This window comes from Daphnia pulicaria, chromosome 1 (genome assembly GCF_021234035.1).
Source record: "Daphnia pulicaria isolate SC F1-1A chromosome 1, SC_F0-13Bv2, whole genome shotgun sequence".
Classification (NCBI taxonomy): Eukaryota; Metazoa; Arthropoda; class Branchiopoda; order Diplostraca; family Daphniidae; genus Daphnia; species Daphnia pulicaria.
This window is the reverse complement of record NC_060913.1, coordinates 37711700-37781427: the sequence shown is the minus strand read 5'-3', so window position 1 is coordinate 37781427 and position 69728 is coordinate 37711700. Positions and strand designations below refer to the sequence as shown.

At 41.4% G+C, this 69728-nt stretch overlaps 4 protein-coding genes and 2 long non-coding RNA genes across 8 annotated transcripts in view; 3 read left to right on the top strand and 3 right to left on the bottom strand.

The window, feature by feature from the left end:
• Nucleotides 1–4424, bottom strand: part of LOC124321114 — an 18208-nt gene extending 13784 nt beyond the window's left edge. Inside the window, exons 1-2 of one of the 2 annotated variants that reach the window (XR_006914146.1) lie at nt 4279–4424; nt 4029–4199 (exon numbers count right to left, since the gene is read on the bottom strand). This is a non-coding gene — a long non-coding RNA (uncharacterized LOC124321114). The remainder of the gene's footprint in view (nt 1–4028; nt 4200–4278) is intronic. The other variant, XR_006914147.1, reaches the window with a different exon arrangement.
• Nucleotides 4425–11967: 7543 nt separating this feature from the next.
• Nucleotides 11968–32159, top strand: LOC124339195 (E3 ubiquitin-protein ligase HERC2-like). Of its 2 annotated transcripts, none has more exons than XM_046792865.1 (66): nt 11968–12152; nt 12234–12666; nt 12730–12961; nt 13029–13177; nt 13244–13415; nt 13486–13633; nt 13702–13980; nt 14047–14229; nt 14350–14549; nt 14636–15060; nt 15133–15356; nt 15421–15624; nt 15700–15949; nt 16018–16104; nt 16170–16676; nt 16743–16922; nt 17000–17180; nt 17239–17451; nt 17519–17657; nt 17729–18231; nt 18295–18580; nt 18647–19252; nt 19316–19556; nt 19632–19887; nt 19962–20236; nt 20302–20541; nt 20609–21015; nt 21083–21357; nt 21429–21519; nt 21587–21722; nt 21793–21906; nt 21978–22183; nt 22250–22451; nt 22518–22688; nt 22765–22947; nt 23017–23109; nt 23170–23291; nt 23355–23516; nt 23577–23783; nt 23859–24086; nt 24169–25186; nt 25263–25670; nt 25740–25931; nt 26002–26169; nt 26250–26336; nt 26421–26606; nt 26724–26879; nt 26963–27125; nt 27197–27317; nt 27383–27498; nt 27566–27783; nt 27846–28047; nt 28121–28314; nt 28409–28528; nt 29020–29067; nt 29162–29344; nt 29416–29453; nt 29556–29645; nt 29765–29928; nt 30003–30189; nt 30307–30514; nt 30594–30627; nt 30713–30950; nt 31023–31525; nt 31595–31646; nt 31773–32159. In XM_046792865.1, the coding sequence occupies exons 2-66, from the start codon at nt 12267–12269 to the stop codon at nt 32004–32006; spliced, it is 14505 nt and encodes a 4834-aa protein (XP_046648821.1). In that variant the 5' UTR covers nt 11968–12152; nt 12234–12266; the 3' UTR covers nt 32007–32159. The 2 variants fall into 2 exon arrangements, with proteins under 2 accessions (XP_046648821.1, XP_046648820.1); XM_046792864.1 differs by having other exon boundaries at nt 23841–24086.
• Nucleotides 32160–32324: 165 nt separating this feature from the next.
• LOC124339221 lies at nt 32325–34141 on the bottom strand. Its single transcript, XM_046792866.1, has 4 exons — nt 33702–34141; nt 33448–33647; nt 32755–32912; nt 32325–32645 (listed from the first exon to the last, which is right to left on the bottom strand). Exons 1-4 carry the CDS (start codon nt 34055–34057, stop codon nt 32343–32345), a joined length of 1017 nt encoding a protein of 338 aa, XP_046648822.1. The 5' UTR covers nt 34058–34141; the 3' UTR covers nt 32325–32342.
• Nucleotides 34142–34690: 549 nt separating this feature from the next.
• On the top strand, nt 34691–36002 carry LOC124320895. The gene is made up of 3 exons (XR_006914071.1): nt 34691–34789; nt 34846–35003; nt 35742–36002. It is a non-coding gene; the product is annotated as an uncharacterized LOC124320895 (long non-coding RNA).
• Nucleotides 36003–36459: 457 nt separating this feature from the next.
• On the bottom strand, nt 36460–40903 carry LOC124320893 (protein HBS1-like). The gene is made up of 14 exons (XM_046783799.1): nt 40706–40903; nt 40571–40639; nt 40404–40495; nt 40076–40343; nt 38753–38896; nt 38554–38674; nt 38225–38473; nt 37911–38140; nt 37816–37835; nt 37528–37738; nt 37275–37454; nt 36999–37198; nt 36656–36932; nt 36460–36573 (listed from the first exon to the last, which is right to left on the bottom strand). Exons 1-13 carry the CDS (start codon nt 40746–40748, stop codon nt 36678–36680), a joined length of 2082 nt encoding a protein of 693 aa, XP_046639755.1. The 5' UTR covers nt 40749–40903; the 3' UTR covers nt 36460–36573; nt 36656–36677.
• A 26-nt stretch (nt 40904–40929) lies between these two features.
• Nucleotides 40930–43001, top strand: LOC124320894 (cytosolic Fe-S cluster assembly factor narfl-like). The gene is made up of 7 exons (XM_046783800.1): nt 40930–41081; nt 41146–41250; nt 41350–41411; nt 41471–41670; nt 41731–41883; nt 41949–42563; nt 42621–43001. Exons 1-7 carry the CDS (start codon nt 40974–40976, stop codon nt 42854–42856), a joined length of 1479 nt encoding a protein of 492 aa, XP_046639756.1. The 5' UTR covers nt 40930–40973; the 3' UTR covers nt 42857–43001.
• The last annotated feature ends 26727 nt before the right edge of the window (nt 43002–69728 follow it).

Genomic DNA, 69728 nt, shown 5'->3' with positions numbered 1-69728 from the left:
ATCTTTACTGGTACATGAAAAAGTTTATATTGCGTTTTTACATTATTTGATTTTTGCGTGGTATTTACTGTCTCTGTACGTTCGGTGGCGCATTGCGATAATCTTGGCTGTAACGATTGTTGTTCTGCCCCCTTTCTTGATTGAAAGGTCTGCCATACGTACTGTTGTTGCGATCGTATCTTTCGTTGCTGCGAGCTCGATAATTGTTTTGTGGACCTCCATTCGGCCTCCAATTTTGTCCCGATCGCTCTGAATTTTGTCGTACGTCTCGCGGGAATCTTTGATCGTCGCGATGACGGCCTAGCTGTTGTTGTTGTTGTCCTCGTCCGGACCAACATTCTCTACTAATATGCCCTTTCTTTCCGCAGTTATAACAAGTTATACGAGTATCCTGACTGCTATTATTATTTCTAATTGGCGTTTGAGCTCTTGCTCCTTCTTCTGGCCTATTGGGTCTGTTATACGTGAATGGACTTACGCTGCGGCTTCTGTTATTTTCCGGAAAACGAACTGTTTTCGGGTAATTTGTTTGCGCGTTGTTGTATGTGTTGAAGGCTGCGATTACTGCTGGGTCTCCCAAATCGACTGGTGTTGATGCCGTCGGGGGTGAGACCGGTTTCGTCGACAGTTTGTGAATCAGACCTTCCAATTCTTTTATTTTTGCTGCGTTTTTCTCGTTTTCTTGGGAAATGACTGAAACTACAGAAGTTATATCTTTACTCTGTGCTATCTTTTTGACTTCGGTTACTTTTTCGCATTCTATCGCTGTATCTACTGTATTAGCGTACGTCGCATCGGCTTGTACTCTATTCCAAACTAGTGTGGCAATTTCTTTGCGTAGGCCTGCCAACAGAATTTCTTTCTTCATGTCGTCTCGGACTAATACTACGTTAGCGTCGTTGCTATTTGCTGGCCCTGCACCATAAGCTATTCGATACATGTCGTCTATACGTGTTTGAAAATCCCTGACTCTTTCGCCTGGTTCCTGTTTTAAATCTTTTAATTCTCCCTTTTTAATAGCTTTTGTCGTATTATCATGTAACCCTGCGATAAGTAACGCTTTCCAGTCTGCCTACACGTCTCTTTGTTGCGCTGTCAAAGAGTCATTAAAATTGGCTGCTGACTTACTTAATTTTTCTTGGAAAAATGCTATCTTTTGTTCGTCGTTCCATCCTGCTAACCGGGCTGTTCTTTCTGCTATTTTAAACCATTCTTCTATGACTAACGGACAATTACTTTCGCCTGAAAAAATTGGAATATTTTCCAGCTTTCTCTGTGCTGCTAACGTACGCATGACTGTTACTAATGCTGCCGCATTATTTTGTCCTGCTGTCTGCAGCGTGTCGATTGCTGCCTGGGTTAAAGCCATATCTTCGTCTGGGTATATTAAATCGAGATCAAAAGTACTAAGGGTATCGTCGTCACTATCCCACCCTCTAAAGCCTGTTGCTTCGTTTAATTCCCCGGAATAAGTGTTCCAATCAAACTCTGGTGATAAATCTTCTCTCCACAATTGGTCTAGTAATTTAGCTCTATTTCTTAAGTCCGGTGAGCCGGTTATCCGTTCTTCTTGCAAACGTTTAATTATATCATCTACCGGTAGTCGAATAAATTCGTCGACGTTATCAAAGATGCTAGTATCTGTTTCTGTCTCTACCGTTGGCCTCCACTTAATTTCCTCAGTAACTCTCGGGATCGGTGGTATCCCACCTGTTGCCTTTGCAAGTAAATCAGGCTCTACTGGTGTATGAGGGGCTGACTTTGTCTTCTGAAGTTTTGTTAAATAGACTGTAACCCCTGCTGGTAAGGTAACTCGGCCAATTCGAACCTTACGAGATAATCTACAGATAGGAAAATTTGGGGTCGAAAGTTCGTCGAATTTAGTTTCTAATATTCTTATTTCCCTAGTTAATTTATCTCCTTTCGTTTGCAAGCACCGTCTTGCGTGACCTGTTGTTGCCCTAGCGTCTTGTATTGATGTAATTATCTTATTTCTTGCAAAATTTAACTGTAATAATTTTACTGCGAATACAGTACGATTCGGCCAGAAAATATTTGGCCGAATGCAACAAAAATTATTTGTATGATTCGGCCGCTGTCCGAATGTTACACAAAAATTTGTATGTTTCGGCCAGTGGCCAAATTACACATAAAAATTTATATGATTCGGCCATCCTTTTTTTTTCGGCCAGCACAAGTTTTTCGGCCGAAAAAAATAATTTCGGGGACGTTGAAAAAATGCAACTGGCCGAATCGTATATTAAAATTTGTATGATTCGGCCGGATTCGGCTTGTGGCTGGGATCCGCGCCACTCGCGGATGGTGTTGGAACCAGAGGTATATGGGAGGTATTAGAGGCCAGGATAAGGGCAAATAACAGGGAACATTGTACACGAATAGGACAACACGAATAAGTTGAAAGTGAAAAAGTTAGCCATTAAGTGATTTTATTTTTTACACATATTTTTACATTGGATTAGTTTATCCTTCAACCACGACAATTTTTTTGGTGTAAAGAACAGCTACTTATTTCAGCAACTTGTAGCTCCCATTCTTTTCTCTACTTTCATCGTAATTTTCCAACAAACGAAAAAGTTTGGCTTGCATCAATTTCTGATCAAGTCTTGTGTGGCGAGTGGTCTGATTTTGCTTTAAATAAGCTTCCTCTACCTCAACGAACTCGGATTCCAAAAAGAACATTTGCACAAGTTTATAGAAATGCAGCCCTGCGCCTTTTCCCCTCTTGTTTAGTTTATTGTGCCAGCCTTCAGCATCATTATTGGTCCGAATTATTTGAAAGAATACGGACCATGCTTCTGGTGACCAAATACCTGGCTGCATCCAGTTATTGTCTATGTAGTTAAAGAATTTGTCCAGCAAACCAATTTTGAGGTTTGCGGCCTTTTTCTTCAACTTTAAGAATACTTTCTTAGAATACTACTTCTTATTTTGGTTGATGGAAGAAGGTGAAGGGACATGGCACGTTTGCACAAAACTTTAACTCTGGAATTGGAGTGATAATGAGGAACCAAACCAATTTTTTTTCAAGTTCCGGAAAAGAGATTGATTCCAATGGAAGGCACAGCCTAACAGCTTTACGTCCGGAAAAAAATTTCTCCGGAAATTGTTTTTGGCCGAATTGCATATTTTTTTGTTTTGGCCGAATTACATAATTTTGTTTTGGCCGAATCATACAAAAAAAATACCGTGGCCGAATAAATAAAATACAAAAGTTTTTAGCCGACTGCAATTTTATTTCATTGTTTGATTCGGATTCGGCCTTTGGCCGAATACAACATAAAAAAATGCAGAATTCGGCCAACGGCCGAATCATATAAAAATAATTACATGATTCGGCTAAAATTATTGGCCGAATCGTACGGATACCTCACCGTTGTCGTCTAGTGTACTAACATAATACTTGGAGTGGTCTAAATTCGGATTCATCCGATCTTACCTTGTTGAGATTCCAGGTGCCGAAAAAGGCAAGGTCGCCATTTGTAACGCCCGGTTGGCAGTTACAGAGAATAAATGTAGACAAGCGCGAAGATGAAGAGCCGATGTATTACAGGTCTGGTCGATCGGGCGGGAGTACAGAGAGAGAGAGTTGCGAAAGGGGATACAGCATATATAGTGGGGCTAATGAGGGTAAGAGTGATTCCGATGGGTCGTGTTCCTGGTGGAGCTGGACCGGCGGGCTGGTGGAGCTGGACCAGTGAGCTGGTGTGGCTGGACCAGCGAGCTGGTGTAGCTGGACCAGCTAGCCGGTGGAGCTGGGCCGGGATTTCGCTGGGTCAGCGTGGAGCGTGGACGTCACGGGGTGTGACGTGCTGTCGGTGGTGACGTCACGGCTGTGACGTGGACGGTGGGTGATGGTCATCGCTGAAAGGGCGGGGCCAATAGGCTCCGTGGGGCAAGCCGGCACTGCAGGGTGTGTTGCCTTTGAGGGGCAAATTGGCTCGCGGGGCTAGTTGGCTCCGAGGGGCATTACATGTCATCAATCATGGGAGCATGTTTTGTTTTTTTACCACCTTGACGTTGAGATTGAGTTCACTCATATCCTTCTTGATGCGCAACTGCTTCTCAAAATCATTTTTCTGTTGCGATGAGGCCTTATTCTGTAAGTGAGTCAAAATTAACCTGTAGATTTGACGATGAGGAATTTTTTTGCGATTTCGGTTCTGGTTAGCCCATGCACTCTGAAGAGGGAAAGAAATAAAAGATGTTTTTAAAAAATTATTTTTGATGTAAGAAAATAAATACAAATTTAAAACGAACCACGAAAATGGGAGGGTCGCTTATTTTGGATTTAAAAGGTTTTGACGAGGTGCTGATGAGACTTTTCCCAATTTTTGAGCAGTATTATTGCCTATTCTTTGAAGAACAGGGCGCACAGGTGGAATCTACTGATTGAAAGCATTCTGGCAGTTTGTTAAAGGTTGTAATGGGGTTATAATGGGTTAAGGGTTGTAATTTGTTGAGCTGATGGTTGCACCTTTTGCAACATTTGGACAGCATTACTTTGAAGTAAATTCATTGTTTTGTTAATCACAATTGGTCTGATGAGTGATGACAGCATCCTTGGAATTTAAGACCTTTTCTCTTGGAACTGGTCTGAGAATTAAAGTCTGGGGAAGCTCACGCTGAACACCTTTTTGAACTACTTGAGGAATGGTAACTGTTGGTGGTAAACTTGCCAAAACCGTGTTTGAGCGATATACTCTTGTTGAATTGCAATAAATATGTATCTCAATTATCTCAATTAGAAAAGTAAGATTAAATTACACTGTATCTGAGAGGGCCAGAATTGGCGGGGGGAGAGCCCTCTCCTCTCTGAGAGGGCCAGAATTGGCTAACAGAATCATGGCTACCGTACAGACTACCATGCAACCAATCAGAGAGGAGGAGCTTCCCTAACCCCAGTGTAATAGAACGGCGTGTGCGTCATTTGGCCTACGGCTATGATGACGCATCACACCTGTACAGCTTCCGGTGCAACCCCTTTTCCCTTGCTGTCGACGCCGCGGTTCTTTACCCTTCTTAGATTGCATCTCCATGCATAAATTATGCGTCCTCCACTCATATTTCAAGCCCCTTTTACCCCATTCAAATACTCTTTAAACCTCAATTAAGTGAGTTGACAGAACTGTCAACTCACTCGGGGGTGGGTTTTCTATGGGATACCTTTTGCTATCGTTTTCCTTATACTATGTCGCAACCCCACTCTTCTCATATAAAAGAGTGCGATACTCTTCTCTCCACGGGGCAGATCCTTTTCGTAGTTTGACCGACCGGGTGTTTCCGATCATCGGTCCAGTTGTTCTCTCTTTTAACAAGTGTTGTGTTGTGTGACTTATTCAACTACATCCGAGTAAAAAGTACTGTCGCCTCTTTCATTATTCTTCCTCTTCATTAGTTATCTTTCCTATCAATTGTATTTTCAGACTAAACTAATAAACATTTACATTGTTGAGTCACGCCTCATATTTTATACATTCGTTCCCGTAGGAGACAAGATGCACGCGCCGTGTAGTCTCTTACATCTGGTGGCAGCGGCGTACGAATAGACTCACAATGTTTATGAATAAGAGTATCAGTCTGAAAACAGTTGATTTATTTGCGCCTTTGCATGTGCAACGAAATTCGGAATCAAGCATTGAGACAGAGAGCTTGGTCCCCCCAGTTAAAAAACCAAAGTTACCTGTTTTACGAAAAATTTGAATCCCCAATCCGCCAGCGACATTGAAAAAGCCTTCTAGATGGGCACACGCAAAGGCCGCTATTCATAATAGCCCCTCTCTTCTTGCAAAGACTCTTAGTCTTTTCCAACGCACTCCTTCATCATCTGCATTTTCCGAGGAAGAATCTTACAGCGCATTAATCAACAATCCTTCATCTCCGCTTCCTACCAGTCTCGAGCCATTACTACCATCTGATTTTACTGAACCACCGAACACTTCTCAGCTTTGCGCTCGAGCTGAAAATTTTTTTACAGGCGTTAATTCCGAATCAGATACCGAATACGTCGATTGCGATTTTGAAAACAAGGTTGATGAATCACTGAAGAAGATCGTCGAGTAAAAATTACCTACTGAGCCACTCCAAGGAAGAAGCATCATACGGGCGAAAACATCTTCACGAATTCAAAATATCTCTGACAGCAACGTTCCAGAAGAATTTATGGAAGTTAAGAATCAGGATATCATTTTGCCAACTTACGGAACAGGAAACACAGCGTCCAGATTGCAAAACTTTGGAAACGAAGACGAAGCTTATGCTTGCATATCTTTTTCTCCAACACCAGTCGTTCGCTATTATGCCTCGTCACGTTCGGCAGGAAACGGGGGCATTAGTGGCCATTACAACATGTCAGGACTACGCCAAAACGTCACCAACGCTACACGACTTGTACAACAATGCTCCCCAGTCGCCTTTGCTATCCCCGATAGAAGTTCCACGCCAATAGCTCCAGTCGCAAGTTCAGTTCGTTTTTCCACCCCCACTTCTTCACCGCACACCGCAACTCATCTTTCCAGTAGCGTTCTTATACACCCTAACGTCGCTACTGCCGCAGACCACCTTTACGGCGAATCCGAAGTCCTCGTCATCAAACAACCGCGTTCTTCAGTAGTAAATAAACCAGTAGGCCTACGAAAAGAAAAAGAGTTAGAAGCAATATCTGAACCTTTTAAACAGCCAGTAGCGCCCTCAAATGACGTAAGAAGAGCTGGCTCAAACCCAAACTCGAAATCGCAGCCAGTAAACATAGATTCCCCAATCACATTGTCTAGCATTGCTAACGTAATGGTCCTTGGTGATTTGCACGATCTTCAAAAGGGGAATCGTGCTCTCACCATGCTGATACAATTACCTAGCTTTGGTAGTAGTCCTTGGACTATGCGATTTGATAGGTGGATTAAATTATTTGATAATATTGTTGCCATGTCTGATTGGACAAGTGATGAAACCGTTAACATGTTAGTTACTAAATTGACAGGGGAGGCTCACGAACTGCTGCAGAATATTTTGGAGGCGGTCACGAAAGACTATCAGAAAATAAAAAAGCTTTTACACGAACGGTTTCATGGCAACGAAAATCAAGATTTTTTTCAAGCGCAATTGGAAGAAATTAAGCGTCATCCCGGAGAAAATATTATCACTTATGGGTTTCGATTGAAAAATATTTTTGAACGTGGCTATCCCAAGAACGCCCAAAATACAAAGGAAGAAGAAACCACGCGTTATCTGATATTAAGACAAAAATTTCTTGCTGGACTTGACCTTCAGACGAAGTATAAAGTTCGTTATAAACACTTTAAATTCTACGAAGAACTCGTGCGAGAAACTGTCAAATATGATCGACGGCTAGAAGCAGAAAAAGAAGAAATCAGAAAAAGGAAATTTTTAAACGATGTGATGACATCTCCCTTATCACAGTCTGACTCCCATCTTTTCTGGAAGGCCATAGAGACACAAAATGAAAAAATCAACGCCATCACGTCGATGTCACGCTTCAACACAGACTCTCCAGATAAAGCCATCGAACTGATTCCAAACGAAGACTTGACCAATCGTATTATGGAAATGCTGCATCATCTGATTGCATACCAACAACTGCCTTTCAGTGCTCATCAACATCTCCATCCGTTCAACTCTAAAACTTTAAATGTCCAAACGAACGAAGCCAATCATTTTAGTTTTCCATATACCGATCCTTTGATTCAGCATCAATTTATTCATCAACAAACTCAGCCGCTCTCTACACCACCAGTAAAGTGTTATTTTTGCGGTAATGCGGGACATCGCCAGAGAGAGTGTCGGGAACAAGCCAGAGTTGCAAGGAAAATGTTCAACGCAAACGGAGAAAGAGGAAGACTACTGTCATATTATACCTAAGGAGCTCTCGGCCATCAACCATCAAGCTGTTCCAACAAAGAGCCCATTACATGCGGCGTGGCGGAAGGATACATGGAAATAACAGTGTAGACACCAACAGGAGACATGGGTCAGTTAATAAGAAATCCTTGGGTATCGTGAGGTCAGAGTAGATACATTAAAACTGAACAACAACAAAAGTAACGTATTATTTAACAAGTAGTTTTTTTTAAATTTAATATCTAGAAACAGGGAATTGGGAATCCCTCATTACGACATGATTAACAAAAGATCTCCAAAAAAAAAAAAAAATGAATAGGGAAGCCTGCAATGAACGTTTTCGGATAGATTTTTTTTAACGGTTATCCTGACATGAGGAAAGTGTCAGATGGATTTACGGTTATAGTTTAGAGGTAAGATCAAAACGGACGTTGCGGATGAATTTTTATTATGTTAGCCTGGAACAAGAGATGTTGCCAGATGAAATCGATAAAAAAAAAATATGGAGATTAATAGGATTTGGTCATGTGCATGGGAGGAATACTAATAAAAGATTAGTAACATTGAAACGGCGTTATATTAGGAAAAGTTGTTTTGAGTCGTCAATTATAGAATTGTTCAAATTCGGGAGCGACAGTTTTCTAGTGTTCAACGTTGTATAAGTAACAAATTTAAGTTTTTTTTATGATTATTACATTATTCTCAGGGAATAACTTTCAAAAATAGTATCAAAAGAAAATGTATCAGTCGAACCTAAGACGAGGCCTTATCAGCTAACGACCCATCGACCTGCTAGGCAATGCAAGGAACTTGACGAGAGAGCAACAACGAAACGTATGGTAAAATTGAAAAAAAAATGGTTAGTTCATCAACCATCGGACATCAGACCGAAGCAAAAAAAATAGCAAGTTCTTGTGCATCAGCTGTCTCATCACCAGTTCAATATTGTTTTCGCCTTTCTCATCGCCTTCCTGCGTGATTTCTTGATTTTCGGGCTCCTTTTCGACATTTTCTGCAAGCTTCACGGCGCGTCAATTCGTCCCGTGTTCCAGTTCATCGTCGACGCCGTGAAAAAAAATTTGGATTCTTCATCAGCGGCGACACTTCAAGATCTTCTACCATCAATCAACCAATTTAGTAGATTACGGGACGTAATCAAAGGGGCCCCGGAGCCATGTAATAGAACGGCGTGTGCGTCATTTGGCCTACGGCTATGATGACGCATCACACCTGTACAGCTTCCGGTGCAACCCCTTTTCCCTTGCTGTCGACGCCGCGGTTCTTTACCCTTCTTAGATTGCATCTCCATGCATAAATTACGCGTCCTCCACGCATATTTCAAGCCCCTTTTACCCCATTCAAATACTCTTTAAACCTCAATTAAGTGAGTTGACAGAACTGTCAACATCGAACCGTCACCATAGTAATACGCCAGAGGCAGAGTGTAGTTACTCACGGTTGAGTTGCAGGAGGCAGTTTGATAATTGGGCTACTGAATTGAATCTATAGATGCAAATTCCAAGTTGTCACAATTGAACCTGAACTTTTTACCTACTCGGTGGAGACGTTCGCTTAGTTACAAATTGAAATGAAGAAGAGGTCAAGAAAATTAGATTTTGAAACCTTTTCGTTCTAATGGCAGATTGATCGGCCCTTTTCTGTGCGCGACCGCTCAAAACTTTGATCCCCATGACGGCTGAACAAAACCTGCTTTAATACTTGACTTGTTTTGGTACGAAAAGAACTTTCACCCGTTTTCACCGTCGAAAAAATGTCTCAATCAATCAATTGGTGGCCGATTGTTGCGGACCAGATGCGCGTCCGCAAGTATTCATTTGGCAACCCAGACCCCAACAAAGGAGAAAGAAGAAAAGGTGGAGAAAGGCGCAAGATCCCGAGGTGGGCGGAAAAATAATGATTCGAGTTTGACGCGGACGGCGAGCTCAGTCTAGCTTTGTATGTTGTACTAACCGTTTCGCCCGAAAAATAAACTGTGTTTAGCCCGCTCTCGAGTTTCGATTATATGCAAGCAGTTCGTGACACCGATTCTGTTGGAAGGAATATTTAAGGAGCTGAGAACGAACTTGCAGAGTCGTAAATCTTGGCATTGAAACAACATATTAATTGAATATTGACATCTTTGACTGCAAGAATATGGAAACCAGTTTTGAATAGCCTTTTTTTTTAAATTTGAAACTTAGGAAGAATTGCATAGCGACTATAGCTATAGGCCTACTGATGAAAGGTAGCTCAGCCAAAACTCACGCCACTAACATAATTAAGGACAGTGGGAGAATTAATGATACTAATGCGTTGGGCAATCTCGTCGCCAATCGAATAATATTTTGTGGCGTGTGATGGACGTTTCACGCCATAGACGAATTTGCTGGCGTCTCTAATGCGCCGGGTTTCCTTATTTGAATTTAGAACAAATTGAAATTTTGGGGAAAATGTGTTGTTACATCGAATTCCCGTCTTCCTTTTAATTTAACAAATTGAAAATTTCAGGTCAACGACAAAACGTGTGGATATTGGGTTACACACGCCATATATGTTCAAGCATACTGATTTCCAATCTGTTTTGATAAGCATATCGATTAAAAAGCTCACAATTGAGACAACACAGTCCGATATGGTCTGTCCGTTCACCCGTAAAAATCAGTTCTATATAAAGTTACTTTATACATGTGTCGAAGCTGTTGGGGGCTGATGGCAACTAGCCAGTATATTAAACAAGGAGCTATTGTCGACGGCGTCCGCGGTATTAAGTCACCGCGGTAGTTCCAACACTGGCCGACGCATCGAATCAAACTAGGTATGTGATGTGCTGCTGCTGTTATTTCCAATTTGGTCCTTTGCGTGCTCATGTGTTTATAGTTTCGGTTACAGGATTCGTATATACCCGACACGGAGCTGCAATGCATGCGTGACAGCAGACAGGTTTTATTTATATATTATATGTCGTAGTTGCAGTAGCCTGTGTTTTTTTTCGCCAGAGTGCTGCTGCAACGACCTTGCTATATCCGAGTCTGTGTGTGCATACACTCTCGCCCTCCCAGTATGCCAAATTGATCAAAATCCGCTTTTGGGCATTTGTATTATTATTCACTTTTGATTATTGGAAAATCAGCAACTTTCGATGAATCCTATCTATGTGCATGACCATAAAAGCAATGATGGAAATTCGAATGCTAATTTCATCAGTTTTCAAGTGAGTTTTCGTGAAATGCAAACCAGCTTGACAATTTTTTTACTGTAAGAATAATGTGCTGTGGGCGTCAACTTGAGCGCGGTTAGCGTTGGCAAACGAGAAGCAAAGTCGAATCAGGCAGAAATGAAATCCTCACTAATAATTCCGAAGTAATATTCGATTCCTTATTTTCCTTATTTTATCGTGCCATGTAGCTGCTAGCAGGTTACTCCTTTGCGCCGCTGCAATCGCCCCGTACGTGAGTACCTGATTGATTTATTATATAATTTATATTCCATCCCGGTGCTGAAATGGGAAATGCGTTCAACTTTTCGATCTTCAAACTAGACGGTAACCGGTCACTGGCGAGCAGCACGGCAATTGTGGGAGGGTAGCTGCTGTGTCTGTGTGTAGTCAAGATCGAGAGACGGAAGGGCTGATGGCCATCTCAGTGGGTTATATGCAATATTTTTGAAAAACACTTCTAACAAAAAGTAATCAGAATTAAATTTCCGATTTTTTTGTGTAAAAAAAAAAATACACAAAAAAAATCGGAAATTTAATTTTAAAAAAAAATTACACAAAAAAATCGGAAATTTAATTCTGATTACTTTTTGTTAGAAGTGTTTTTCAAAAATATTGCATATAACCCCTGCTATTTAACAAAATCATCGGCGGGTAATCAGCTGTTCCACACAAGCTTATGGGGAAACCGCTGAAAACTGCCATCTCTATCTCTACCTCATTGTGCTGCCAACTGGTGGGTGGCTTCCAGTCCCCGGACTCCTATCCCTTACAGTCCTTACAGCGCGGGATAGGACTGCTTTCTCTATACTCCTCCCTGGTCTATGCTCTATGGTCCAACCTCCAACGCGATACCAGCGCCACCGCGCAACGTCGTCTGCTGAAATTAAAAAATATGTCAGGCCGTCACCGTCAGAGACTCAGTGGTGGACTCAGGGTACATGGAATAAAACAATTGCAGCTTTTCAACAAAAGTTTTATTCTTTTCTTAGTGGCATAATATTGCAAATTGCGAATTTCGTTTTTCAGTTTCAGCTTTTACTTCATCCACATAATAAATACAGTAATTTAATTCATCTATAAAACAGTTATTTCCACCTTATGATTAAATGTTGATGTTGTTTATATTTGTTAAACCATTCAGGTTTAATGGAAGATTGAATTTGCTTATTCCAACATGCCAGCGCCAACTTCTGCTATTCTTCCCCAACCAAATGCTTCTTCTAAGACAATTTTTGTCAACCATATGAGCACAAAAAAGCAAATGAATAACACACTGCAAAATAGTCACGATTTTGGAATGATGAAGTTTGATCTTCAGTTACTTCTTGAAAGGCAATCTCTAAATGAAACCTGGAACAAATTAGTGAAAAATGGGTTGCTAACATCAGATCAGATAAACCTGAATGTTGATGGAATTAACAATAAAACTATTGGTTCCCCAAGTGGGAATTTCCCTTGTGCTTGCTGTGATGGTGAGTGTGATTTAAAATGTCAAACTCTCTCTCAAAACTCTACCAGTTCGGAAAAACCAGTAGTCAAATTTCTCAATTCCTGGGCATGGAACAAGGATGTTGGTAAGTTTCATTTTATTATGAATAAAGCTAATAATAAAAATAACATTTTATTTTTCACAAAAGGTTTAGACAGCATGTTTGAATTTAGGAAGAATTTGGAGTTGCAATTAGAAGATCTGTGCACAAAATCTGCTCAGAGCACCTTGTGTCTTCAGAATTTACTGAAACAACTAACACTTTTCCGTCGGCACATTGAAGAAATAGGGAAAGTTCGCCATGTCGAAGATTCGAGAGCCAGGATTATTGGGGGTTTGAACAAAGATGAATTGGATAAATCCAATGTCCAAAGAAAATGGTAGTACCAAAATATATTTGAATAACAAAATCTTGAACTGTGGTAATACAAAGACTTCACATACTAGGGTGTATGAAGAGATAGATAGTACTTCAACAGAGAAGAACAAAAATGTCTCGTCGTCACCTCGAACCATAATGACTACCTTAACTGAAGTAGGATCTAATGCTGCTCTCAATTTTCTCTTTGCATTTTTTCGTCGGGCTTGGCAATCAGGTTAGTATCTCAGCAGGTGTTATCTATAACTAAAACATTTGTCATCCCATTATTTGTTTTGAATAGGTGAAGACGGAGATGCTTGTTTTGAGTTGCTGGTTCATGCGCTTGAATCACTTCGCAGTTTACCTCCTACCTCAATTTTTCACCTACTACATCAGAGGGATAATAACACGTTTGGATTGTGGTTTAGACTGCTCGACAAGTCCACCTCTTTTCTGCGTTCCATTGTTTTCGAGTACGCTTGATAAGATTATGAGATTTTATTACGTCAAAATGTTAATAATTTTTTAAAATGATTTCTTCAGGGAAAATTCTTGCTCTATTCCTCTTCGAGATAGGCAAGTGGCACTGCAGCTTTTGTTAGAAGTCAGCATTCAACGTGGTAGCCTTCTCTGCGTTTTACAAACTGTTCACCTTTTACTCGAGTTGTGGGACGTTGAAGAGAGTGGACAAGTAATTCTTAAATCATCATTTTTAAAATTATTTCTTCATCTATTGGATTTTTTATTTTTTTTTATTAGGACAATCGTTCTAATAATCGAGGACTCACGGTTGCTCCTTTGATACTAACTCTCCGACGATGGAGTGCCGTCCAGCAAGCACAAACTGGTTCATCCAAAGAGTACATCGACGAAATGTATGCTACTAGTCCATCGGCTTGTCTCTTGAGGCAGGCTAGCTTATCGCCCGAACCAGAAGATGGTGACAAAGATGTCGATGTTGATCTCTATCAAGCCGCTGTTCTGATTTTGGCTCATTTGGATCGATTAGCATCTCCATTTATTCAAACATTTAAATCGGTACTTCATTTCAATTTCGCTAATTCTTTGCAGACTTGTGATTTGTTTTACATTGCCATTTTTTAGGATCGCGTAGTTATGGAAAATACTTTAATTCGATTGGATTTGAGCGCCGCTACGGTGGATCGGTTCACAGTAGTCCAGAAACTTCCAATAACGATAGATCAAGTTGTCTGCACAGCCCTTGGTCTCCTGATTCTTTCCGGCGATGGCAAAGTGTACACAATCAGCTACAACGATCAAGAACCGGTCAGTTTAGTCTTGCTCAGGTTGTTAATATTTAGAGACATGTTCAATCAAATTATTTTCCGTTTGTTCACTAAGCAATAAACAAAGACATGCTGATCCATTTATTTGTTTATTTCTTAGACGCTTAGAAACCTCAACTGTTTTTCAGCCTTTCCTGTTGCTGAAATTGGATTTATGGCAGGCAACTGTGTGTGTGCCGTTCTTACTCATTCGGGACAAGTTTACTTGTGGCCTTGGATGGAAGATAGCGACGACAATCCAACAATGGTCATCATTTCTGATCAAGATATTGTTCGAATTAGTTGTGGAGATGAATATGGGTAAAAATTTCCGTTTTCTTTCTCTTCTTCCTCTCGAAAAGTTGTACATAATTTGTTAATTATGTGGTTGTTTATTCCCCATTCAGGGTTGCGTTGTCCAAGAACGGAGAAATTTACATTTGGGGTGTTCAATCGAGTGGTTCGCAGCAAGCTGTGTTGTTTTCCCATTTCTGTTCTCAGAGAATAGTAGATGTTCATTGCTGCTTTGATCATGCTGCTGTCGTCACCGAGGCTGGGAGTGTCCACTGCTTTCTTCTAAGCGAAGCGTTTGGCAGTCAAAACAGTCACATCAGTCGTGCCGCTGCAGCTCACAATAGCCCCGTGGAATCTTTGTTACCGTATAACATTCAGAGGGTCTGGCTGCTCCCCGTAGACCAGTGCAACCCATACAGCTGCAACTGTTGCATCGTAGGACTAACAGACAAAGGTTCCCTGTACGTCAGTCCAGCTCCGTCGAATCAGCAACGATGGATGCATCACGTAGGGGCCATTTTGATCAAAGGCCTAGATGGTTGGAATGAATAATTAATTTTTCATCGTGTCATCCAAGATTGATTTTTTACACATTTATACTCATTCATAGGGCGAAGAATTGCACAAGTTGAAGCCGCTCACAAATTTCTACTCGTCCGAACGGATAACGGACAGGTGTTTGGGTGGTTTCCTTCTGAAAAATTTCCGAGTTCACAGACTTCACATAATGGCCAGTCGTGGAATTCCGCCTTCCAGAATCGCTGGCCAATTCACGTCACGCCAATAGCGGAACTGAATTCTTCCTTTCAAGGAATTGCAACGGATGGAAGCCAGGTGAATTCGTTTAGAAAATAATTGTTACTTTCGTAGATAAATGCAATTCATTTTTCGTCGACAGATCTTTGCTTGGGGTAACTCGAGTCTGAAACCAGTGTCGGCAGAATACCTGCCCTACATTTTGGAACCAGTTAGCGAGACCCTTGAAATGTTGGAACAATTATTGGAACGCGTCTGCGTTCATTTGGATCCTCTATCTGATTGGCCGCCTCCACAGGACGTTGAGTGCATAGCTGTTGCCTCATTGAATTTACTCAGGCTTCAGGTATGAACACTTATTGTTAAGTGATGATCCTATTTTTCTTTTTCAAACGATGAATTTTGCTTTTTCATTCGTTAGTTTCAATGGATTTTGAGTCACGGAGATCAAGCAGGCATTGAAGTTGGACATCACGGCTGCTCCTTGCCTGTGTTGCAGCGTTTGAAGAACCACGTTATTGCTCTTGCAGGTGGAAATCCAAATCTGGGTGCTGTACAAGTTACAGCTCAAGCTGTTCTCCAATTGGCTTGGAGTCTTCTTTTGCCTACTGCTTCAGAAAGAGCTTCGGCGTTGGCGACACTTTTGCAAAGAGACGACGAATATGATAGTTGTATGTCCACAGAGAGATGCATTTTATTGGCTTGCCATCATGTAAGATAATTTCAATTTGTCTTTAAGGTGGTGGACGTTTCATGGCTGATTTATTGGTGACTTCCATGATGGCGGATGGAGGCTTAGAAGCAGCTTTCGAAGCTTCATTGTTAGGTAAACCAGATAAAACCAATTTAATTCGAGTAATTTTTATTGTATGTTTCTATCAAATTTTTCAGCTGAAGCAAATGATCTTGAGATCAACGGACGATGCAATAACGACGCGGTATTGAGAATTCAGACTCAGGTCGTGAACAACCCATTAACTCAACGAGCAATGGACGATGCTGCCAACAAGGCCAAACTCCGCACACCTGAAGCTGTGTCTAATCAGTTCACATCTTCCAGCGTTCCTTTGCCGCAACTCGTCCACCAGTTGCTAAGGAATTTCAGTCAGCAATCTTTAAGCGCATTGCGCAACATTGGGTGTTGTGATGAGACGGAGGAGACGCCGCCTGTTGCCAGCGATCCCGGACTTCAATTGCTGCTGCAGTTCCAGCGGTTGCTACTTATTCGGTTATACTCTGAGGATTCTTTCAACGTGGCTGCCAGCGGTTTACTATTCAAGTACGTGTCTTGGCTGTGCGATCACACCAAGGAAAACCTTGAAGCTTGCTCTGTTTTGCTGGGGCAACAGCCTAGCGCCGTCAGCGGCATAATGACTGCAATTCGCAATAGCGTTGTTGGTATGCTAATAGAAAATCAACTGATTTGTTTTCATGATTGTTGTTCTAAAGACTTGTATCTTTTAGGTATCCTCTTGGCTGAATTCGTCATCGGACTCATTCTTTTAGAGCAACAGCGTCCGGAGCATCATCTAAATTTGCCTCTGGATCAGCTGAGTTCTATACTTGCCCTCCTAAACAAAGTGGCCGGGCAATTGCCCATGCAGTTTATGGAGAGAGAGATTGTATCGTGGCCGGGCGTCTTTGGTAAGCGTGTTCATCATCACTTGATTATTTTACGGATGGCCAGGATTTAGTGGGCTACAATGTTTCTCGTCACACAGCTTGGCCTACATCCGTCAATGAATCTTCTCAGCTGAATGGCACACCGCAACATCGACCGTCGGTTCCGAAACAACTTCAAACATTGCCGCTGATTCGCCGGGCGGAATTCGAGAACCATAACAAAGATGGAGGACTGTGGTTGATCATCAGTGGCAAAATCTACGACATTCAAGATTTCAAGTATGACATTTCAATACTAAATGCAAAACTCCAGAAAATGTAAATGATTTGAATGTAGAACGATAGCCCCTTGTGGTGGGGAACTCCTTGTCCGATGGGCTGGATGTGATGCGACCGATGCTTTTATGGGGGCTTGTCACTCCGCTTCGGCTCAGGCCTTACTACAAACCTTTTGCGTGGGAACGCTAGAGCAAGAAGAATTGGATGAAGATAAACAGAAAGAAACTTGTAATGTTTCCGTCCCATTATCTAGTGCCGCCGCGATTGAAAGGTACTTTTTCAAATTTCATTCTTTTTGCTATAGTTCTACTTTATTTAAAAAAAAAATGATTTTTTAGTTTCAGAGATTTGGCCTTCCATTTGAGTATCTTGATCGGGGCAAATTCCCGAAAATTAATCCGCTCACTTCATTTGCAACCTTTGAAAGACAACTCTTCTTCGTGGTTAAACGCAACTTTCTTTAAAGGCGGCTTACAGGTAAACTTATATTTTACTATATAACATCTACAGCCAGAAAAAAGGAATTGTTTGTAATAATTTCAACTTAGGACCAATTACCCCTTGATCCGTTCAATGAGGAAAAAGGTGACGTGCGGACATGTGGCAGCAGTTGCCCTCCTTCCGTGGCTTCAACTCCTTGCGACGTTCCTGCAATTCCGGAAGAGCCTCTGGAAACTCCCGTTTCAGAATTTGAACGTCTGCAATTCTGGTTGTACCAGTTGGCAGAGAAAACCTCCGAGATGGAAGAACTTCCGTTGCGATCATTTCGCTCAATGGTGATTCACAATCAACTACTGTCTGGACCACCCAACTTGGACCAAGATCATCCATTGGAGGAAGTTGGTTGGCTCTTGCTTGCAGTCTTGCTTTACCATCACGGTGCTGCCGGTTTGGTGTTTAACAAAACGCAAATAGAAGCAAAAGCGCTACCAGCCGAAATCCTGGTGCTTTTTAAGACCGTCCAGCGATGCAAGTGGCAACTTTTTCAACAGCGCCAAAAAATAGACCAGTCGCACAAGGAAGTTTGTAGTCCCGTAATGGATAAGTGCAGGTATAACCATTTAACCTATCTGCGTAATATGCCTGTTGTCATTTTGCTTGAATTATTTTATAGGTTTCTACTCTATGAAGTTAAACCAGCTGTGAAACTCCAGCAGTCACGTAGCCCGACTGAAAATTCGTCTAGATTCCGGCAGTTAGTCAAGTCTTATTGGCACTCGGTTGTCGTATCAGATGCTTCCGCCGCTTCGTCCGATATTAGCCGTGAGACGTCTGTAGCAGAATCGAAAATTGGGGAAGATTATAAATTAGACCCTTTACTGACAAACGACATCGTGAATTTCGTTTGCAACAGCGAATTAACTGATGTCGAGTCCCTACGCCGAGCAATTAATTGTCAGGTAATTTTAGAATTTTGTTTGTAATGTTTTTCGCTGCCCAAGCCGACTAAACTTATGTATTTACAGGTTACACGGGCGAATCTTCGGTTGAACGGTTACCGAACCCTTTTGAGACTGTTGTATGCTACCAAGCTCAACGACAGCAGCATGGTTGGCATTTTCATAGGTTTTCTGGGCTGTAACGTAGTCGGAGTTCAGCCAATATCCTCGGTGGAACCGACCCGTTTCGTTTCCGTTCAAGATCGCGCATCTTTGTCTCTGCTCCGTAAGATGCTTCTCCGCTTTTGCGCCAAACAGCTTCAGGCCATCGTGTGGGAGTGCAGGAACCAAAGCACGGACGTCGAGTATCATCCGAAAAGTAGGATCGTTACCTTCCTGCTCTCAATCGTCAGCTCGGCAGCTTTGTCTGGCGAAGAAACCGATACGCTTGTTACTCTTGGAATACCGGCGATTGTGTTGGCGCTAAGGAAACAGCTGGCCTTTCAGTCACAGACACCGCCCATTTCCAAGGTCCAAGTGATTTTGGATGAAGGAGTGAGTCGTAGGAAAGGAGCCATTTCAACCGGCAACGATTCATTGGCGACGCTTGCCCTAAGCGGCCAAGAAGCTGCTGCTGCCATGAAACTTGGCGTCCGTGTCGTAAGAGGACCTGACTGGAAATGGGGCGATCAAGTATAACAATTTTAAATAAATTCAGTGGTAAAATTTATTGACGTTTGTTTAATTCCACGTTAGGATGGAATTCCACCTGGAGAAGGTCGTGTCGTTGGGGATCTGGGCGAAGACGGATGGGTTCGAGTTCAGTGGTATAATGGAGCCACCAATTCCTATCGGATGGGTAGAGAAGACAAGTATGATCTGCGATTGGCTTATCCGACGACTCCGTCTTGCACGGTGACCAAAACCTCGGATTCCGTGACGCCTCAACATGAAACTATCAATGAACAACTTCATCAGTGCTTTCCGCAAATCACTTGTGAGTTCTTTTTACTCCCCCCAAATAATGGTCTATATGTGGCCATTAATGAGCGTATTTGTTTTTGGTTCAAAGGTCCTTTCGATTCCAAAGGCCCGAAGCACACCTTACTTGCACTTTGCGACACTTTCTTGCTGTCCCATTTCCTTCAAATTGCCACTCGCCCATCTTCAAATGATTCGTCGTTGGCATTGACCGTGCGGACGTGGCGAGCGAATGTTGAGAGCCGCTACATCGACAACCAGTTGCAAGATACGCAGTGGACGGATCTCCCTTTCATTCGTACAATTGCGGCCGTTTCACTCAACAGCCCATGCTCCGCCGTACACAAGTTCGTATAGAAATTGTGTTTTCAATTATCTTTGTTTCATCATAATTCATTGAGATTTTGTGTGAATTCGATAGAGAATTTTGTTCACCCCTGTGGCTGCAACTGCTAGTGAAACTCATTAAAGCTGGCGGTGATCCAGTGTGCGAAGAAACTTCATTTTCACTGACCGCTCAACTTCAAGCCATCGACTTGCTGCGAGTCTTACTGCCAGAGTGGACCGGCACTGTTGACCAACAGAAAGAATTTCTGATCCAGCTGGTGGACCTTTTAGCTGAGCATGTTTTGCTGACTAAACCAGACGTCGTTCTCGAAATGGCACATTCTGAAAATCGCCCGTCACAGAGTGATGGTACACAACTTTTGCGAAACTTTTCTTCTTTTGATGTGTCATTATTTAATTGAATCTTCACTTAGACTCGGACGTGGCTGTTCCCAAGGTCCCCTTGACGAGCTGCTACAACGCAACGATAGCCGATGCTCTGGTTGGCCTACTGCGTCACTTGTACACGTTCCCCAAGTGGACCCCGCTGATCACTCACCTGTTGCTACGTTCCAGCACAGGCAACCACTACGCGGCGTCTTTAGCATTTATTGGTGGTGTCACAAATAAACCAAGGATCGGAGGCGACATCGTCACTTTGGATGGCCGCTACGGTAAATTTTGGCTATTTTTCATTTGGTTCATTACAAATGGTTTTTAATTTAATGTTGTTGAACGTAGGCGCTGTTATATGTATTCGTCCCAGTGGACAACTTCATGTGCAACTGCGAACTTCAGGAGAAGTGGTTTTTGTTCCATTGACGTCAGTCCGGGCTACTCACAGTCTGATGGAGACGCGCCACATGCCTCTGACACACGAAATAGTCGCTTTCTTCATCCAGCTCTTAACCGCGGCCACCGAGGAAATGGAAAAAGTCGAGGGATTCGATGAAGATCTGTTACGGGAGCAGCTCATCAAGGCTCTGCAACTGAAAGCCTCTCGAGCTATTTTGTTGCATCCGGAATGCTTGCAGTTGGCTTTGATGAGCCCCGTTTCTGATGAACCATCCGAGGCGGCTGCTTTACAGAGTTCATCGCCATTCCAGACTCCAACACTCGTTACAGTGCGCACTGCATCCGCCAGTTTGGTAAAATTCATCTTTCATTTTAAATTGATCTCTTACGCAATATTTATCTTTTTGTGTTTGTTTTCAGTCGGGCCCTTATTCTCTGGCGTCTTCTTTGCCGGCCGTGACAAGTCTGTCTAATTTGGAATCACCTGGACTGCAAAAGTCCCACTCCCTTCCGGAGTTAGACCAACAACCGCGTTCTTCTAACGGAGGTCAATCATCGACGGATCGGTTGCTCCTTCACCATTTACTACAAAAGGCGCGACTATCCTGCCCAGTCAAAGCTACATTAACCAGGGAGGAGCTTGAAACGGCGACAGAGGATTTATTGCAACATTTGACCTACCTTGCTCAGACTGGGTAAGTAACTTTTCATTGAATGGCTGTTTATGTATTGAATTTCAACCGTTTGGTTTCTTTGTTGGGTGTAGCCAAATTCCGCCAGACGCCAAAACCACCCAGCCCACAGAAGAGTCTTCTACGTTTGTAACTGACGGAGGTCGAGGATCCACTCCAGTGCGGGTAAGTGACGTCCATCCGTAATGAATAGGTTAGTCTTGATTGTTTTCCATCTTATTGTGTATTACAGGATCCACCTTCTGAAGATCAAGAATTAGCTGAAGAGGAAAAACCAAATAACGGAGGGCCTCCATCTCCTCTCATGTTGCAATTGATGGAAATTGGATTCTCGAGAACTTCAGTCGAAATGGCTTTTAAAACATTGGGTACATCCAACAGCCTTTTTTTATTTAAGATTTAAGATTTGTTTCACTGTTCTTTTTGTTTTCAATTTAGGGAGTGAAAGTGTGTCAAGTATTGAAGATGTTATCAACTGGTTATTGGAAAATCCGGATATGTCAGGCTCAGAGATGATGGAATCGGACGGAAGGGAGGCCGCTGCCGTTGAGGGTATTGCAAATTGTTTGTCTTTTTAAAAAAACTATCATTTTCACTGTTGAGTTTTGTTGTTATGAAATCAGGATCAGAGGCAGTTCTACAGCCGATATCTTCATACTTGCGTCAATCAGACTTTGCCAGCAGCGACGATTACGCGGCCTACATTCGCGATCATATTGCCATTGGAATGCACGTCCGTTGTTGTCGCAGCTACGACGATCTTGGTGAAGGCGATGTCGGGCACGTGGTTCAGCTTGATCGTGATGGACTTCACGATTTGAATCTCCAAGTAATTCTTATTCTTTTTTTAATGTTAAAAAGATGAAGATAATTAATGTCAAATTTCTCTCATCAGGTTGAATGGCAGCAAAAAGGAGGCACTTATTGGGTCAGATACGTTCACGTTGAAATAATTGGATTTGTAAATCCTGGCACAGCTAAGAACTCTAAGTCGGCAAACATTGGCGTCGGCGATCGGGTTCGCGTCAAAGCACAAATAGCTACACCAAAGTATAAGTGGGGATCTGTCACTCATCGCAGTGTTGGTGTTGTGATTGGTAGGCGTTTCGAAATTGATTTTCTTCTCGCTAAGTTGACAGTAATTGATTGAATTTGTTTTCTAGGAATTGAAAGCAATGGCGACATTACAGTCAATTTCCCTGAGCAAAACCGTTGGACCGGATTATTGGCCGAAATGGAGCGCGTCGAACCATCGGAATCGAACGTGACCGCCAACCCTCCGTCCCCCCAGTTGGGATCTTTCGATAGCGCCACCGTAGCTGCTACGTTGCAAGGTAGACTGTCGCTCTTTAAATCAGATTTTCGATTCATTTTTGTGCTGAATTAAATCAAAAATTCTTGATCAATTAGATCTTGGAGAAACTTCACTGGCGGTGGCTCATCCACTTGTCCTGTGCGACGGCTTTGACTTGATGCCCATTCGAGGGCCACGGTTCACCTGCCGAGTGTGCGAGGAGTTCAACCTTTGCCAGCAGTGTTTCAATTCGACTAGCATCGGACATCGCCATCCATTCAACAGAATTGGGCATCCAGGTAGTAGTGTTGATACCATCACACTTTCAAATCGATTATTTATTGATTGCCGAACTTTTTAATTCCTAGGTGGAGCTTCGGTTTACGCCGGTCGTCCTGGACGGAAAGTCCAACCCGCGCCAACAGTCAAAGATTTCGTGTGCAACACTCGAACGAACGCAGGTAACCGCAAAATTCATCACAGAAAATGTTGATTTAGTTAATTCAATTGATGTTGTTAAGGACTCATTACTGACTGGGAGTGCTGTGTCAAATCTCTGTGGGTCTCCTCGCGTGAAAACTGGGCCCACAGACTACTGGATCGCACGTCTAGCTTTTGGCAGAGCTGTGGAATGCAGGGCAAGGTAATGTAAAAGATGTCAAAGATCAAGAGGAGCGTTGGTCTCAAAATAATCTCATTTATGCAGCATTGGATTCGGATGGAGTTGCATCCGGATGTCGTCGTCCATTCATTGAAAGTGCTGGTTGATCCAGCCGACGGAAGTTACACTCCATCTCTCTTAATAATATCAGCAGCGGATTCTCTGAGTGGGATGAAAGAGGTGGCCGCTGTATCGGTTGGATTGCAGGTAAAACAACCAACGACGGATGAATCTAATTCCGGATAAATTTATTTTGTTGAACTACAGGATACGTGGGTGAGTCTCGTGTCACCGCAGCAAATGCAGCAACCGTATCGGTTCATCGAAGTGGCCATCAAGCAATGCCGCAACGGAGGGATCGATTGCAAGGTTCACGGCATTCAATTGGTGGGGAGAAACGTCGGCAATTCCTTGCCGCTGGACGACAGTGCGGCATTGGCTCGACTGCTTCCCCCAGACTTCGAATTCGAACAGGTAAAATTTACATCTCAGCTTTTTTGGACTTGATTTGACTAATAATAATCTGATCAGTGCATTAAATTAACGCAGGGAGATTCTGCGTTCAACAAGAGCCAGCAATCAGTCATTCAACCCATCAGCTCCGTTAGCGGCGCCAAACGAGTCTACGTGTGGGGTCTAAACGACAAAGAGCAACTCGGCGGCCCTAAAGGTTCCAAAATCAAAGTCCCTCAAGCCGTCGACTGGACGGTTTCACTTCAACCAATCAGTGTGGCCGGAGGATCGAAATCGCTTTTCCTCGTCACACAGAGTGGCAAGGTATTAGAAGCATGAAGACCCAGTTGTTTCTTTCTAGTTATTTACACTCGATTTTTTTTTATTAAAAATGATTTCAATATAGGCCTATGCTTGCGGAGAAGGTAGCAACGGACGACTGGGATTGGGTCATTCGAGAAACGTCAACTCGCCACATCAAATCACCGCTCTGTCGCAGCACGTCGTACGGAAAGTAGCCGTGCATTCCGGCGGACGCCACGCCTTGGCTCTGACCGCCGATGGCCGAGTATTCTCCTGGGGTGAAGGGGACGATGGCAAACTCGGCCACGGAGATGTCACTTCCCTGGACACGCCCCGTTGCATCGAAGCTCTCAATGGATTTCGCGTACGAGACGTGGCTGCCGGAAGTAACCACAGTGCAGCAGTCACATCATCCGGTGAATTGTACACGTGGGGTCTCGGAGAGTACGGCCGTCTGGGACATGGAGATAACCTCACACAGCTGACACCCAAACGCGTCGAGTCCCTGGTCGGCCAGCGTGTTGTTCAGGTGTCGTGCGGGAGCAGAGATGCCCAAACTCTGGCACTGGTCGAAGGAGGACTCGTTTATTCCTGGGGAGACGGCGATTTTGGCAAGTTGGGACGCGGTGGATCTGAGGGTTGCTCATCCCCTTGTCTGGTGGACAAACTCTCTGGACTGGGAGTCTGTCACGTGGAGTGCGGTGCCCAATTCTCAGTTGCATTGACCTGCAACGGACACGTCTACACCTGGGGCAAAGGGGACTATTTCCGTCTAGGCCACGGATCGGATCAACACGTCCGTTGGCCGACTTTAGTGGAGGGGCTCAGAGGCAAAAAAGTGATTGGAGTGTCGGTTGGAGCTCTGCATTGCTTGGCAGTCACCGATGCTGGACAAGTCTTTGCCTGGGGAGATAATGACCATGGCCAGCAAGGCAACGGGAGCATCACAGTCAATCGACGTCCAACTCTAGTTCAAGGCATAGATGGAATCAAGATCACGCGTGTGGCTTGCGGATCGTCGCACAGCGTCGCCTGGACGGCACCCGAACCACCAAGTGTCGCTCCGCCCGAACCCGTTCCGTTTCCCACCATCAAAGATCCTTTAGGCTCTACTGCAGCTGGTAAATTTAAACTAAAAATTAATTTGAATCGATTTCACACTAATTGTTGTTACATTTATGGTCTTATTATCTGCAGGATTGACTGAAAGTTCGGCTGAAATGGGACGCAACTCTACGCAGCCGACTAAAGAAAACAATGCGTCGCTAAGCCGGGCATTGCTGTCGCTGAGCAGTCTGGAAGCTCAACAGCGCGCCCTCCATTGCGTTTTGTATTCGATGCAAATCCAGTTGTGCCGCGATGCCGTCGTCGGCATATTCAGCCAACGGGCCGTGGTGAATGGCGATTCGCCATCTCAGACGGGACAGGCCCAGCTCTCGCCAACCGACAGCATCAACGGAGAAGCTCCCGTCGAACAGTTTGACTGGACTAAATTGATCAAACACAAGGAAACGGCGGCGTTGTGGGAGCTCCTCAAATTGTCCAGCTCGTCCTGCAAGCCGACGTCTTCCGAGGCCCGTACAACTTTGTCCAACGCTCTTCTCGGTTAGTAGTCGATTATCAGGATTTTTAAAAATTTTAATGCTCATATTTCTCATTGATGATTTGGTTTAGCTGCCGCGGCGGAAGAATCGTCGGTTCGCGATTTATTGACGGAATTCTGCGTTGCCGAATTGGAGGAGGTGAGCGGTGAAGGCACCAGCATTCATCATTTCAATGCCGCTGGATTCGGCGTTGGCCTGGGTTTCCCTCAACCAATTGTCCAGGAATCATCGCACCCCTACACCGACGATGTGACGCTGACTGGTAACTAATAACATCACTTGATCGAATTTAATCCCAGGCCGTGTGTATTAAAACGGAAAACCTTTTGTAGGACATGTCGTGTTGCCTGGTGCGGAATCACTGCGGGTCGAGTTTGATCGTCAATGTTCGACAGAAAAGCGACACGATCCGCTGACCCTCTCTGACGGAGTGGGACGTATACTGGCCATTCGGTCAGGAAGGGACTGGGCTGATTGGTCACAAGAAGTTCGCGTTCAAGGTTTTAAATTTAAATTTCATAAGAGATTTGCACCTAGTGTATAAGGATTTAACCGCCAATTACTTGGATTTTAAATGCAGGTAATGAATTGCGTTGGCGATTTACTAGTGACGGGTCTGTAAATGGCTGGGGCTGGAGATTTATCGTTTACCCAGTTATTTCACCAGGTAATTTGTCTATTACCGTTTGTTTTTTATTTGTTTTTTTCTCCTGTGGTTTAAAAATTGCATTTCATTAAAAATATCAAACAGGGGCCACAGCCAGTGGAGAAGTCCAAAGTGAACGTCTGTTACTAGCGCGACCTTCCGTCTCGGTGGTTGCCTGTCTGCTGGATCCTCTGATTAAATATCTAATAAGCTCTCAGTCCCGAAAAGGCCGTTTACCAACCAGACTGGCCATGGCACTCGCCGGCTGTGCTCAACGAAGTGGTTCTTTAAGTATGACATTCAAAAAAACATCAAAGCGGTCTTTTGTTTGTTTGTTTTTTCGTGTCTGATGGAATTAACATGAATGAATACGTAATTTATTGTTACGTTTTCTTTTTCTTTTTATAGGTCCTAAAGACCGAATGTGGGCTCTGCAACGCTTGCGTAGAATACTTTCCACGCCCGGCACCTGCTGCGATGCCTCGCCCGCAGTGATAAGTCTTGAATCGTCAGAAAATTCTGTTGCTCGATCGGCGGTATCTTCGGCCATGATGTCACCGCGAGGTAAAAACATAAAAACACTGCGCATCCGCTCTGTACTGTCTCCGATAGAGTCAATAATATTTGAATTGGTGCGTAATTTTTAGACATAAATCACGGCACACTCGGGAAACTGTTGAGAAACCTCCCAGAAATGTTGTTGCAACAATACGAATACGAAGAGGCTGCCGTGCGCGGAGGCCAGCAATTGCTGCATAGTCCTTTCCTCCAAGTTTTGATTGCGCTGGCCTGCGATCTTCGCTTTGATCGGTTCGATAATTATATCCCTGTCCATCTTGCAATTACGGGAAAACATTTGGTTTTTTTTTTCCCCTGTCTAGATTACCGATTTGCACTAATGACGGATCCCGCTGGTCATGGTTTCGAAGATATTGCGCGGCGGCCAGAGCAGCTACGGGACTCATGCAAAGAATACGGCTGCCGGAATCATTTACGGCCGATGTAAACATTTATTTGATTATTTTAGGGATCTAAAAATTTGTAAAATGGAAATTTTTATTTTTCAGGTCAAGAGAAAAATTTCGGAAATTCAAAATGACGGGGCCAACGTGGGCAACGATCATGAAGATCCAGCCGTGTTTAGTCATGAGCACGATCAGCAATTGTTACAATGGATGAACAGGTATACAATTGCTTATTACGATATCTCTACTGCAAAATTCCAAAATCATGACGTCATAATTTTTCAGTCACCCGGAAGATTGGACCCAAAGCTGGACGGCCGTCGGAGGAGGTCAAATTTACGGTTGGGGTCATAATCATCGAGGGCAGCTTGGTGGCGTCGAAGGGGCTAAAGTCAAAGTGCCGACAGTGTGTGAAGCCTTGTCCGCCCTCCGCCCCATCCAGCTGGCCGGTGGCGAGCAAACGCTTTTCGCCATTACGTCCGACGGAAGAGTCTACGCCACTGGTTGGTCACCTGAAATAATTTTCAATATTAAATAGATATTTGATTCCATTTTTAATCGTCAGGATATGGAGCTGGTGGTCGGCTAGGCATAGGAGGAGCAGAGAGTGTGACTGTGCCGTCACTCTTGGAATCCCTGCAGCACGTTTTCGTTAAGAAAGTGGCCGTTAACTCTGGAGGCAAGCATTGCCTTGCACTCTCGTCCGAAGGTGAAGTCTACAGCTGGGGTGAAGGAGAAGATGGCAAGTTGGGTCATGGAAACAAGCTGTAAGGATCTCTTTCATCATTTTTCATTTCAAATCTTTCAATTGATTAAAATGATTTGATGCTGTTTGGCCAGACCTTGTGATCGACCCCGAATCATTGAATCACTTCGTGGCAAAGATGTGGTGGACGTCGCTTGTGGTGGGGCCCACAGTGCAGCCATCACCGCCTCGGGTGAATTGTACACTTGGGGCAAAGGTCGCTACGGTCGACTCGGTCACGGAGATTCGGATGACCAGCTGAAGCCCAAACTAGTCGAAGCTTTATTAGGTAATGGCCGAGCAAAAATAGCTTACCTGTGCTCTTTTGTGTTTTTCCCAGTTGCCAATTGTTTGGACTTGATTGTTTTTTTTTGTTTGTTTAGGTTATCGCGTAACGGATGTCGCTTGTGGATCTGGAGATGCTCAAACTTGTGCAATCACCGATGAAGAAGGTGGAACTGTATGGTCGTGGGGGGATGGCGACTATGGAAAGCTGGGTCGAGGTCGGTACACAAAGTTTCTTCAAATTCATTTGTATTGGCGATTGAATGTGTCTCTTTTGACGCCGGCGTTGAGAGAAGGGAATTAGCATTAAACATGCGAGCCAGACCAAATAAGTTTACGTAGAATGCAGGATCACGTCGTAGTAGAGAACGGGGCATTTGATTTCTAGTTGAAATATTCCGTTAGGCAATCAATGAAACCATATCCTTCTCTCTATAGTTCCTTGCTTCCCATCTCATTTAAAATGACAAGTTTTTGCGTGACGCAAGTCCTTTTTACACGTCAGACTTTAGTTTAGTTGAGAAGGAAAACTGATTTTCCTGACATCTTCGAGCGCTTAAATTAACATTAAATTCATTGCGCTTCTTTAAGACATTATTAGCGTAAACCTGAAATAGCTTCTCCTGGGTTAAGAGCGCAAGATTTATTTGTGTAATACGATAAATTATTGTTATCGCTTAATAACATATTCTGTTTTTGTTTTTTAAAGGCGGATCGGACGGTTGCAAAATTCCGACCAAGATCGAAAGTTTATCGGGTAAGTGACGACGTGCTTGGTTTAATTTTTTCCATGAAAGACTTGCACCATCTAATGTTGTTTGTTTGTTTATGTTCTTTCGAAATGTCAATAGGTCTGGGCATCATAAAAGTGGAATGTGGAAGCCAATTTTCGGTGGCCCTTAGCAATAATGGATCGGTTTACACTTGGGGTAAAGGCGACTACCACCGTCTGGGACACGGAGTCGACGAGCACGTCCGTCGACCTAAAAAAGTGATGACCCTTCAGGGAAAGAAAGTGATATCCATCTCAACGGGTAATCAAACCAAAAGTCGTCAACATTCTAATTTTATTTTCTCACTCGTCGTCTCATCTATTTCCAAATAGGGGCATTGCATTGTGTTGTTTGCACCGACCAAGGCGAGGTATGTTGTTGTTGTTTGTTTTTTCTGTTCATGCTACTAGCTGCGGATGCGGCGCTATATCCATGTTATCGAATGAAACAAATGTCATTATTTTCCCTCAAGGTCTACACATGGGGCGATAACGACGAAGGTCAACTAGGGGACGGAACGACTACTGGCATTCAAAAGCCTCGACTGGTGGCTGCTTTACAGGTATTCATTTCTTTTCAAAAGTCGAATGGCGGATGCAATCATGTTACATCAGCAGATACAATTTGATAATCTTTGAAAACATTTGAAATCTATTTCTGTATTCTTTTTTTTCTAATTAGAACAAGAAAATCAATCGAGTTAGTTGCGGTTCAGCGCATACTGTTGCCTGGAGCACCTGCAAAGGATGTTCGACGCCGGTTGCTGGAAGCAGCCGCCTGCCAACCAGTATACCCTTGCAATATGATCTGTTGAAAGATATCCCAATACCTGCGCTTCGTAATCGGTAAGTAATTCGCCGGCAGGAGGAAAACAAATCTAATTTCGATCCGGAGTAAATCACACCGTTGTTGCTTATAGTTTGCTGTTGCTGCATCACTTTGCCGAAATCGTGTGCCCGATATTACCGATGCTACCCCTGGGAACGGTCAATTGCAGAGACATGGATGGAAATGTGCTGGAAGAAACGGAAGGAGTGCTTTGCGGAAATCACGATAGACTGAGAGGCATCCTTATGGCGTCCGCCAAAGAAGCCGCTTTTCGCAAAGTAATAAATGAAATTTTTATTTTCTAACAGAAATGGAGTAGTTTATCAGTTAAAATTCAATTTATCTTTTTCATTTGTATTAATGTTTTATTAAATTTTGTATTTAAAAAATGTCAGGTTGTACAGGCAACGATGATTCGAGATCGCCAACACGGTCCGGTTGTGGAACTGAATCGAATTGCCCTCAGACGTTCGCGGGCCACTGGAACGTCGGGCAACGCGGGTCCAAATTCCACCGTCTTCGCTCAGATGGCCAACAAACTTTCTCTGCTGACTTACGACGTCCTCATGTTGCCCCACAGGACGTGGAAAGTCAAATTCGTCGGTATAAAACTTCTCTTTTCGATCCATCCAAATGTGTTCTAAAATAGTAACCGTTACTATAAAATAATTTAAATCCGCAGGAGAAAGCGTCGACGACTGTGGAGGTGGATACAGGTATAAAAACAAATTTGACTTTACTTGACACCATCCAAAATTGAATTGATAGACTAAATTGTTATTTTGAATTGCGGATGCACAGTGAAAGTATCGCCGAGATGTGCGAAGAATTGCAAAACGGAAGCCTGCCACTCCTGATTCTGACTCCAAACGGTCGTGAAGAAGCTGGAACCAATCGGGATTGCTTCATTTTGAACCCGAGTGCCAGCACTGCGCAGAACCTGAAAATGTTTCAATTCCTGGGCGTGTTGATGGGAATCGCCATCCGCACTGGCTCGCCGTTAAGTCTCAATCTCGCCGAACCTACCTGGAAGGCCCTGGTAATTGTCTTTTCTTCGTTAAACTTTATTATTTATCCATCTAAATATTCCAAATTGTGTTTCTACTAAAAGGTCGGTTTGCCTCTGAGCTTGATTGATCTGAATGAAATCGATCGACACTATTGGCCGGCACTCTGCCACATTCGCGACTGCAAAGACGCCGACGGCGATGTGACATTGAGTCAACTGGATTTGCCCTTCTCGACGAGTTCAGCCACGGGGCACGAAGTGGCCCTTTCACCTCACACGCACCGGCGCATCACCCGCGACAATCGCGATCTCTACCTCCAGCTGGCCTTGCATTTTCGGCTCCACGAATTCGACCCGCAGGTGCGGGCCGTCCGCCAGGGGCTCGGTCAGGTCGTGCCTTTGCCTCTGCTCTCCCTGTTCACTGGAGCCGAGCTGGAAGCCATGGTGTGCGGATCGCCTGAAATTCCGCTGGCCCTGCTCAAATCGGTGACCACCTACAAGGGGATCGAGCCTCACTGCGCCCTCGTCCGCTGGTTCTGGGAAGTCATGGAAGAGTATAGCCACGTTGAGCGATCCCTTTTCCTCCGTTTCGTTTGGGGCAGAACGTACGTGTTTTGGTTCCTTTTAATCACGTAATTCAAAATATAACTGATTTGATTAAAAACTTACTCTAGACGTTTACCGAGGACATTGGCGGACTTTCGAGGCCGGGATTTCGTACTCCAGGTAAAAATTGTGGGGCCCCTCCGATACACCCAAAAACTACTGTCATAATATAATTGGAACTTCTTTAGATTTAGATGATGTTCAAAATTCATCTTTAATTTAATTCTGTTTTTTTTTAATTTACAGGTTCTGGACAAGTATAATCCGGCCGATTACTTCCTGCCGGAGAGTTACACGTGCTTCTTTCTGCTCAAGATGCCGCGTTACTCTTGCAAAGCCGTTCTGCGCGAGAAGCTCAGCTACGCCATCCACTTTTGCAAATCGATCGACAACGACGAGTACGCCCGCGTGGCGGCTCCCGAGGTTCTCCTCAACCCACCTGCTCACGAAGACGACGTCGAAAATGAAGCAGAAAACTAAGTCTTTTTTTTTAATTATTATTATAATTGTCCAGTTTGTCCTCAATGATAAAAATTGTTATTCTAAAATTTAGAGAAATTTTCCCTTTTTTCCTTTTCTCTGCCGCTTGTGTTTAATGTCGCACGTACGAATACAGAAAAACTACAAAACATCTATGGGGTGAGAAATTGTTGCATAAATAATATCCATATGACACCTTAGACTTGGCTGCAAGTTTTTTCGTGACGAAAAAAAGTTGAGAAGAAAATGTATGTGTTGTCAATTTTAGCTGAAGCTTATTTTGTTTTGTTATGTTTTGTTTCTCTTTTGGTTTTTTAAAATTTGGTTATCGAGTTGTTAGTGATGGAAAGAGATTTTAGAGGCGAGATAGTACAAGTGGAAGGCGTTACAGGCGAGCGTGACGATGTTGACGATGGCCACGATGGCGTGGAGCTGGCGAAAGCGTTGGCACGTTCGGCTGTAAGTGGGGCACTGTTTGAGTAGAGCGTCCGTCGTCGACGTCAGCCTCGGCCCGGCTTCCGGCCCGTGTCCGGCGGCCCGCTCCAGAATCACTTTGGCTCGAATGCGCTCGAGCAAACTCGGCACGACGATGATGCGGGCAATCAGCGGGCACAAGCAGTTGAAAATCAAGCCCACAACCTGGTGAAAGAGAAAAGCTTATAATTCGTTTCGTTTTTGACTGGGCAGAAAAACAAGGAGATAGAAAGAAAAAGGAAAAAAGAAATGAGATAAACAAATCAATATTGACCTGGTAATTTTCTTGTGACGACCAGAATTTCTTGGTCTGGACGAAGCTAATGAGGACGGCCAGGGCAGTCACTCCGTTGAGAATCATGTACTTTGGGAAGAGAGCGCTCTGGACGCAGGCGAACGTGTGACGCGGCAGAATGAAGAGCAGAACCAGGCCTAATACAACAACAACCGTACCCAGACATGTCGTAACAATTAGAAATTTATGGCCAGAGGGTCGTGACTTTGATTAAATAAAACCAAACGTATTTTGGATAATATGATTGAACGCAAACAGCTAACAGTGAAGGTTATTCATTGTCAAAAAAATACTCAAGGGGAAGGTGAGTGTCAGAAACGTGTTGTGTACGGGATCAGTTTGGGATAATATTTGCATATAGGGCGAGGTGGAGAAAAGTGTTGGACGAAGGACAAAAGGAGAAGGGGCGACAACAACAACAACCAAATTTCCCGGAACTGTCCTGAATGTGAACCACCTAGGGGTATGGCGAAATCAGCATTTTTCCTAACGACACGCTGAGTTAGCGCGAAAAATAACCGCTAGTGCAAACTGGTATAAGGTCGTTACGTAACAGTTGTAACAAGCCAAATAACACGGTGCAACCAGCGCCAAACATTTCACGCTATAGTTATGCAAGCGAACTACTAAATGAATATTGCGGATTAAAATAATAAGTGGTGGGTATAGTACCTGAAACGAATGTCATCCACATTTGAGCGCCGAACAAGATGCTGAATGAGGAGAGATAGAGAAGCGGCCACAGTGTAGAGTCGGCCGTCGGTTGGATTACAACCAAGCTCGATTTACTACGAGGGTAAAATAGCATAGCCAAGGCTATGACGGCCGACATGACGAGCAAATGGGCCGGTTGAGTCGAGCGCCGGAGAACCCTGAGCAAATTAATTATTTAGAAAAATCCAATATTAGAATAATCAATGACATACTTGAACACGTTTTCCAGCGTGACTTCGGCGTTTTGCGGCTCTTGTTTGCCGGCACCGGCCTCCTCCTTGATGAATTGGGAGCAGATGACGCAAGAATGCTCCTCATCTTCGCTGCTGGTCGTCGAAAACTGGACGGACGGCGGCGGCGGAGGAGCTGGTTGAAACGAGTCGGCTCCTGATGCGGCCGGTCGGCTGCCGGGCGGGAAAGAGATTTTGCTCATCACCGGACAGAGCATGATATCCTTGGAACTGCCAATGACGAAGTTAGGCCGACGGGGCAAACGACGAGTCGGCAGTGACGTGATGGGCAAATCGTCGACGTCACCCCCTCGGTTGCCACTGACAATCTGGCACATGGTGTAATATCAGTAGTGAGTCTGCTTCTTAGCTCTCGAATAGCTGCCCCGTTTGCTGATTGACTGAAAAATGAACCCAACGGCTCAAGTCCCGCCAGTTTTTATACCGGCAATCTTGGTCCCCCCCGCCCTTTTTCCTCAGTTTCCTTCACTTATTTGTTTTCGCCTTCGCCATATCCAATCGCTTCTCTTAAGCTCTACTACGCAATCGAAACGAGCGCGAAAAAGAAAGAAAAAACGAAAAAGAAAAATTCATTGGAAACGACGTGGTTGTTTGTATGTTTCAATCAGATAAAGGATCTCGATGGATTTGTTTGTGGTTTGCTGGGCTTTTTTACGGTTATCTTTCTTGACTAATTTTTGGGTACGCACCAACCGCCAATGGATCGACAGCGCGTTCAGCAGGTCCTCAACAGCAGCAGCAGCTTTCTTAAGGCTAAGTTCTCCCCTGGACTAAGTTAGTCCGGGAGTCATGTGGAGCTTTGGGTGCTGGCCAAATAAGACGATTGCTTTTGCAGCAGCAGCAGCAGCTTTCTTAAAATGAAGACAGTCATCAGTCAGTAGTCACATGGCGAGCGTTGGATAATAGCCAGAGAGACAACTGAAATTCGACGATGGGTGATGGCCGTTTCGGTAGCCCCTTTGTCAATCGCAGCAGCAGCAGCACACACAAGTCCGGCTGCTGATTTGCAAGATTCTTATTTGTGCTTGTACACCGTGTGCTGGCCATAAGTATATATTGGACGTGTGGGTTTTGTTTATAAAAAAAAAAGGTTTTTTCGTCACAGGTAACACAGGTTGACGAAAGCGCCATACGTATCGTCCCCGTCTACCGCATAAGGATAATGGATAATCAATTGAACGACGCGTCTATGTGTAATTATCATAAACAAAAGTTCTCCGCACCGTCGTCGTCGTCTTCTTTCTTTCTTCGTCTTCTTCTTTGGTGAGATTCCAACTTTGATTGGCCAAGGCAACGCGCCCTCACGATCGCTGAATATTATTCGAATCGAGAAGTCAGCAGCGGAGTGACGCAATCAGCCGCAGGAATGCGTGATCTCAGCCACGTAGCTAGAGCTGCGAAAACACAAACACGCAAACACTTTTGCCGATAGTGCGATTGCGTTAGATATAGTAGAAAATGGTTCGGACGCAAAATGGAAAAAACACGTCGAGATAATAATAATAATAATAAAAAACCAATCGTGTAGAGAGACCTGGAAATTGCGTGGCATTTCTAGAATTCTAATTTGTTTTGGGTGTATAGAGACGGACGTGTGTTGACTACTGCATCGGAATTTTATTAAGGCCAAGCCTGCTGATACGGGCGCATTTTTAATTGGAGCAGTTATACTACTAGTGTGTGCTCCATAATCAACGGATCAATTGATCATTTCATGTGTTTCCGTCTTGGCATATATAATATAGTCGGCAGTAAGTCTAGTCTCCTCTTCTATCGATCTATCCGGCCGTCTAGCCTCTCCCCCTTATAACCATACACGCGCCCGAGCAATGCCAACGAACCGGCAAACCATATGTGTTTCAGGATTAAATTTCAAAAGGGACTATAATCTGCAATTATGAATAAATTTTACCGGTAGATGGAGAAACTCTAGTTACCATAGAAAAAGTCTAAAATACTTAATAATTTTTGAAAAAAAAATTTTTAACATTTGATTTTCAGATGGTGCAAGAAACTACAGATGCCTACTTCCGCACTTACGTCAATGGTTTTCCCACAAATGACGACATTGGGAAAGTTAAACAAATTCAGGTAAAAAACGAATGGAAATTGACCAACTACTAATAGCGGTGTATAATTTGTGCCTCATTATTATTTAATGTTCCAAGTACATTTTGATTATTTTATTCACCGTCACGTAGTCCCTAAAGAGTCCAAGAAACAACTTCCCTATTGTCAATGTTGAATCTATGTGAATGTCAGTAGAACCAATGGCGAAACTCCATCCGTGTTTTATAATCGGAAACGTTAGCAACGGTAGCGGTAGCAGCTACTCGCCCAGCATTGAGTATAATCACCGGTCCTAAAAAACAGAAAAAGAAAAAAGGTCTTTCTCCCGACCCGCTGGATTCCCCTTGAATCCAATTTTGGCGAGAAAGTATCCATTGTGAAAGCCATTTTCCCTTCGACAATAAAACTGACTGGCTTTGTAGTCTATCCCCTGAAAGTAATAGCTTGGCACTTAGCACTTTGTTGGCTATATACGGCTGATACTGAAATAAATAAATGACAATGTGATTCGACTAGACCAATCATCAATTGAAATAACACTGCAAAACTACGTCAATACCGATTCTTCGCTGTGAACTACCAGGCGCTAGCTCTGCTTTCTATTCGGTTCAAAGTCGTGTGAAGAACAGAAAAAACACTTTAATCCATGTCCTCGTTTTCTCATTATATTTGGGATCAGTGCACAAAAAAAAAAAAAAAGAAAACCGCAACAAAATTTTCCAGCATTGGAAGCAATATCCATCCCCACCGATTCTTGCCCAATCTAAAAATAGAAAGTGTGCGTTACTGGACGTGTCAAACGGCTTGGTAATAAACACAATTAATGCACCGTTTCGATGGAATACCTTAACGAGAAAGTAATTGACGTCACATGATACTCGTGACGAGCCCGGCGGCGATGGTCGTACCGCTTGCCCGGATCATGAATCGACCCAGTTCCCTGTAATCTTTGTAAAGTTCCATGCAGATGGGACGAGAAATTTCAATTTCCACCAGACCGCTGGTTTGTTTCGTTAAGCATCGAGGTCGTTTTCGAATCACTTCACCGGTGCTCTTGTGAATCTGGGCAATTAGTTTGGTGATCGTAGCTGCTTCAGACAGGGATTGATAATGAATCACCACCTGCAGACAATCAAACGGTTCATTTAAACGAAGATTTAAAAATTGTGAGAGTCCATTTCATTTTACCGGATAGCCTTTGGTGATGGGGATGTCGACGTTGAATATCACCACACGGGCTTGAATGCGTGAAGTCACTTTAATTGGCTGGCTGGGGTCGCACAAAACAGAGCCAAGGCTGACGTCACTGAGATCAGCACCACTCACAGTCAGCACCACTTGGTCGCCGGCGAAACATGACCCCGTTGAGTTGTCGTTGATGGCGATATCTACAAAAAATAATAAAACATTACACGTTATTTTTTAGGAATCCAATTGGAATAAAAATAATTTAAAAAATAATACTTTTTATTTGGATGACTTCGTTTAAAGGCATTACTAGAAGTTTATCAGTGGTTTGAATCATTCCGCTTTCAAGTCGACCGGCCAAGCAACAACCGGAGCTACCGACCACACTTTTAAAGATATCACTGATCACGAAGCGAACAGGTCGATTTAGAGCACGTTCCGGTGGTCGAAATTTGTCTACATATCAAAGTTGCAATCGTTAAAACGTACACAGCTGCTTGGCTTTGAAACGTATGGAAATATTATGTACCGATAGCTTGAAGCAAAGTCGGTCCGCTGTACCACTCGGTGAGTTTGGGCTCGCTAGAAATGGTGAGATTCTCTCCGCTGAGCCCGGAAACAGGAACGTAGAATACATCCTGCTCTTTGTAGCCGGCTTGTCTTAAAAAGGCACCCAAGCGAGCCGAGATTTCATTGAAACGATCACGTGACCAACCCACCATATCCAACTTGTTGACGACCTTAGTTGAATATTCGTTTCAAAGCTAAAAGTTAGAAATTTCAATACATTTTTTTTTTCAAATGAAAATGAACTTACGACTCCCAACTGGCTGACACCTAAAAAATGAGACATAAAAATCAATTTCAAATCAGATCAACGGAGTAAAAACACAAAGAATGAATTGATCATACCGAGAGATCGCACGAGGAGAGCATGTTCCCTAGTTTGCCCGCCACTTTCAAATCCTGTTTCAAATTCACCAGTGGTGGCGTCGACAACCAATAGGGCAACATCGGCTTGTGCTGCTCCGAAAATCATATTAGGAATAAAGTCTCGATGTCCAGGCGCATCTAAAAGGGTTATGGATTTGCTTTCCGTTTCAAATTGCGACTGGGCCACGTCCATTGTAATTCCACGTGCTCTAATCAAAAGATAGACATTTTCAGCAATTACGTTGCATTGATTTAACACTCCTCAAAAACATTAGCTAACTTGTTGTATTTACCTTTCTTCCCCAGTTTCATCAAGTACCCAAGCGTACATGAACGATTGCTTTCCAAGTTTCTTAGACTCTTGCTCGTATTTGTGCATCTGCTTGGCGGAAACCTGGCCCAACCGGAATAGCAAGTGACCCATCAACGTCGACTTTCCCGCATCGACATGTCCGACAACAACTAAATTGAGCAACGCCTTGGTTCCGCCGCGCTCCTTCACGTATTCACTGGCGGCGTCCAGCCGACTCTCTCGCGAGCGCCTGGGCAAGAGGGATAGTTATAAAAACTAAAAGTTATTCAAATCAGAGAAAAATAAATAATTTTTAAATTGATAAATTACGACTGAGATTTGGGAGTGGCAAATGGTGTAACTTCTCGGTCTGCAGGAGATGTAGACCTTGGAGTGGCCCCTGGCGTTCGAAGGAAACCTAGCTGCCGACTTGTCTCTTCTACTGCCGATTCTGATTTGTTTTTTTTCAAGTAAAAGTCTTTAAATTTTAGAAGATAAGCTATTAGAATTCAAATAAAAAGAGAATAACCTTGCTTGGCTGATTGGCTTTCAGTTGCAACGTTGACACTGGAACTGTTTGAAGCCACCGTAAAGCCGGTCGAAACCTTTTTGGTAGGAACTACTTTCACTGGGATTTTTTCTTCTTTAGTCACTGATCCTCTGATTGTTTCCACTGTTAACCACCAGGTTCAAATGAAACCAATAAGCTGAAAATTCACTTTTTTTTTACCGGTCAAATGGTACACAATAAATATGATTATCGAAAAAGTAAGTTCTGTATTGACGGCCACTATCAATAAACTACAGAGAGATGGGAAAAGGTGGGATCTTTTAAGAATGATAAGAAAAAAAAATTAATTGTGAAAAAGCAAAGGAAGTGACAGCTTAATTGCCGCGAAGGCGACTCCTAATGAGATCGTCCGGAGATGGACTAGTAAAATCGAATGGTTTGATTGTAACAGATGCGTTCGAAGCCATTACTGATCGTTGAAATTTTGTAAAGACAGTCTTGGACGGTAAGCTGTTGACGACCATTACGCGACCCAATGGCGACGCCTGGCGGCAAACGAGCGCCAAATCAAGCGGACTGGAGTCGGGAGTCATGGGCAAATTTGGTAAAATTTCTGAAACATTTTCCGACTGTGTCCTTTTCCGCCCTTCTACTACCGAGCATTTACTTCGTAGAGCCGACGCCAAATTCAAACTAACGTCAGTTTCTGAAATCCCTGGTCGGACGTTCGGAACTTGACTGGGTAAAGATCGCAAGCGTGGAACATACCCTCCGCTTAAATTTTGGGGTTGCAAATTTACTCGCGCTAACTCAGATAAAGACGGGCGGACTACGCTCGATCCGATGCTTTTCGAGAGGTTTGGATTACCCAAGCTTATCTTAGCCAAATCAGCCAATTTTGGCTTGGCAGCAAGCGGATTGGTCACAGAAATGTTATTGGCTACTGGATTCGGCTTAAAAGACGACACTATACGATTAGGAGTCGATCGTTCCGCAGCTGGATTATTCTTCGATAAATGAAGTGTTGCAAGTTGGCTCAAGCTTATTTTATCAGTACTAATGCTAGGTGTAATATCTTACCTTAGTGAACAGCATTCAAAGGAAAACAGATGCAGCGTCATCACCAACATGTAGAATAACAAATGAAAAAAAAAAAGGAAACCATTAATTCTATGTAGGTTGAAAAATAAATTCAAAACTGACTGATTGAATTGCTTAAACGAAAAAATAAAATGCATATCTCAAATATTTGCTAGGGGAAATTGGTTTTCAAATTATACAACTTTGAGTTGTTCAACACAGCATAAGACTTAAATATTTTGTGTATCATAATGTTTATACCTTGAATTGCAGGAACTGTTTTTTCTCTGATTGTTGGTTTTGAGACTTTTTTCAATGAAACAGGAACAGAATTCCTTAACAGCTGGTCAAGCGCCTTTTCAGCATCAAAATTAGCTGCTAGAATTGCATTGATTCCTGCTTGTTCTGACAGTGCATCTCCCATCCTATCTCTAAGAAGATCCAGACATGAATACAATTGGGCCTGTTCCAATTCTCCTAATGGTGGTATTCTAGGTGGAGCACTAACACCAGCCCCATTTTTAGATTCCTTGTACAGAAAAATAATGTATAGTAGTTGTGAGAAAATGTAACAAAGAAAAATAAATACTTCTGGCGTCAACTCTTCTTCTTCTTCAGGAATGTCAGACTGAATGTAGGCAGACATCTGATGCTCTTGATTTCTATCGTAGAGGAAGTGTTCTGTACATGGACGTCAATGAGTCAAAACATTACAATTTCTCAATTAAACTAAAGCTTTCAATTCATGATAATTACGCATGCTCGGCGATGATGCAAAATCATCTTCAACAGAGTGGCCGTAGACATCATCATAACCATCGTACTCTACACAAAAAATTTTTGACATTATGAAAAAGATAAATGAAATTTGCATTACGTTTAGTTAATTACCTTCGTCATAATTCATAGTTCGAACGTTCCTATGCCTAGCCATTCTGTTATAATGAATAGTCCGGAAGTTAAGGAAATTAATAAAAGAAATTATTCAAATGAAATTAATTTTGTTAAGAAACGAATTCTAGTTTCTAGTTAAATGATCCAATCAACAGTGGGTTTCGAGGTTTCGACAAGTAAAGTGAAATTTCCCTTCCTCCGAAAGAAGGTAGTACTAAAAAGAGTACGGATGTAAAAACAGTTGACAAACGCCAGCCTTTTTCACATGTTTACAACAATAACAAAACACAAAACAACAAGTATGGCTACCAGTTCAAGATTCAGCAGTATTGTACAGCTGACAGACTTGGATGACTTCATCAATCCTTCTCAAGTATGCAAATTGAGATGACACAATTGTATTATTGTTGAACAAATGCTGAAATTTTTTTATTTAGGAATGCATTAAGCCTGCTAAGACAGCAAATGTAAAACAAGTTACTTCTGCTGGAAGTGCCAAAATCCAAATCGGCGACGATGGCACTTACACCCAAATCAATAAGGTACATGGGACAAGTAATATTTCACTTCAGGCTTATAGGGTTTATTATGTAAATATCCTTGGTATAAATATGTAAAATTTTTTTAAATGTTTCCTGTAGGAAGGACAACCAGAAAAGTTAGAGAAAGCACAGATTACTCTCAATGACTGTTTAGCTTGCAGGTGACTTTTCAGTTCATGCATTTTAAGACACAATTGTGTAACATTGTTAAATTTTGCAGTGGATGCATAACATCTGCCGAGAGTGTGTTGATTGGCCAACAAAATCACACAGAATTCTTAAAGCTATGCAAAGAAATTCAGCTGTCTTCAGAAAGTAGAGTGTATGATAAGATTGTAGTGGGGCTTTCATCCCAGCCGATTCTTTCATTTGCAAACAAATTCCAAGTATCTCCCATAGAAGCAAGAGCTAAACTATCAGGTATATTTCCATCGTGCAAATGTTTGAAAACTCATTATTAATTCTGTTGAGTTATTAAAGCTCTTTTTAGGCAACTTGGTGCTGCAAAAGTGTTTGATGTTGAATCATTTGCAGATATGTGCCTAGTTGAGTGTGGACATGATTTTGTTCAAAGATTCAGAGAAAAGTCAACCAATGCTACATCAGTTCCAGTACTTGCTTCTGCTTGCCCTGGTATTGAAATGCTAATTTAATTTTCTTTCTTTACGTTTGTTGATTTGCTGCACGTTCGTTTCAAGGTTGGATATGTTACGCGGAGAAAACTCACGGAAGCTGGATCTTACCGCACATTAGTGAAGTTAAGTCTCCACAGCAAATAGCCGCTACATTTATCAAAGATTTACTTCCCAACGAACTTCATACGGATGCTTCGCGTATCGCCGTCGTCATGATTATGCCGTGTTTCGATAAAAAATTGGAAGCGTCTCGTAGCGATTTTCTTCGCGAGGATCAGCAAACCAAGGATGTTGATTTCGTTATAACTCCTGTCGAAATCGAGCAGATACTTGAGGAACTAGATGTTGAGTTCACCGACCTGGATTCATCTCACGTTGATCATTTGAGTAAAGCAGAGATTCCGACGTGGAATATACCATCTGGATCCGGCTCAGGAGGTTATGCAGAGCATGTGTTGCGATTTGCCGCCAAAGAGCTTTATGATGTGACCCTGGAACACATCACGTTCCAGCCAGTTAAAAATTCGGATATCAGAGAAGCATTCCTTGAAATGGATGGACAGCAGGTTCTTAGTGTGGCAATTTGCAACGGATTCCGAAATATTCAAAATCTAGTTCAAAAAATGAAGCGGAAGAAGCGTACGTATGACTATGTCGAAGTCATGGCCTGTCCATCTGGTAAGTTTTAAATTTGATACACAAAAAGAAAAATTCCTGACATATCAATTGCATTAGGTTGTCTAAATGGTGGAGCTCAATTGCGATTGGAATCTAATGAAACAAAGATACTTTTATCAAACCTAGAGATTCTCCATACGAAAATCGAAAAGCATGATATTGATGAGACGAAAGCTGATGATTTAAGTCATGCCTGGCTTGGAAAATCTTCGATTGAGGAACGATTGAAAAGGTTAAGAACCAACTACCACGCTGTGCAGAAGTCAACTAATGCTCTAACTGTTAAGTGGTAGAAGAAAACTACTTCTGGTGCAATGGGGTTTATTTGGAATGTTCATCATTCAATTTTGAAAATAAATATCACCGGCACTCTAAGTTACAAAAAAAAACTAGTTAAAATGTATCCAAATGATGAATTACACATTTTTCTATATTATATTTTTAAATCGTATGTATGTAATGTAATAGAGTATGTAAATGAATACTCTATTGATGTTAGTGCCAAATATTACTTATGGGTGGGCAATTTCGATAACCCTACATAAAATATTCCACACAGTAAAACCTCTATCACGTTAAAATAGTATATTAAAATGATATTTGAAAAAAATGTCGTTTGCAAATTAGACGTTAATATCATCATCCTCATGTTTGGCCAGCTCCAACCCCGTAGATAGGTGGTTGTTGCGTATATCATGATTATCTGGTAGTGTATACTAGTGCGCCATAGATAAAGAAATAAATTCCGGCTATTAGTCGTGATTTTCCACGGGATCTCTGTGCCAAATGATTATTTTATAATACATTTTTCTCTCTATAAAATTCCTCTTCTTCCCCTTTTATATTACCTTGCTTATTTTCGATTAATTTTACTGGTCGGCATATTAGAGAGAAAATATAGACACGCTTCAGAATTGGGCCCAGTTCCACGAAACTCGTATCAGCAATAAAAGAAGTGATTGATTAAAGATTAAAAATCTTTCGATCGCAACCTTTTTTGTTTGAATATGGATCTGCATAGTATTTCCGGTAGGCTTTATGTTAATGTTATGGCAGCAAAATGTGACGGGCGTCCGGCGATCTCGATTTTCTTATATACAAAAATCCACAAAAATCTGGCACAAAACGAAATTGGCTTCTTTATCAAGACATTCAGAATGGGTAAAGGGCTAAAGGCCAAGTCACGTAAAACTAAGCAAATAAAGACGGGCAAAAATTGATACAAATAAATCCGGTATTAAATCAAACGACGTCAGAGGCGAATTTATTCTTACACAGGCGAGAACCGGACATGTCCGGTTATCGATCGAGAGATGTTAATCGATATTCTACAAATCGATTATTAAAAGAACAGCTAAAACTGACTCAACAGCTGTTCCTCTGCATTGTTTGGGGCCTTAATTAGGCTCCTCCTACCAAAGATGGCTGGACAGCCAAATTTGGGAAGGTGGAGCCTAATACAACTTTAAACTTAAATATCTCGCGAAATACATTTTTTCGTGGTAACAAACCTCTCAAAAAAAAATGATACCCGTAAAAAATTATCCTAGCCGAATTAAAAAGAAAAAATCTTTATTTTCCGTGCGTGTACCCTATCGGTCTAGCCGCCGCCGCTCTACATCGAGATGAAATAACACAGGGCCGAATTCATGCCGCATCCGCAAGCCGTTGCGTCCACTTTCTAGTTTCTAGTTCTAACAACAGTTTCTTGTTGAGCAAGAAAATGCGGCACCTGTTTTTTCCACTCGAATATTAGCGGATCTCACAGCGCTAGAAACAAAAAGGTTAAAAGAGGCGTACAAACTTTTTAATCCTGCAGAATAAACTCTTATCTATTTCGTGCGGACACGACTATCAAATAGACTACGATAGACTATAGTAAGATCAAAGTTTTTTTTTCATATCTTTCCATTTTTTAGATTACCATTTATTCAATTTTTGAGATTACCATTTAATATATCATTAAAATGTCCAACTTTATTTTGCTTTCAACGTGCGAAACTCACAGTCAATGTAGTCCAGTCATTTTAGCTGAAAAAGGGTAGTGTACCTAGAACAAATTGTAATTATAAATCTTTTTCATGAACACTATTTCTAATTACTTTTTCTTTAATTACCAATCAAGGCGGACAAAATCGGCCAGTTGCATCGTTAAAAAAATGTAAATAAAAATTTGTAATAGGGTACACGCACGGAAAATAAAGATTTTTTGTATTTAACTATGCTAGGGTAATTTGTCACGGGGATCATTTTTTCAAGAGGTTTGTTACCTCGAAAAAATTTATTTGGCGAGACATTTAAGTTTAAAGCTGTATTAGGCTCCTCCTTCCCAAATTTGGCTGTTCAGCCATCTTTGGTAGGAGGAGCCTAATTAAGGCCCCAAACAATGCAGACGAACGGCTGTGGAGTCAGTTTAAGCTGTTCCTTTAATAATCGATCGAGATGTTAATCGATATTGTATCAATCGATTATTAAGTTAAGCTAGTTATTTTAATAACAAAAAGCTACCTTTTTCCAGTTTTCCCAAATAATTTATAACACACCCACCAGGGGGACATTTTAAAGTCCCTCTGGATGGGACAAAAATGTCCCCCTGGGTTTCTGCTCTTTGTCCCGGTGGGCTGCCATTTCTTCTTGTTTTACTCGGATGTTTTGTTGAGGAGTCGGCTTGCTGCAGACTCCGAGCTGAGAAGCTGTTGGTGTTGTTGTTGGTGCTGCTTTGGCCGGTTGTTGAGAGTTTTGGACCGGCTTTGGTTTTTGAGCTCTCAGACGGCTGAGTCGCTCTGCTGCTTCAACTTGTTCTTCGATGAATTTTAGGACCTGGTCAATATCTGTTACTTTGTTCGCTGCTGACTTTGTCCATTCAGCTTGGATCTTGAGGGGGGTCGAGCGCAGAATTCTCGATCCTAAAAGAGCCCCACGGCTTGTCCTTGCTACTCCAAGAGTCTCCAATGCGTTGATGTGTGACTGGAGAGTCAGCTGGAAGCATCTGAAGGCAGCGGTATCAGCCATGTCTTTCACTGGTTGAAGCGTGTCCAGTTTTTGGGTATGGGCCTTGATGAGAACCTCCGGTTTGCCGTACACCGCCTTCAGGAGGTTTACTGCTACGGTGTAGTTGGCGTCCGTCAACTCAAGATTCTCTACACACAGCTGCGCTTCACCTTTTAAATAGCCCTTGAGGTATCCGAATTTTTTTACCGCTAGGACGGCTGCGTTGTAGCCTTCCCAGAAGGACGGCCATTCTAGCACGTATCCTTTGAACGGCTTGATTTGTCTCTTCGGTAGTTTGGTTGAAGTAGCTGCGGCTGGAGCTTAGTTGGCAGCTCCTGGTGCAGCTACTGCTGGAAGAGCAGCAATAAATTGTTGGAGAAAATCTTTTTGATTCTGCATTTTTTTTTGAAAGAGGATTCTTTCTTGTGCTCTTGCAGCGTCTTGATAGGCTCTTTTTGGGGCACTGGCAGCGTCTTGATAGGCTATTTCTTGGGCCCTGGTAGCGTCTTGATATGCTTTCTCTTAGGCCGTGGCAGCGTCAGGATCGACTTTTTTTTGGGCCCTAAGAGCGTCACGATCGGCTTTATCTTGGGCCCTGGCCGCGTCTGCTGCCCTTTTCTGTGCGTCAAACATCAGCATGATGTTTTCTACAGTCCCCTCCATAAGTATGGGATCACCCCGCGCCGTTCCATAAGGCGGCGTGTATTTTTCTAGTTGGTTTTTCGGGTGGTAAAAAGTGAAAAAATGACATAAATTCACAAAACTTGGAATTTATGTCATTTTACCTCTTTTGTTTTGTCTGAATTTTTTTCAGATTTTTTCGTTCATGGGATAGGCCTCTAAAAGTGGCTCCGAAAGTATCGGATCACTCCGACGCCAACCATGTTATCTTATGACCCGAACTTGTTTTTCACATAGCTTTTTATATATTGAATTTTTAAGAAGGAATTTTTATTTTCAAACCGTGTATACACTACCCTTTCATAAACTAACTGTGAGTTTTGCATAATGATCCGAATTTTTTTCGAATTTTCCCAGATTTATTCGTTTGCCGAGTTTCTGAAATCAGAGACTGCAGAAGACTTCATATACGGTTTACAACCTCTATCAGCTGGCGTAGGCAGGAAAATTAGTGTCGTTTCTATACACCACTGGCGCTCTGCTACCTTTTTTACTTAAGGGGCGTATAAAAACGACACTAATTTTCCTGCCTACGCCAGCTGATAGAGGTTGTAAACCGTATATGAAGTCTTCTGCAGTCTCTGATTTCAGAAACTCGGCAAACGAATAAATCTGGGAAAATTCGAAAAAAATTCGGATCATTATGCAAAACTCACAGTTAGTTTATGAAAGGGTAGTGTATACACGGTTTGAAAATAAAAATTCCTTCTTAAAAATTCAATTTATAAAAAGCTATGTGAAAAACAAGTTCGGGTCATAAGATAACATGGTTGGCGTCGGAGTGATCCGATACTTTCGGAGCCACTTTTAGAGGCCTATCCCATGAACGAAAAAATCTGAAAAAAATTCAGACAAAACAAAAGAGGTAAAATGACATAAATTCCAAGTTTTGTGAATTTAAGTCATTTTTTCACTTTTTACCACCCGAAAAACCAACTAGAAAAATACACGCCGCCTTATGGAACGGCGCGGGGTGATCCCATACTTATGGAGGGGACTGTATATTTATTTGGTCTTGCCGTCTTCGTTCCTCCGCAGCCACAAGAATCTTGTATTCTTTTTTTTTTCGTTTCCCGAGCTGGAGTGCGGCTGAGACTTCTACCTCTACTTCGATTTGTTGGTTGTGTTCCTCTTCCAGCTGGTTTTCATTTGCCCTGGCGTGTTCCAAATCTCATTGGACCCCTAGGGTTAGTCGCTTAAATTTGCTGTACATGCTTCTTAGATCGCATTCTGCTCCCATCACGAGGTTGAGGTTTTTTTGTCCATTGCCACAGCCTGGTATTGATAAATATTGTTAATTCAGCGTGTGACATGTCCTTTAATCCCTCTTCGGGGGCTTCGTTTGTTGGGGCGGCCATCTTGTTTGTTTTGAAAGGAAAAATTTGTTAGATTAAATTGTTTGTTTAAATTTGTGAATCGGCAAAGCCTGTGTTTGAGTTGTTGATTGCTTGAGTTGCTGCTTTCAAGTTTTGAGTGCAGTGCCTCTTGCGGTGTTGTCGGAGAGCGAAATGTTTTTCTTTCTCCTTTCTCTCAGTGACGAGCGATGGGTCAGCTAAGTTTTGGCTCGACCCTTCGTTCACCTTCTAATAAGCTGGAGTTCCTGCTTGTACTGAAAAAAATTTGTTGATTTATTATGGAGTTCAGCTAATTGCTTACCCGTACGCGACAGATAGCTTAAAAGTGCTTTTTTATTTTTTCCCCCGTTTCCCAAGCTTACGTTAGCCTACATTAGCTTGTATTGTATATAGTAGCCAAAGAGTTAGGTTTGTTTTGCTTGACGTAGCTAGATTTTTTTTATTCCGTCGATGATTTTTTCTGTCAAGCTTTATTCAGCTGAAAATTACTTGTATTTTACCAGGCAGACTTAAACTCGGGTCATACTTTTTTTTAGTAAGCTTGAACTTACTTTTACTTTTTCTTCCTAGGTTTTGATTCTTCTTAAAGTTACTTGAAATCACTTGAAATAATAAAAGTAATGAAAATAAAAGCTTGGGTAAGCTTTCGTTTTATCATCTAGGGAAAAAATAAGCTGAAAACAGCTAACATTTTCTTTTTGATTTTATGCTATATAATTCTTATGTTAATGTAAGCTTATTCTATGCTATGATTAGAAAAGTAACGATTATATAAGCTGAAAACAGCCGAAAACAGCTAAATTTTCTCCTAATCAATAATCAGCATGCTGCAATCAATATGTACATAATCTGCTCTCTTAATCTAGATTCTATAATTTCAGCAACCCCTCATCACATCAGCTATTGGATAGGTGACCCAAAATTGACGAAAAAGCTTAGAAATAAAAAAGTTAGCTTAGTTAAGCTTAGAGAAAGGTGCAAAGCAATTGTAGCGTCCCATGGCGAACGGAGAGATAGTTTAGTCCTACTAGGCGGAGACATCAAGATCACCCCACCAGTAAAGCCCAACAATCCTTCTGCTTAACATCTGTGAAATTGCCGACAGAAAAATCAAAACCTCCTTACTCGACAGCGCAGCGGCCATCAGAAAAGGCGTCATATTCAGTTTTCTCACCTCGGACCATAAAGACGAACTCCTCGAGGCCCTAGCAGACATAAAACGTCACCTGGTGAAACGCCCTCCTGTGAGGGACAGCCCACATATTCCATCAGAAAACTTCATTTTGACCTTCTCGGAAGAAATCACGGATAGAGTTTTCGTCGCGGCCATGAGCTATAGAGTCCAGGTATGTATCCCCTCCTCCATAAAATGCAAGAAGTGTCACAGATTAGGCCACACCATCTCGAGATGCGGATCGTCTTCAACGAGTTGCAGGAACTGTGGGAAGCCCCAACACCCGGGCCAAGAATGCTCAACCTTCTACATAAACTGCGACAGCAAAACCCAGGGCTCAGACAGCAACGCCTTCCCGGCCTACTCTGAGATGAAGCAAATCATTAAAATGGCCTTCCTAGAAGGCATCACTATTAAGGAAGCACGCGAACGCTTCAATGCTATCTCAAGCTCAGCAACGAGAAGAGGACACCACTGCCCACCCACCCCCCAAGAAAATCCAGCTAGCCATGCCAACAACAGTCAGGAAATCATTTCCCTCCAAGAGCAGGTCAAGATACTGCAGTAAGAAATGAAAGCCCTGAAAGAAACTCCATCCCGGAGCTCCAGTCAGAGACCCGTACCATAGCGAAAGACCTAATACCCACCACAAAAGTAACCGTCAGGAGCTTCGAAAAAATTGGATAATATTGCCGCATCGCAGACTACCGTAGCAACGCAACAGGCAGATACATCGGATAAAATCGATCTCCTCTTGAATAAACTAACAGCAGTACTCACAACAACTCCACCAAAGTACCACCAGGCCAACCTCAACTCTACTGCTCTACAACTCTACAACTCTCCCCTATCCCCACCAATTCTCACTTGGAGGATCAGTGGGGTTACCACTTACTTAACACTAATGAATCCTGGGAAAACACCGCGGCTAAAATGACAGATAATCCCAATGATTAGACGCCCTTCCCACATTCCCCCCCAACAACCTCAAAGTTATCCAATAGAACGCAAGAGGGCTTACCAAAGCAAAATTAGAAGAATTCAAGCAGTCTCTATTCTCAGTTTTCCCCGACATTTTTCTCCTATGCGAAACCCACTGAAAACCCTACTTCAAATTTATTTTTAAATCTTACCACGTCATCAAGAAAGATCGTCCCAAATAGAGCGGGTGGAGGCGTGGAAATCCTCATCAAGAAGAATTTCAGTTTTCCCCACTTTAGTTTAACCCTCTCAGACACCATAAAAGCCATCTTTGCAAGTATCAAAACCTCCACAAACTCCCAAATCGACATAATTTCTATCTACGTCCCCAAAGGCGACTGCGAAGTGGCGGACATGTCGTGAATTGTGTGAATTGAACTCCTCTTCAATAGACCAAACCCCATTCTAATAGGCAGCGATTTCAATGGTCACCACAGCATGTGGAAAAGCGGCACACAGACCAACAAAGCTGGGAGATCCATATCCGAGGCCTTACTAAACAGCAATTTCGCTGTTGTTTGGTTTTTTGCTGATGTTTTATGGAGGGAAAAGAGAGATCGATGGGGTCGTCGGGCGCAGGTGTGATGACAGGATCGAGAAAAACAACCTACAAAAAAATATCTCAGACGCGCAAATGTTACAAAAAAAGCTTCAAAGAAGAAGATTCTTTTGTGGCATTTGAATTGAAAACCCCCCTGACTGTGACCGTGACTCTAATAGCGGAGAGCCCATGTGCCTCCTAACTCCACACAACCTGGGAACACGAATCAACCCATCTACAGGTAAGCCCACAACAATTGACCTAACTCTCGCCTCATCAAGCCTTGCAAATTCATCCAACATCACTACCAACCAACACATGTGTAGCGACCACCTCCCCCTCACTATCCTTCTGAACGCATCACCAGCACGCAACATAGGACAACCGGCCACCTGGAACACAAACGAGAAGAAAAGAAGCGACTGGAAGGCTCTCATCGACGAAACACTCCAAGACGCAAATTTTCACTCCCTAACCAACCCAATGGAGGTATCATCAACCTTCTGCCAAAGCATATAGACCGCAGACTTCAAGTTATTCAAGCTAAGCCAACCTTCCTCACACAAATGCGAGGCCCAATGTCGCCAATGGTGGAATGATGAATGCAATGCAGTAGTATGCGCTGCCCACAAATCCTTTAGAAAATGAACTTCCTTCTCTCCCCTACACTAAGATCCAAATGGAGCCGGGCGGAAGCTAGGAAGAAAAAATGTCATCTTAAAAAAAAATGCATGAACGGCCTTTATCTCCAATCTGGGCACCCGCGATCAACCCCGGCTATGGCCTTTCGTAAAACGCACAACTGGCAAGGGCGTTAACCTCTTTCCGGATGGCACCAACATTACCGTCGACGGCGCGACAACTAATGACCCCCTTAGAAAATCTGAAACTTTCGCTGAACATATCATTAGAGTATTTCCAACCAACATACCTCCTAACCCACAGTTACAAGACGCCATCGTATCCAGTATCAGATCCAGCACTAACAGTATCCTCAACGACCTCATCACCACAGAAGAAATCGATCGCTGCATCCCCAAATCCAAAAGCAAAGCTGTTGGTACGGACCGCATCAACAACACCATGCTGAAAAACCTCAAAGTAGCGAACCAAACTCATCTCCAGCACCTCTTTAACACCCTCCTGAACAGCTCCTTCATCCCCAAACAATGGAAACAATCCATCATCATCCCCCTCCTAAAACCAGACAAAACAGCAGACGACCCATCGTACTACCGACCGATCTCTCTCATATCATGCTTGTGCAAAAATAATGGAGTCTATCTTAGCCAACCGCATCCAGTGGTTGCTGGATCATTGGTCAAAACTAGCAACGGGAATCAGAATGCATTTGACAACCCCAGTAAAACAAAATACAGAAAACAACAATTAATTCTTCTTCCTCTGGCATAGGTGCGAGAGAATAAAATAGACCTTGTATTTTTTTTTTAACGAGAGGCATTGGCCACTAAGATTCCCCAAGAATTAGAAAGAGAAAAAAGCAATCATACCAAAGTTGCAGATATGCACCAATTGTTTCGGTACTAATCACAAAATAAGGATTGCACATCAAGGCGAAACTGTAACAGAGGAGAAACTGTACGCGGTTACGACGAATTAGAAAAATATTATTGGCAGCAGAAAGAATCCCGATAACAATCTGGATCACTAGAATACGAAAATGGAACGACTAGAATGGAACGAAAAGAAACGGTTTAACCAGATTCATTAAATGTCAAACACAGATTAAGACATCAAATCAAAGTAAGGAAGAAATGTTTCTTAATTTCGCAATACTACGTTGATTGTTCATCAGAAGGAAATTCCTGTGTATGTTGGTCTTGGTTGTCATCAAAGACAAATTTTGCATAAAGTTCTCTTATTATAGCAAAAGAAAGTGCTTATCAAGTGCTAATGGGGGAAAAATTGAGGGGGCTTGGTTTCGGGTAATTGTTTACTTGAATGGATTATCGATTGATAAGGGTCCCAAGATATAGTGATGGCCCGAAAATCCACCTCATAAGCCCCACCGACTTCTGTCCCATTTCGTACGATTCAGCTGTCCCAACTAATCACCCAACACAACGGCCCTTTTTTAAAATGCTGTCTTGATTCGGAAAAAAACGCTTAGAGAATTAAAAATTTTATTGCAAACGATAAGGAAATGAATCAATAACATGTCAGTATTTTCAAAGTTTTAAATCCTTTGACAGTTTTAGTAGGACACCTTAAATGGCGGCAAAATTTATTTCTTAACAAATGAAATACAAAAATACCCATTTACAGTAATTTTTTGTTTATTTTTAAGTAGAACTTACTATTTTTTACCCACTCTCTCATTTGACCCGCGTCGTATTTGACTCCACTCTCTCCTATACATGGCTGGATAATTAAAGTCCATCATAGTACACACTAAACAGATTCAAAACCACCGCACACACAATTGAAACATTGATGTTCTTGTAGTTAATATTGCAGGACGATCCAACAATGGTAGGCATCGAGTAAAAATAATTTCCATTAAAGAACACAATGGCACTTGAGTTAACTCCAGAGTAATCGGGTATTCGACGTATTAGACCACAAGAAACCCAATCAAGTAAAGCTCATTCAATTTTTAAGAACAACAAGAATTTAACGTCAAGACAAAAGTCACAAAACGCGAAGTTTACTGATTTGAATATATCTAGTAAAATCAAGACCAGATACAGATCTTACAATGATCCTAAGAGCTAAGCCATCCCAAGTAGTATGCCATTCATCTACAGACAACGCACAACGCACGCAGTGATAGAAACAAATTACTACATACAGTGAATACAGTGTTTATTTGTGCTGTCACTCGCTGTCAGTCGCACGTGTCAAGTTGTACGAAAATGTTATTTTTGGAATTCATTTCAATTAAATTTATTTTTCATAATTATTATTAAGAGCTCGAAATATGTCGAAGCAATTAGATCAAAGTGCTTTTTCGTCTGACAAACCCGATCGAGATTCTGGATCAACACAAAAAAAGGTTTTATTTTTTTTTCTATAACATGTTTCTATAGTTGACTGTCTCTCACTCAGGATTCATGGTCTTATATAGCTATTTCAATATGTAGGCATATGTGTTAAATTCGCAAAAGAGCCTTTAGATATTCAACTGTGATGGAGTAAGTCTCTCCTTTTTTTGTGAATCATTAAGCGACACGAAATACTTGATTCCCGTGGCATATTTGGCAGGCCATATCTTTTTTGGCACCTGATTTTTTCCGCATTCCAAAAAAAATTTACATGAAGCACTTAAGGAGGCTTGATGACGAATTTTTCGGGCGACGACTTCCCTTTACTCAGCTTCATTTTCTTTTTGGTAGGCTCCTTACTGCATCCTGGTGTCGCTATCACAAACAACTGGAACAATTGTTCATTTTTAACAGATCAAAGGAAGAACGAAATAATGTGATACAACTTAACTCTACGATCAGCAGCAAAAGATTTCTGTTGGATTCCAATTCTATCAGCAACAATTAACGATTTAAGATGTTTACACGATTGAAATATAAAGCGAATTATATATATAATTATAAATAAATATTTATAAATAATAGAGGCGAGTGGGCGAATTGAATGCCCTATTCAATTCGCCCCTTTTATCTGTCAGCCAATCAATTAGTGATTGATTGACTGATTGTAGCGTGATTGTGGTTTGTACCAGAATGCCCCATTTTTTTCAGGAATGATGAACATGTATAGCGATAATTAATCCCCCTTATCCATAATTCAATCGATTATTCGTATCAAAATTTAAAACATTTTATTTTATTCAAATATATTCAAATATTGTATTGTAGGCGAGTGGATGAAATGAATTAGGCGTCACTTGGCTATAGGTGAACCTTGAGGCCAAAGGTTCGAAACCCCCTGGTGAATATTATTAATTTTTCACACTCTCTCATGTGAAATCTTAAGCAGAACGCCAAAAATTTAAAGTCTAGCTTGGAGAATTTTTGCTTCATCACCCTTTCCACGGAGGATGAGAAGAAGGAGGAACATAAACATCGCTCCATAAGTCTCTACAGGAAAAAGTGACTACCCCCGTGTCCCTTTCTTCTGTGTCCCTTGTTCCCGAAATCTGGCAACTTTTTAGAAAGGGACACTGTGGTAGTGAGACGCCATTTCAGATAAACTGTTACAAAACCTGGCCAAATAATTGACCATGCCAAAAAACGTTGAAGATCTAGCTTACACTCTGGACGTTGAAATGAGGTAATCGCCGATATTTTCTCAGGATCCGGTTTAAGCGTTTGATTGCCGATTACATGTCCGATGTACTTAAGCTCCGCTTGAAGAAACTTGCACTTGTTTTTGTTGAGCTTGAGGTTCACTTTCACACATCGCTGAAACACGGCTTCCAATCTAGAATTATGTTCTTCCACTGTTTCACCCCACACAAAAAAGTCGTCGAGATAGATTTCAGCATCGGGTAGATAGCCAAATAATTCAACTATCATCTGCTGATACGCCTCAGGACTGGAAGACAATCCAAAAGGAAGACGAAGAAACTTGTACCTTCCAAACGGCGTAGCCATTGTGGTCAGAGAGGTAGAATCTTCAGCTAAAGGCACCTGATGGAATCCTGATGTTGCGTCCAAAGTTGAGAAATATTTATTAAAACTCAGAAGTATCAAAAAATTTTGACAATTAAAAGTTTCATTAATTTTGACGAATTAATTGAATCCAAAAAATGCAATTTTTAGTTACGAAATATTATCGTTGCGTTTTTCTGAAAATTGTTTTTCGAAACCTATAAATTTAAAAGCTATTTAGTCGTGGAAAAATGTTTAAAACTTATAAGGCTTAAAAAAAGTAGGCTACTCAAATTTAATTGTTAGCAGAAGATAATTTCATACATTCGAGTTGTTCGAGAGCTACTGCAAATTTCTCGAGAAGTTCAGTATTTTTCTTCTTTAAATTTTCCAACTGTAATTTCAGACTATCACCATCTCTTGAACTCTAAGTGCTTATCTGGAAAAGAAAAAAATGAATTATAATTAAACGCATTTGAGAAAAGCAAACAAGATCTCTCACCGATGGTAAAATAGGATCTTCGCAACCCGAATGATAACCTTCATCCAACAATGGTGTTTCTTGCGTCTTCGTAGTGACAGCAGTAGTTCGGACTTTGGGATCAGTCCAACTATCTCGAATTTCCATTTTAAGACCCTTCTGAATTTTCGGTTTCAATAAGAGCTTTATAGTTGTAATTGTTTTTTTTTAGCAACCACACTTTTCAAACGCGTTGCCTTTTCACGCGTCGGTGGCCCGGCCTTCAAAACGGCCAAGTTCGTTTGGTCCACGACTGAATTCAACTTGTTTTTTGGTGGGATGTGTGGTAAATGGCCCCTTGTCGATGGCCCGCACTTTTTCACAGCCAATTTCTTTAAAAAACTTTGCAATGCAGGATCCGTTGGTCCAACCCCCTCCACCCAACCATGACCTGCTGTCACTGGGATCTATATAAATTATTGATAAAAGAGAACACAGGCAAATTTAAAACATCCATACCAAAATGAAATCTATACAACAATTTTTACCCCACGAAACTGCCAAGTTTTGTGAACAATTTCATTATTGAACATGTAAGAGACTGAGCCCTTACAGCGATGACACATTAATTGCAATTCTCTGTCACAGGCGGATTGGTCACATAAATGTTTTGTTTCTTCACGATGTTTGAAAGCATTCCTGGCCTCCATATTTCTCACGATAAGTACCAGAATCTCCTTGAAAACCTCAAGTGGGAAAACCATTTTGGCAGTTGTCCTGTAACGATTAAGTTAAAAATGTGATTTCTAATTTACTATGGGAGTAAAACTATTTTTAACAATTGCTAGGTTAAATGAGATGAAACAAAACTAATGAATACCTTCAAATGATGAGCTAAAACGAGTAAAAATATTAAGGAGTTTCAAAAAAGTCCTCGATGAAAAAGAATGCTGGGGCAAATAATATTCTGGACAATATCTACTTCAAAATAGAGAAGTATTAAATTAGGAAAACACTTGAACAAGATAAGATCGATTCCTTTCAGAATCTGAAAAGATTATCAACAAAACAAGACAGATTCGAATCATGATAAACAATAATTTAAGCATATTACCATCGAAGGAATAGTTCTCTCTTATACAAATCTTTGAAAGAGGAAAGAATGAACCCTGGTAGCACACCTCTATCCATAGGATGGACGACACACGTCCGACTCGTCCGAGTCGGAAGTCCTAGCCGACGGCAATAGGACGGGCGTTGTCTATCCTAATGTCATTCCGTACGACGTCGGAATTGTTACATCCGTTGGACGTCACCGAAATGACGTTATTTGGATCACTCTTTTATATCCATATCCCGTCGTATTCAGACCTTGTTTCGCACTAGTAACCCCTCCACTCCCATTAAAATTCACTAAAAACTTACATTTTGTTTTAATATTTGTATTGAAATAAGGGTCAGGGCAGGGACAATACACTTTGAAAGATATACACACATGTAACAGCATTCATCAAAATTAATACTTTGACTTTTATTAACGGCAAATTTAGCAGAGGAGCTGTCGGAATAGCAACTACATTGATTAAATAAGGTAGAGCCACTTGCAGAGGTCGTTCGGTAGAATCAGTAAAAGAGGGAAGAACGCAAATCCTAGGAAGAAAATTATTTTACTTATTAAACGTAAAAGAAAAGTATCTTTAAAACAACTACCGAGTTTTTCTTAATGATGCGAAAGCAATAACTCGAAATTTTCCCATGAAGAGCAAAAAACATCAACCAAGGGCAAACAGCCCATTTGTACATCGCTTTATTCACTTAGGTCTATTCAAAACAAATAGGTTTGCAGCAAGACCAATTTTTTTTTGAAATATCATTCATATTAACAAGACTTATAGATAGATATTTACGGTGTATTGTAATATTCCTCCTGGAAAGTTTTTAGCTCCGTGTAAGACTTGCGGAACCTAAAAAATTGAAAAAAGCTCGAAAAGGGGAAAAGTCCAACTAAGTAGCAGACAACATTAGCTATTTTGCCAATTCTTTTAATCGTTCGGAAAACCAGCAAAACACATTTTGACTTAAACCTTTTAAACTGAAAACCAGGATTTTTTCCACGAAACACCAAAACACATAAATAAAGAATCCGTTCCTTCCCAAGTCATCCAGGCATGATAGCAGATAATTTATCATTTTTAGGAAATTTTCAAATGAGAATATTATCCAATCCAGCAGTAAGCGGAAACTCAGCTGCCCACAATAACCAAGAAATATTAGTTAGAAGAGAATACTTGCTGAACTTGTGATGAGAATACTTCACAACAGTTGGTGACTCTTTCAATCTTTCTTCTCTTTGTTGTCTTCTTTCAAGACATGTGAGGCAGATTCACATTCTATTTGCTTCTTTGATAAGTCACTGTCTTTTTCTCGAGTTCTTAGCGATGGAACAGTAACATGTGCTGCAAAGATAGAAAACGTTATTATTGCAATAACCCCGTTCTCCTTTTACTGGTGGGTAGGGTTATGGTTGTAGCATCCTTTCAATTTCACAATGAGTGGATGCTGCCCAACCCGTTAACGGGTTGTTGGGTAACGGAGAGAATGGACCAGTGAATATTGATTAAGCTGTACGTTTTGTTGGTCGTTTGAAATGTGCCAGATAATCCAAAATAAAATTTAAATCGCTAGATAAGAGTTTTTTTATCCCACAACCAACACCAATCAAACCAACTTTTCCATGCTTATTCGTATGCCGCTTTAGTGTTGGCGTGGCAATCTTTCAAGAGAAGCTCGATAGCTGGCTCCGAAAACATGTTCTAGTAGCAACGAGAATCACAGTTGGCCTAGCAAAATGGGGAAAATTAATAATATTTTCGCTTTCTGGCGTCTCAGCTTTTCAATACACATGGTAATTAATGAAAAGGGGGGGAAGACGTATCCCTTAACTCAATAAAAAACAAAACAATGGAAATATGGCAATGGTATTCATAACGGTAATGGCATGTCTTCAACTAATTTGTCAGAGTCTGCGAAGATGAGTCTCGGGAATTAAGCACTTCGTCGAATTTTCTTTTGTTGGCGGCAATTGCTGGAAACATAGACAACGACGCTCCCCTACTCGCCTAATAACAACGATGAAGAATGAGATAAAAAACATCAATAATAAATGTTTTCCAATGTCAAAGTGTTACTTCTCACCTTTTCTTCGTTAGGTTTTGATTCCTTCAATTTCCGTGAAATCGTCAGGTTCAAATAGTGATTGGTCGTGCGACTATTTGATTTCCTCACAATTGAGCCCCAACCGCATACGTCTGCTATCAGAGATTCAGAAACCATTACAAGGAGACGGCAAGTGTTCGTCGACGACTTCCTCCTCTTCCGCCGTTATTTGTTTACCAACGGCAGCCACCACCTCTGCGGTCACTCGGTCATATCCTTTGAGATCATTGAATTTCCCTACATGGACGTCAAATGATTCTTGATCTCTTGCTTCGAAAGTACACTCTTTTTGTGCCACGGTTCCCTGCAGGAAAGATAAGAAATGTAGTTGATAAATCAACATGAAATGATTTCGGGAGTCAAAGACAGAAGACAGATTTAAAACACAACTATATAAGAAAAATAGGAATGAGGGATATGTCTGAAATCTTTGAGTCCAAAAATATTTCACGTTCTGACGCGTGCGCGTCGTTCAAAACCAATTTCTAAGGTGAAATTCCCTCGAAAAATATAAAGAATTAAAAAACGGGGAAAAACGAAATGAGCAACGAATTTACTATATTGTATTAAATTGATACTTTATTTTTTGGGGGCGCCAGCCATCAACTAAAGCTCCCCCAGAGATTGCAACACGTTTCACGGCATACGGCCGTATGTTTATACAAGTTGGTATAAAATGTACGAAAAGTAAAGTATTAAGTAATAGTTTTTTCTCTTCATGTTGTAGTTTTCATGAATCGATTGATTAAATGTATGGGAAACTTGTAGTGAGCTGAGGACTACCACTAGTAAAAACTTTGTGAACTGAAAATAAATGTTACAAAAACCCTTCTTTTAATCGAAATAACCGAAGTAATTGACTTACTATGATTAGTTATTTCTTCCCCTTGAAGATTTTCCCAGGCCATTTCATTTGTAGGTAGTTCTTCAAGAACATTAACATCATCTTGTAATGGAAAATGTAGGAATCAAGACTAAGAAATATCCAAGTTCAGACGTTATTCTAGCTAACTTACACTGTAAATCACCCTGTTGATATTCAAGAATTCGACCAACTCAATCTGTGTTACAGTAATTACCCCTTCAGCAGCTGTAGATGTGGATTGAGTTTTTCCAACCTTTTCCTTATCAAAATCCATGGATAGTGTAGGTATCTAATGAGTTAAATGAAGAATAATGTATAAATGCACACACTACACAATAAATTAAAACCAATTTTTGTATAACATTCTTGCCAATGTGTTGTTCTCTACCTCTACTCCAATACACAACATCATACTTAATACACCTTCCATCATAAATTACTGCTTTCCGGCGGAATGCACTCCCGACTTCCTACAGTGTAACAAATATTGACTTGTAAAGTCTATTGCTGGAAGCTATTTTTTGAAAATATCAAATAAATGGGATTTAAGAAGTCAAATTCAAATTACGTGGTCTAGAGAGCCACCATGATGATGATTTTCCAGTTTCAGTTCACAGAAATTTTGTTTTGCTTAAAGGTTTTTAACTTTCAAATAATGAAAATGTTTTTATACCTTAAAAAATCGAAGGTTTTTAACTTTCAAAAAATGAAAAAGTTTTTTATTTCAATTTTCGCAAGTTTTTTTCTTTTTTTTTTTCATTTGTCGAACCCTCCCCTTGATTTTTGAAGATTAAAAACCTTAACCAAACCCAACTCTTTTAAACAGTGATCTGATAACAAACGATACTTGTAGCGCATCTTGATCACAGCAATTATTCCATGGTATAGCGGCTGATAAATAGACGTTGGTGTTGGTGTTTGGTGAAAGAAAAAGACATTTCACTTGACCAAGAGGACCAAGAGGGTCGGTAATGGTTTTGTCGTGTCAAGAACAGGAATCCATTAGCAAGGCGACTTTTTCTGTCGTAAAAACGCGAATACACGAGAGAAATACATTTAACCACCAGTGTTTGTATCGTCCTTTGTCCATCCATGCTTTTTTCTGATCAATATATGGCAGTGGACAACAGTCATTTCGGCAACAGTGTGGTTGTTTAGATTTGCCGATGATCAGAGGTGGAACATTACACGTTCCAGTCAAGTTTCAACAAAGTACCCAGCCGTGACTCGATCCTTTTACAGCCTTTGTTCCTTTTCCTAGCTGGCGCACATCGCCACCCCCGACGATAAAGGTGCGGTTCGGCATACATCGAAGGTTATACAAAACACATGACCGATGATAGGTCTTTGTTGACAACTTTTTTAAGCATTTAACAAGGCAATAAAGCCGCCAAAGGAACCGGCAAAAACAACTCGCCCCTATCTGTTTTAAGTATAGGAGATGTTCGAATCTAGTCTCAAGTGAATGGTGACTGATATGACGGCACGATGTCTTTTTCAAACCAGACCTCGGAATGACACTTTTCTCCATTGGGGAGGCCACTGATCGTGGAATGAAGGCAACTTTTGACAAATATGGTGTAATTATCACAAAGAAGGAAAAAATAGTCACCACAGGGATTAGGATCAACAAAAATCTCTATCGTATGAATATTCTGTCTCTTAAACATGAAGCGCTTCATGCAAGTCGTTTTCCTGAAAAAAAAGCTATGGCATGAGCGCCTAGGACAAGTAAGCAATTCCACCATCCAGAAAATGTGTAAATTAAACGCAGCCGATGGCCTCAAGATCACTTCAGTTCTGCTCTGCAGTTTTGTGAAGGTTTTCTGCTTGGTAAACACCACAGCCTCCCTTTTAGTACTAGTGGACGAAAAAGTGCAACAAAAATAGGCGAGTATGTGCACACAGATGTATCTGACCTAATAAGAAAGCCCTCTCTGAACGGTGCACTGTATTTCGTCGCGTTTCAAGATTATTTTACTGGTTTTCGTGTCGTCAAATAACAGAGATTTCGAGAACCTTAAAAATACTCTCCCAGATTAGAAAATGAAACCGGTCATCACATCATTACTATTCGCAGTGACAATGGCGGTGAATATACGAGCTACGAACTCAAAGCTTGGCTAAAAGTAAAAAAAGAATACGCCATGAAACAAGTGTTATAGCCAAGAATCCCGAGCAGAATTGGGTATTAGAGCAGAAAAATTGCACCATTCTTGAATCTACCAGGAGCATGCATCATCTACATTCATCTTCACTTGGAGTCGAGCTATAAGCTGAAGCCATTGGATACGCCTTTTGCTTATTGAATCAATGAGTCTTGACTCTCCTGACCACAGCAATGACAGAGTTGACTCCATATTATGGATGGTATGGTCGAAAATTGAAAGTTTTGCATCACCTAATATTTGGTTGCACCGCTTATTTACACATTCCAAGTGGACGAGCGGTCCAAACGTGATCCAAAAGGACTTAAGTGCATTTTTGCGGGCTACGCCGAAATAATAATAAAAAAATTGTTCGTCTCTCTGATCCCGTACCAGGAAAGATAAACATTTTAAGATATGTTATTTTTCATGTATATGAGCAAGTCCTTAGCAGTAGTATAGCCCGTTCTACTGATTTCAGTGACTTTAATTGCGATTCAGTACCTTCAGGTGGTGATGGAGTGAGTGTAAATGAGTTAAGTTATGTTGAACGTCCCACCGGAACAACGTCACCCATTACATACTCTGATTAATCGCCAAGTACACTACTTGTTGCTAGTCTTAATTCCCCAACTCATGTGAATCCTGATCACCAAACATTAGGCAAAATCCAACTGCAAGACTAGGGAAGATCCAAGGAAATTCATCCTCACATTGACCCTTTCTACGGCTTCTCTCCAGTCTGCCGCTCTCAAAGAATTGAAACGAAAAGGTCTCATTCAGGATTCCAACTTCGTCAGTTACAACAACTCTAGTTCAATCTTAGAAATTGAAGAACCGCAGGTCCGCATCCATATGCTGAAGCTCTGGAGAGTCCCCAATGAATGCAAACATGGACGAGAGAAGAAGTTGAGTCGATCAAAAAACATGGAACCTGGGTGCTCGAAAATCTTCCATCAGGAAGGCGGACAGTGAAAAGCAAGTGGATATTAAAATAAAAGAACTTCGCCAAACGATAGCCGTGCCGCTTTATAGCTCGTCTAGTGGCAAAAGTGTATTCACAAAAACGAAGAAATAATTATGTTACGTCCCAAATTTATAGTCCACAGGCCAGGTCTCGCAGCTTTCTCTTTGACGTCTGGCCCAGCACTGTCTTCTTCTTTCCCCTTTCATCCCGATGAGCATGCTCCGTCGTTTACTCCACGTTGACTTACGTTGACTTTTCATTTATTTTCCCTTTCCTAGAATCCAGCCTGACCTAAAATTCTGGATCATAATCATTATAACAAGACATGCGCGCCGGTAGTTCTCTATGAATCAATCAGGGTGGTGTTAGCAAGGGCAGCGGTGCACAATATGGCAATCATGCAGTTCGACGTAAAATAACGGCGTTTTTACACGGCGATTTAAGTGATGAAATTTTCATGAATTAGCCGGAGGGATTAGCCGAAAGTCACCTTCCAAACAATGTGTGCTGATTGCTGAAAACCTGCAAGGTTAACTTTAAAAAGCATCAAGAGCTTGGAACTTGACATTTGACAACTTTTTCTGCAATCTGGTTTCATCCACAGCAACGCCGATCCCTGTGTTTATTTTCAAACCAATCAAAAGGAAAGGTATGCTGATTTGGGCTGTATGGGTTGACGACGAACTGTTGTGTGGAACAAACCAAGAAAGTCTTAGTTATCAGTTTTCTTCGTGAACAAGTAAACAAGTTTACTGTAAAAACACTGAAAAACTTGTGTGTCCAATGCGTATCGACAAGTTTTTCTGTCCTTCACCGATTTACAAGGTAATTTAACTTACTTAAACATTTTTTAAACGTATATTTTATTGTTTTTTTTCCACCATGTTTCAATAAATATCCATTTTCAATTTTGCTAGTGCACATTTCTCGAGTAACTTCAAAATCGACTGAAGTAACTTCCAAGAATTAATATAAGAAAACATGTTTTGATGTGCCTACAAATTTTAATTGTTACATTGTGTATAAGTCTTAAGGAATGAAATAAAACTTTCAATACTACAAGAAACCCACTAAAGTAAAGCTCCTTCAATTTTTACGAACAAGAAGAATTTAACATCAAAGCAAAAGTAACAAAACGCGAAGTTAACTGACTTGAATATACATGGTAAAATCAAACCCAGATACAAATCTTGCAATGATTCTAGGAGCTAAGCCATCCAAAGAGTATGCCATTCATCTACAGAGTAATGCAGCACGCAGTGATAAAAAAAAACAAATGACTGCATAAAGTGAATATACAATGTTTATTTGTGCTATTAAATGCTGTCAGTCGTACGTTTCAAGTTGTACGAAACTGTTATTTTTGGAATTCATTTCCATTAAATTTATTTTTCAAAATTATTATTAAGAGCTCGAAAGATTTCGAAGCAAATAGATCAAAGTGCTTCTTCGTCTGACAAACCCGATCGAGATTCTGGATCAACAAAAAAAAAAGGTTTATTTTTTTATGTTTTTTTCTATAACATGTTTTCTATAGTTGACTTTCTCTCACTCAGGATTCATGGGCTTGTACATGTATTTCAATATGTAGGCATATGTATTTCAATTTGCAAAAGAGTCTTTAGGTATTGAACTGTGATGGAGAAATAAGTCTCTCCTTTTTTTTGTCAATCATTAAGTGACACGATAGACTTGATTCCCGTGGCATATTTGGCAGGCCATATCTTTTTCGGAACCTGATTTTTGCAGCATTCCCAAATTCGTTTTGTTGCAGACTGGTTTTACTTTACACTTTACACCAATTTTCTCTCACCGTCTATACCCGCATGACGTGTTGTCCGGCGCAGGCTTCCAAAAAACGCAATAAAGATTAGGTCTAGCTTGGACAATAGTGAGATAGTATATAGCTTTTCTGCACTTTTTCTGACTGATCGTCATTCTTTCGGGAATATCGTACATTGCAAAATCAAAGACTAGGTCATATACTCGTTTTGAATCGAAGCCAGGTAATTTATTAATCCTGTCTCAAAGTTCTTTGTTTTTCTTCGCTCGTGTTTTACAGAAAGAATGGAAGATTTTAGTGAGGCGGCCGAAGAGGCCGAAAATTTCAAGAAGTTCGCGAAATCTGAAGCTGAAATAAAGACGAGGAAAAGAAAGGTACAGGTTATATGGGCAAAAATTTTCTGATGTTAAAGACTTGGTTAAAGCTAAATTTCTTAAAAAAAACATTATTTGGATTCAGAGCCAGAGAAAGTTAAGAAGGTAATAATTTAACCCTACACAAGCTTCTAGTACTCTGTTGCAATTTCTTGTATTTATTTAGGCTTTGGCTGAAGTTGATGCTGAAGTCAAGTCTTCGATGGCCATGGATCCTGAACCTGAAAGAACCGTCGACGAACCTAGTGGCAGCGCCCTGGCCGGTCCATAATGCATGGCGTGGGTATGGAGAGAGCGGGCTCCCATTGCTGTGAATAATGATCTTTTTTTGTATGGCAGTTTGTTTAGCCTTTTGAACCTTTTCTATCTTCTCTGCATTTCCCATACATTTCAGTATCTAGTTTCCGCCTTGCGTGCAAAATTCCAATTACGTGTGTAAGGAGTTGTTTTATTCATTCTTTTGTCGGTGTGTCCTTATAAACGTTAACCGAGGAAAGGAAATTTTTTACTTAACAATTTTAGTTTGTGTCACAATTTTTTTTTTGCTTTGTCATTGTTTGTTTTGTCGACTCCAGTCTTGCCGTTCACTCAAACTTTTTGAGCTGTGTGCCGCACCTCCCAAACTAGTTTAAGCTGTGCGCCCGCACCCCTCAAACTAGATTGGGAGGTGCGACGCACAGCTCAAACTCTACGGCGCACATCTCAAACTCTCATTTAACTGCTTACTTTGCCATGACATCTAGCGCTGAAATTTTACACCTCTTGGTGAAATGCCAGAATAGGGTCTTTGTATATAATAAGATATCAGATGGAAATCAATATAAATCGAATCAGTTTTTCACGTTGATTGTCATAGTATTTTTAATTTATTTTTAAAATTATTATTTCCCTAAGTAATCTTTCTTCATAGTTGAAATAAACTCCCCCCACTTTATAACGCATCCCACTCCATTTTTGGTGGACGACGTGACCTTCATCCAAATCCCCCTTTTCGTGTTCACCCATTAGACCCTTAGGGCAAAAGAGGGTTGCAGGCAGCACGGTGAGAGAGGGGGAGAGGCATGGTCGCGCTGATTGGCTGATACGTTTGAGCGGAAGATTGAGCGTTCACAGCTCAATTTTTTTTGTGCGGCGCATCTCCCACGCTTAAACTTAGTTGATCCGTGCGCCGCTCAAACATTTTAGCTTGGGAGGTGCGCCGCACAACTTTTGAGCCGCTCGTTGCAAGACTGATCGACTCATCTGCCCTATTTTTGAAAAGCTTGCAGCGGAGGTCGTGATTATCCGTGTAGACTACTTTGTTACTTTCCGGGCGAAAAGGGACCCTTCAAAATTTCACTTAACGCATCCCATCGAACAACTTGGTATAGCCTATTCATATCCAATTCATGTTATTTCAATCTAGTGCAGTTCTAGTGCCGATTTCTGCAATCTTTTTATACAGCTGACCTTGACAAATTTGTCTATTTTAGTTTATCAGTTTTCCCTAGAATGGAAATATTAAGGATGTACGACTGTTAAGGACTGTTCTTTTGCTTAGTCTAGTAACGCTACGCGGGTGGCAGTGGTTATTCTGATGTTGTTTTCGCTGGCACGTCCGCACTTTCCCACTTCCCTTCTTCCACCCACCGAGTGATCTGTTTGTTGAAAACGCTGAAACTAGTGTCACCAAAGACAAAAGGGGAATAGATAAAAAACTATAGATTTGTAACTTTACGACGAGAATTAACCGGCACCTAAAAAATGTATTTACTGTACTTCACGAATAAAAAAACTGGGTTGCCCCTTTTACACCTAGGCTTGTTGAACACTAAGCTTTAACAGCAGAGGTACTTCCAGCTCGACTTTAGATCCCTCAGGCTACTTCTCCCCAGGCTACTTATCACTACTTTTTTCAAGAAAGTGTTGGAAAGTAATCAATTTGCATGGGATTCATCAGCATTAGAAAATCATTGTAAGCCTGGGTAACAAAATAATTTTTACTAATTAGTAACGTCACAGGCTAATAGTTACAAATGTTTAATAATTTCTCAAATTCATTAATGCGGCGTCTTTTCCAATCACTTTGCAAGAGAGAGTTTGTGGTTATTTTTTTAAAAATGTCACATTGCGTCTCATCATTCTTTCTTCTTAACTCCTGTTCATTTTCACGATCAAGAAAATCATCATCGATAGCAGTAGATAAATTGTCAGAAGTATAGTTGGTAGCATTACACTAGATTAGGTCAGCGAATTTCCGCTTTGCATACCCGCTATCTGATGATTTCTTTTAAAGTTGCGAATTAGTTCATATTTCTTGTAATCTATTTGAAATCCAACAGCTCTAAACACTTTATATTTCACAGTTACCTGCAAAACAAAAACAGATTAAATAGTAATTCAAACAAATAAATGATCAGTCTTACGTAGTTCTCTTCGCAGTTATTATCAGCTAGGCAGGGTAGTTGATAATTTAATCGTTTGAGAGTAACGTTTGTAAATGCTCTTACGATGGTTCTGCCTTTCCTCAAAAGACTGCCTTCAGAAGGTGTATTGCACATACAAAAATAAATTCCATGATGTGTTGTAAAAGTTTTCCAGCCTTTACGGCTGTAATGATATGTTGGTTGATTTCTCAATCTTCTTCTCCCTCATTTGTGAAAGTAAGAATAAACTGATCTGCAATAATGAATACTGGGATCAATACAAAACCCGTGCGGATTAAGAGCCTACACCACTCCCTTTGGAAAAATTTTAGGCGTTCCAAAAAGTGATAATTCTTCTCGAACGGTTCTAAAAGTTATTCAGCATCTTATCTTTAATACAATTTACTCATCAGCAAAGGTCGCGAAATCATTACAACGGCATGTTTGAGTTCAACTAAAGTCTACATACATCGGCATACTACATCCCAATCGGAAAAAGAATACATTTCCAGTCTCCAACACACAGATGAAAAAGCATAACTCTCATATGTATCAAATGGACCAGAAGAGAAAAGAGTGGAAAAAGTCGAACTAAATGCAGTTAAATTTGATATACCTCTATTCTGGAAATTAGAAAATTTTGTGAACCTGGATGGAGCAGATGCAGTAGAACCAGACAATTGTTTAAACTGTTTTAAAGGCGAAATTACAAGTCTTCCAGACGTTAACTATGGCACCCCGATATCATGGATAACAGGTAAATGAAAATTACAAAGAAATATACAGTTGGAAACATGCAGACTCAAAAGCACAAGAGCAAGATTAAGGAAAACTCCACTGGATCTCGCCGATAACAGCACCGAGATCTAACAGCTGATTATACTACAGTCCACTGATGTAAAAACAATAAGGTTTTTATGTCCAGTGCAGACAATTAAAATTGGTTCCCCTCTAATTGGATTGAAATGGAAAAGAGTACCATTCGGTCTCAGATCCAGTCCTTTTTTGCTTAGAGCCACTGTGAATAAACATCTTTAATCTGTTAAGTCTCGTTTTCATGACAGAGTGAATGAACTCAAGGAACAGTAGTATATTGACGACTATTAAGAACGGATGGACAGCGTTGAATCATCCAAGAAAAGAGACGAGGAAACAAACACTCTGTTTCATGAAGCAACGAATAGCAAAAGGCTTCTACAGTATCTAGTAGAAAAAGGACTAATAAACTATGCAGTAGGTCTATCTATCCCCTTCTTTTGACAACCAACATAATGTGCTCGAGATCCAGTGTGATATTGGTTCCCATTCGTTTCAATTTGAGCAATCTTCAATCGTTCAAGTTGCAGAAGAAATGGGAGAAGGCATCAATAAAGAAAACAATTTAGTGTATTAGCAAAATGTTCGATCCACTAGGTTTTTTAGGCTCAAACTACCCCATTACTTAAAATAATTGATCAGCATTTATGGGAGAATTAAATTGAATGGGATCGAATTGCCCCAGAGGAAATTTAACAATCCTGGAAGGCGGTGATGAAAGATGATGAAAGAATCAATTTCAAACAACTAAAAATCACACGCAGGATAGGATATGGAAACAAGATAAAAGATGCAGAGATTCACGTGTTTCCCTCGGAAGCTCGGATCCATCGGAAGCTGTGTACGGAGCCAGAGCATACGATTGGCTCCAGAAAATAAAATAAAATCCTTACGTCACCCTTCGCACCAGTAAAACAAAATTTGCTCCTCTACTCCAAAGAAAGGTTCCATTGCCAAGATTGAAGTTATTAAGTTCTCTATTAGCAGTTCGTTTGGGAGAAGCTGTTGCAAACACGCAGCACCGGAAGATTATTATTGGTAAGATTCCCTGTCACTGAGCTGGATACAAGGAGAAGAAAATAAATGGAAGCCACTCGTCAGGAACCAATTTGAAACAATCCCAAATGTATCTGATAAAGGAAGCTATTCCCAGGTATTTAGAATCTAGTCAATCTTGCTTTGTGGGGAAGGCACAGTACGTCCAATTTTGGCTCATTATGGCAATATTTGCTTTTTTCAATGTATTTTGCTATGTGTCCCTAAGCTGGCTAATTTCGAATATTTTATAAATTTGTGGATAAAATTCACAAAAAAAATACAATATATTTCATAAATCGTTTGAGTTTCATTTCTCTGCTTGGCCTTTGGTGTTTGGCAATATAACGCTGTGGATTGTGTAGTAAATACTGAAAGCAGACTAAAATAAGCAGTCAAAGACATGTTTGATAATTCATTTCAATTTCACTGTTGTAACCCTTTGCATTTAATCGTGTCTTCTATGTGATAAAAAATGTCTAAGCGACGGTTTTCGAAATGCAGAGACGAATCCCTATAAACAAGCCAAAGCATCAGTAACTAGTTAAATTTTCTAATATATTTCTACAAGTTCAATGAAATTCACAATGTTTTACATAAAAAAAACCTGTCTTCATAAACACATGGCTCTTCGACAAATATTTTAAAGATTTTCTGATTAGAAAAGTAAACCCACATGACACTCTTGGCCATCCATTTCGCAATGCCTGTTCTGTGTTCATCTCGGAACAAGAAGTTCAACATATCTTCGCACATGAAAACCAAAGATGTTAAGGAAGCAATGGAGAGATATGTTGAAAAACAAC

Excerpts from the sequence above, each read along its gene's own strand:
- LOC124339195 (XM_046792864.1), top strand. The coding sequence starts at position 12,267 with ATGCCAGCGCCAACTTCTGCTATTCTTCCCCAACCAAATGCTTCTTCT. Across the intron at positions 17,658-17,728 it reads TCTTTAAAGGCGGCTTACAG|GACCAATTACCCCTTGATCC; the intron begins GTAAACTTATAT and ends ATTTCAACTTAG. Across the intron at positions 26,337-26,420 it reads TTACCCAGTTATTTCACCAG|GGGCCACAGCCAGTGGAGAA; the intron begins GTAATTTGTCTA and ends AATATCAAACAG.
- LOC124339221 (XM_046792866.1), bottom strand. The coding sequence starts at position 34,057 with ATGTGCCAGATTGTCAGTGGCAACCGAGGGGGTGACGTCGACGATTTG. Across the intron at positions 33,648-33,701 it reads ACGCTGGAAAACGTGTTCAA|GGTTCTCCGGCGCTCGACTC; the intron begins GTATGTCATTGA and ends TAATTTGCTCAG. Across the intron at positions 32,913-33,447 it reads GTGGATGACATTCGTTTCAG|GCCTGGTTCTGCTCTTCATT; the intron begins GTACTATACCCA and ends TTGTTGTATTAG.
- LOC124320893 (XM_046783799.1), bottom strand. The coding sequence starts at position 40,748 with ATGGCTAGGCATAGGAACGTTCGAACTATGAATTATGACGAAG. Across the intron at positions 40,496-40,570 it reads TGCATCATCGCCGAGCATGC|AACACTTCCTCTACGATAGA; the intron begins GTAATTATCATG and ends GTCCATGTACAG. Across the intron at positions 38,141-38,224 it reads GATGAAACTGGGGAAGAAAG|AGCACGTGGAATTACAATGG; the intron begins GTAAATACAACA and ends TCTTTTGATTAG.
- LOC124320894 (XM_046783800.1), top strand. The coding sequence starts at position 40,974 with ATGTTTACAACAATAACAAAACACAAAACAACAAGTATGGCTACCAGT. Across the intron at positions 41,412-41,470 it reads AATGACTGTTTAGCTTGCAG|TGGATGCATAACATCTGCCG; the intron begins GTGACTTTTCAG and ends TAAATTTTGCAG. Across the intron at positions 41,671-41,730 it reads AGCAAGAGCTAAACTATCAG|CTCTTTTTAGGCAACTTGGT; the intron begins GTATATTTCCAT and ends GAGTTATTAAAG.